A 60,948-nucleotide genomic window follows, 5' to 3' on the forward strand; every position below is an offset into this window, starting at 1 on the left:
GTATATGTCAAAGTTAGGCTGTCATATAAGTGTCAGCTTCAAGATTTAGAATAAATGGTCCTTCATTAGTTCATGAGTACAAGCTAAGCTAACTTAATCATAAGGTTGTACGTGGTTATCATATAATACTGGTCCAACCAGCTAGATCATTGTCAGTTGTACGTTCTTGGTTACCATAGATTGGGGTAACCTAATGTACTATGATGGTCCTAAATTTAGCTTGGTCGTTTTTTTTATTGGTCTGAGTCATCTTGTCTTGGACTTTGACCATATATTCATGCATGTTGGTTTAAGTCTAGGTTGGACTGGGTTAGACCAAGAACTAGTTAAGCTTGGTTTTTTGTTAAAGAGTCATTCCTTAGCTTCTTGTCGATGATTTTTATATTTACTTGGACAAGTAGTCCTATATCTTATACTTCCTCCCTTTCTTAATACATGCAAGCAACAAGTTAACTTTATATACTTATTGATAAAATCAACTTGTTGCAAGAGCAGACTTCAAAAATTTATAGTTTTGCACTAGTCTCGAGCTTGTTTATTCTATTCCATATTATTTGCAACAAACATTCTAAACCCTCGAAACTAATTTGTTAAAATAAGGCTTTGAAGTGGACTACAGGACGAGGGTTAAAGAATCCAAGAAGCGGCTAATTGTAAAGAACAAAAATTAGGCAACAACCTCCTAGCTTGCCAAGGGGGACCGTGGGGCTTTGATCTTGAATTTATATCATTCCTTCAATGCTTCAAAGATTCAAAGTGCTTTGATTTGTAAGTTGCAAATTTTATTTCTTTATTGATTTCTCTCATTTATTATTTCCATCATGGCATGACTATGGGACATACAACGTACACTTGTTTTACAGTCTTAAATTCTAATTCTTAATCATGTGGATGTCAACTAACTTAGTTTAGTTAGTTAAACTATTGATGAAGTGAAATTCAAGGCATAGAATCAATTCTTGTTTCCATCACTGCCTTTATAACTCTCTCAAAAGTATGTAGTTATATGGTGTAGCAAAACTATTACTTCGTATAATATTTCACAAGATTACTCCATATTCTTTTATTCCATTGTAGGTTAGAGTAAGGGCCTGTTCTGATTGACTGAGCTGAGCTGAACTGAACTGAACTGAACTGAACTAGCTGAAAATAATCTAAAGAGAATAGGCCCTAAGATATTTCAATTAAAAATTTAGACTCTAATACCCTCAAAGTATGGACATGAGTGTATTATGTGTTAATTTGTAGACTATTCAATCTATTACCATAAGCTAAAGTTAATTTTAATATCTCGGATGGATCTCGTTTATAAGGCCGTGGTTGTTCCACGACCTAAGACCTAACACACACCGTACCATCTCAATGTATGTTGCATGAATTTGAGTAGCTCGTCTGAAACCCTTAAAATCCAACATAATAATTTTCAGCTGAAATCCACAGTTCACACGAGTGAGTATTGTATGGTATAGTACATGATACAGCTTGAATCACACAGAAAAGCTAATTATTTAATCTATCAACGATAGTTCGTTATCACCATTCTAACTTATATCAACTTGGTCCCCTCTAATACAAAGTATGTAACATAAGATGATGATGAGGTATATATTGAGTACGTATCTCATGAATAGTCCAACCACTACATTGTCACAACCATAAATTTATATATAAATCTAAATGTTAATTTGTACTTCGTATAGGAGTCTATCCGCGTACCATACCATACCCTAATGTTGCTGCACCAAATACTTCCTGCACCAACACGTTCGGACATAAACATCGATGTCGTATTTCCTTTCTTAGAGAAAACAATTTAATGGCGACGACTCAGCTTTAATTTTGTGCTATTTTGCACCACACGTGAGATATGTGTAACACGAATCTCAACTTCAATTCATCACTGTATGATTAAAAAAAAAAACACAATTTGTTCACACGTACTCAAAAGAATTTGTTGTTACACTAGTATGTACGATGTATTTATAAATTTATTGCTAATTATGATGTGTTTCACTCTCGATACAGAATCATGGAATATATGTTTAAAATTTCTAGTGAAAATTTAAATAAGTCATATAAAATCAGTTTGTTTTGAGTTATGTTGGTTTGAGTCATCTTTGGGTGGTGACTGGTGAGTTATCTAGCTAAGCTTGAATCTTCGAGGGGCGTTTCCATTTACCCTAAATGTAAATATACATTTTACAACATATATAATTCACGAAATCAATCAAAACAAATGGCATGTAAGTAGTACTTGGATAAAACAGGACAAGGAATATTTTGTACCCTAGAAATATGTATTATTTTAGAAGGTTATTATTACCTACAAATATCAACCAAATAAAAAATTTTACAACACACATTTTTTTTTAATAGTAGTATATTATGAGAAACGAACAAATACTAAATAGACTATGACTACAATTGAAAAAATATTCTACACATGTACGTGCTACGATGCGAGTTGTAAGTATGAAAAATAATTTCAGCAGACAACTATAAGAGGGAAATTCGGTTAAAGTAAATTTATTAAGCTGGCAAAATTTATTTCATCGTCCTAATTTTAATGGAGATTTATAAACTACTGTAAATCAACCAGAAATTAAGACCTGGAGAGTTGTTTTGAATATCATTCACTATGATTTATTATGCTCCAAAATTAAATTAAATTTCAGTAATTAGATGAAGAAGTCATATGAATGTACGATATTTTGGATAAGAATTTAAGACTTTATGTAACTTTTAGTAGTGAAGTTCACATAGAGGGTTCATATTTGATGAAAAAGGGTATTGATATTGTAAATTCAATATTAATACTATCTCCGTTACAGGTTATGTGTAACGATTTGACATAAAGTAGAGAGGAAAAATGTCTAATCGTTGCACATAACCTATAACAGAGGTAGTATTATAAATTCCACTATGTGAATATATATATGTTGTGATCCTAATTAAAATAATTTTAATGTATTTTATAATTGAACACGACACATCTAAATAATGTTGTTGGATAGATGTGACATCATCACGTACTCCCCTAACGTTTTCTTTGATGATATGAGCTACGGAGTAGATAATTAGAAATGGTGAGTTTATTTACCAATCTTCTAAGGAGTAAAACAATATAATGTACACCACCTACAAATGATGGGTAGCAATCTCAAAACAATATAATGTACATCCCATATGATGTGTTTCAATTCTAAGTATACAATGTCAATATATGATGTTGTGAACACATACCCAACCATGAACAAATAGAAATTGAATTTGGGCACAATAAACAACTAAACATAGTATCTTTTCTTTTAATTGCATTCTCCCATATTGTGCTAACATTTATGAATAATGGACCAAAAAATTTAATTATATGTAGATGGAACAAGCTGTATAATAATGGACAAATTTGCCTTTGGAAGCCCTTATCCCCCCCCTAAATATTTGGAAAGAAGAATTCATTGTGGCTTTACCAATCATACATTAATTATAAAAAATAAACCCTTTAGCCCATTATGGGATAAAATTGGAATATTACAGGATATGTTATTATTACGGATGTCTCTTATCTAATGGTCCTAATCTACAATAACTCATCTTTCCAAAAAAAAAAAAAAAAAAAAAAAAAAAAAAAAAAAAAAAAAAAAAAAAACCTCTAAAAAAATACATTAACATTTTAGTTAGTACCCATTGATAGAATACAGCCACAAAGCCACTATCAAACTTATTAATTAGTACTCCCTCCGTTTTTTTTTTTTGTTTTAAAAAATGCATCACTTTGACAATTGCACTATTCACATACCATGGTTGACTTAATTTTTTCACCTCAAAAAAATAAATAAATGTTATTATATAATATATCATTAGGTTTGTTATAATGTCTAGTTTCATAATATAATTTTGTTACAATTTTTACTAATTCACAATTAAAGATATTAATGGTCAAAGTAACGTCTTGGCAAATGTGTCGATCAAACTGATGCATATAAAAAAAAAACTGAGGGAGTACCTTCATTAGGAAATTCTTATTCACATATATGTACTACAGTATTATTGATTAATGTGACAATTAAGTTCAGACAGTGGGATCCGATTATAACGATATCACGATGTCTAATGTCAAAATGCATGGCATGTGTTATTGAGTAAAGATTGATATAATTTATTTTTTTCAAAAAAAAAAAAAAAAAAAAAAAAAACACAAAAATAAAGAACAGCCAAAAAAAATTGGGCATGCTTGATAAAATAGCTAGAAAGTGATAGACATCTATCTAGATAGGTTACTTACAGAAGAGGTGCATTATTGCTTGGATGCATGTCAATTGCCAAACATAGATACCACAAAATGAAAGTAAATAACCTTAAAATGCTCTCCTATATATAATGCTGTACAAAATTCAGTGTACAATTTACTTGTTGAAGGTATAGTGGCATATTATTTGTTCTTTGTTTGTGCAACTATAGAAACTTGATTTTGACAGATGATAAAAATCAGATATGACTAAAATCATCATTTATAGTGTAGTGTCATACTTGTGGAGGAGCTGAAATTATGGGGAGCATCTTGCTAGAGTTTATGAGAGGGGGGGGGGGGGGGATTTGTGTTTCGTTGAAAGTAAATATGGCACTGGGTCGAGCTGGTCCATGGCATAACATAGGCACGGAATAAGCACGACACGACACACTACATCACATCACGCTACTTTGTGTTGAGAGGGGGTCAAAGGTGGAGTAACTCATAGTCTCATAGCATTATCGTCTCATGGAGTGCTAAAATTAATTGTGGGTTGCGTAGTATCAATAATTAGTGTCTCTATTGTTCTCAAATAAGTGCAAATTCATTTGTAAACCACATATGTACAAGGGTCAATTTTAAACTTCGGCAAATTGAGGCAAATTCTTCGATTGCATGATTATGAGTTAGGCCATTCATCACATTGAAGTATTGAATAATACAGAAAGAATTAAGTTGAGGACACAACAATATATATGGAAGGAGCGTATGACCTCCATACAAGCTCGTATGTTTGTTTTCTTCACCTTAAACAAATATCATATTTAGTAAAAATTACGGAGTAGATTTAAGTAGTGAAAATATGGTCTACTATTTATACTTCATATTAAAATCATACGCGTATAAACTATAAAGTATTACGAGTATTAATTAAATCAATAACTCCATAAAATAAATGATGAAATAGTAAATATAAGTATATTAATTCTTTATCTAGAGACAATAGAGGTACTAAATATTCATTATTATTATTGTTAGTAATGATCAACCTTTAAAAGTACTATCTTTGTATGTTATACATGATTGTCCAATTGTGAGATTGTCAAATAATTGATTTACGTTGTAATTTATATCTTCGCATTTTAATTTATTATTGTCCATATCTTCAATAATATTATTAATATAGGCCATGTCACCACAAGTCCATGTAGCTCCCATACCGAAACACACGAATGTTCATTTCATGCAACTCTTGTTTATTTTTGTTTTTCGGTATAACATGGTCATGTATGGCAGTTGTTTGTTCACAAATTACTTTAATTAACTACCCCTTTTATGTTCACCAAACCTTTGAGATGGCATAAATTTTAATTGCTCTCAAGAATACCTAGAATTAAGTGTATCCATTAGGCCAAGAGTATATTTTTCACTTTTTTTCAATCGGTTTTTATTTATTTATTATAAGTCTCTAAATGAACGATAAAATACTTAGATAGACCTATCCTTGGAACCGGATAGAGGTGATGTTGAGATGATCATGAATGCAAGAAGCAAGCAATAAGGGTTAATTAATAATCAAAAAAATTTACTTTCAATGTGTATTCACTTAATGCGATCAGTATGATTGATTTATGCTAATTTGGATGTTTGAGACAATTATATTAAATTCTAATTAGATTAAAACAGATGGTGTTGGGTCATATCTGAATAAATATTAAATAACTAAAACGAGAAATATATTAATTAATTAATTTTTAAAGTCAACCTAAGATAAGCTGGTTTTGATTCACATCAAAGTCGTATTATTTATAACCGGTAGATATGAAATTGAGCCGGTTGTGTCAAATCTACAAAGTGAGCAAGTTGAATTGATGACTTTTTAATCACCATTCACTCTACATATATTTTCTTTACTTAAAAAGTTAAAACAAGTAAGTTCCAAAAATTTTGGCATTCGTTGGATTGCTATAATTTCCTAAACAAGCACACATTTCATTGTTTAGATTTAATTATTGAAGGGGTGAAATAAATGCAATATCTTCTAACACATTCTAACATACTCCATGAAAAGAAAGGTATCTTCTACGAAGTAGCCTCTAGCAAATAGACTAAATGGTTAATATGGTGGGTGCATAATTTTATACCGATGTATCACCTCCATTACATAATATTCTTAGTATTATTTCAAATATTAAAGTGATTTCACACATTAAAGTGATAAAGTGACACTTTGTAAATACTACCCCTATAATATTACTTCAACACTTTGAAAATACATGATGAAACAAATTTAACAAGATTTCAATTCATATGTATATAATATATATGTATAGATTACTAACGTGAAATGGTCAATGTAAAGTTTGTTAATAGTCAAAACCTAAATTTGTTAAGAACATTGTGAAATAGATGTAGGGCCTGTTCTCATTGACTGAACTGAACTGAACTGAACTCAGCTGAACTGAACTGAACTGAAATGAATATTTTATAAGAGAAGGAAATTAGGAGCTGAACTGAACTGAACTGAATTGAGCTGAACTGAAATGAACTGAATTGAACTCTGCTGAACTGAACTGAACTGAACTGAATTTCAACGTAAGAGAACAGGTCTGTAGTATATAAGCTAAGTATCAAAAAATTTATCATCGAGTAAAAGTTGTTTTTATAGGGTTTTTTTTTTTTTTTTTTTTTTGCTTTTCTAATACTAGTGTTTTCCACAGTTACTACCTCCGTTTCGCATTATCTGCAACAAAGGGGTATTATTTGTGAGATATAAAATATTCCTTTATTGCAGATAATGCGAAACGGAGGTAGTAGTTACCTATTTTTGTATCCAAATGAATAAGGGAAGTTATTTAATGATTTGGGTTTAAATCAAAATATCATCCTTTACACCGTTCGTACACCCTCAGCATTTGCTCTAGACGAGGCCAATAATGGACTCAAGTAGAGAAATTTCTCACGAAACTTCTAATTAAAAAAGTGTACAATTGGTTAACTGGACATAATTATGTCCATTTATTAGTTAATCAATATAAAGTCCACGTTAACTCCTCTTTAAATTTAGACTATTTGTCATAAACCGATGAAAAAGGGAGTACTAAAACGAAATTATAAATTTGGTTGGTTACTCCTTAAAGCCTATAATTGATTTTAAGATAAAATCATAATGACCTTGTACGTGATCAAAATCCAATTGTCATGACCTTAGTTTATTACTCCAATGGGAATTTTAAAGACAATAGTAAATATAAAAGGTTAAAACCATTTTCATTCTAAGAGCCTGTTATTTTCAGCTTATTTTTAGTTCAGTTCACTTCTTATCTTAATTCCCTTCTCTCATAAAATATACAGTTCAGTTCAATTCAGCTTCAACAAGTTCAGTTCAATTCAGTTCAGTTCAGCTCTGTTCAGTCAATCAGATCAGGCCTTAACTTTTTTTGTTAACACATGCTAGTGAAACAGTTAGATCATAGATGTTTAATTTGTTGGTCCAAATCCAACCTATCATGGACTATTAAGAGTGTTCAATCTTTATTTGACTAATCTACAAAGTATTAATTATTGTCATGAATGTAAATATTAAATCATTTGACTTATTTTTAGCTTTAAAAAAATGGATTAATCACGTGTTATATTGCTCTTTCGAGCTAAGGGTCTGTTCTCATTGACTGAACTGAGCTGAGCTGAACTGAACTGAACTGAACTGAGTTGAACTGAACTGAACTGAATTGAGCTGAACTGAAATGAATATTTTATATGAGAATGAAATTAGGAGTTGAACTAAATTAAACTGAACTGAACTGAATTTCAACGTAAGAGAACAGGCCCTAAATTTTAGTGATCTGATCCTAATTGTTATATTAATTTAGATATTACTTGATCATAAAATTATTAAATCAAAAGGTTCACATAATTGGAATTCAAGATTGGATATCCACATCGACTTTTTAAACTCAATCTTTTATAAGTTTTTAGATTTCAACTTTCTTTTTTCATACTATAATTAAACCACTTACACTTTATATCATGCAAGACAAAGTCTTTGATTTCTAATGATACATGACTTGAGTACCTCCATCACTTGCTTTCCATGGCCAAAAAAAGAATTCCCTTTGTCGTAAAAATGAAAAGAGGAATTTCACAAAGAAAAAGATAAATTTCTTTTATGAATAATTATGGTTTATTGGTTGTGGACCTAGTGGTCCTTGTTTATCCACAATAATCTTGCAATTGGGACTTTGATGGTCAGCTCCTACAACTCTACAAGAAAGATGCGTCTAGTTTTCTACCTCTATGATGAAAGGATTTCACTTACAAGTGTAAGCAAAGTATTTTGGATTTAGGCTTTTTCATGTCCATTTCATCCGACCCATAATTATAGAATATATATTTCTATATTTATAGAATATATTCAATCCTATGTTGATTTGAGTTTTGTCAAGTGGGATTATGCACAAGCTAGCTTACAATCAATTAAGTTTTTTGAATTATTTTAATCAATATTAGACATATTAACACGATGGTGATTTCAGAAATTTAGATAAGGGGTATGAAATTAATCTTGAGGAAAAATTAATGCCAAGTAATATGGTGGAGTTTAATTTTTGCCAACTAAAGTTTGAGCTATTAATTCGTTCAACTATTGTGTTAGTCTTTCCGTGTACAATGTTCCCATCCTCCGACAATAAGATCAATAAATGAGTAAATGATTAAATTGTGGTTTAAAAAAATAAAAAAAAGAATTAACTAAGAGACCGGTTATTTGTGACAATTGGTCTATTTGACCGAGAAAGTAAAGTGAGCTGGTCAGAGGACTCAATTTAGCTGGATAATAGTATGCAAGAGACCGGTCATTGTTACAACCAGCCTCTTTGCTATCGATTTTATTTTAGGGGGGTACTTCTGTGCCTCAGTAGCTCTAATCCTCTATGCACCCCTCTAGATCTGTCACTGCAAGTCGAGTTTATTGTTAGCTTTAGTTACAAAGTTACAATTAATACATTTAGACGATATTCATTTATTAATAGGATTAGACATGATTTACATTGATTATCTTAAGGTAACAAAAAGAATTTTGATCAAACCTTGACCCTGCAATTTTTATTGGTTCGACATTTTTTATTTAGACATTAACAAATTTAGGTAAATTTTGATTAAGTTGTATGGCACTCATACATGTTAAAATTGTTAATCTTACAAGCCTAGATTCACCTTACTTCACAAAAATGGCAAAAATTTAAGACGAGAAAAGGGTAATGGTTTTTCTTAGCTTTTATAACCATATAAAGATACAAACAAATAGAAAGTGGTCAAAATGAAACACAAATTAATAAACAAAATCTATACATAAAAACTTTATATTATATACACACTTTCTAATATCCACGAAAATCATGCACCCACCTCACACTCTTCTTCTTCTTCTTCTTCTTTCACTCCTACATTGTGCCACTTTTTTCAACCTTTGTGGACCCCAAAAATATACTCTCCCTCCCTTCTATTTAATTTCAAAAACCCACCTTTCTTCTACCCATTTTCCCCCACTCTTTACTTTTCTTTAACCCCTTTCTCAACCCCACTAAAAACAGAGCACCCAAAAAAAAAAAACAGAGTACCCAAAAAACAGAGGAAAACAGAGTAACAAAAACAGAGGAAATTATGGGTAATCAGAAATTTAAGCTATCAGATATGATCCCAAATGCTTGGTTTCACAAAATGAAAGAAAACACTACAAAATCTACAAAATCTCAACCCACAAAACTTAAAAAAGACCACCTCCTCCCGCCACCGGTGTCGGCATCTACCATCAAAACCACCATTGATCCGTCGCAAGTTTCGAACCCCGAACCTCAATGCCAACCTAGAAAATCATACCATATCACAAGAGAGCTCAATCTCATCAATACCCCACCTCAAGAAGTAGACTTTCTTCCTAATAATCCTCCAAGAAAATCAAAATCATCTTCAAAATCAAGAAAATCAAGCAGAAGAACAAATTCAATCTCCTCTAGTAGCTGTAAATCAACAGTTACTTATCAATCATATCGTTCTAAATCAAATTCTCCATCTTCTCCTCCCCTGTTTGAAGATACTCTGCTCAAAGCAGAGCATAAAACAGGGGATTACGATATCGTAATCGATGTCGATAAGAACTCTTTATTCAATGAAATTACCACATTCGATTTCAAACTCCCTCCAATTATCACAAAACATGAAGTAAATCCCAGAAATCTAAACGAAAAACAAAATTTGATTACTACTCCGGCTTCGAAAGAACAGAGGATGAACACTCCTCCAAAGAGACTTCCATTAGAAAGAGGAGTAAGATTGAAGATCAATTCTCCAAGAATAATGGGAAGAAAACAGGGGCAAAATGGGAATTATTCAAGTGGAAGAAAGAGCACAAGTTCAAAGAAGAGAAGAAGTATTTCAGAGAGTTTTGCAGTGGTAAAATCTTCATTTGATCCTCAAAGAGATTTTAAAGAATCAATGGTGGAAATGATTGTGCAAAATAATCTTAAAGCTTCAAAAGATTTGGAAGATTTATTAGCTTGTTATCTTTCTCTTAATTCAGATGAGTATCATGAAGTTATTATTAAGGTTTTTAAGCAAATTTGGTTTGATTTAAGGCACCAAAATTAATTTTGTGTAGAAAAAAATAGTCTAATTATCAAGTTTTATTTTATTTAATTATTAGCAAAAATCATGGTATAGTTCACTATTAGAGTAGTTGGAGTAAGAAATTATTGTATGTATGTATGATATTTTTGTTCATTACTATTAATTAGTTTTTGATATAATAGTACAAAAATTCTAATTGTTTATTTTATTTTTCATTAGCAAGAATAGTTTAATTTTGTACTACAATATCAGATTTTTTAATCATGGAATTTCTTTAATCTAGACTCCATGCATTGAAATTAGAAAAATATTTTTGTTGTGATAAGGTTAGTTAGGATCTTATATAATTGTGCATGGAGGACACTATAGATTACTATGGCATGGCATATTTTATTTTATTGTAGGTTGTTATAGCAAGGTTTACTAGTTCCAAATTGCATAATACGTAAGCTTCGTGTGGTCGTTAAAAAATAAAATAAAATAAAAAAAACACACACACATAAGCACCCATCAAAATAGAGGGAAAAACCCTTACGGAGTAATTATCATAGTGAAAAACATCTCATTCTCTTACCTTTATGCCAAAATCTTTTGCGCTTTTAATTCGTTAGAAACTTATGTCATTTTTCAGTTACGATCGAATTTAGAGCATAAAAAATTGGGACCCAAAAATCCAATTCTAATTGGAAATTCTAGTTGGTTAAACCCTGTTAAGGAAAAACAAATTTATCGCTCCCTATGTTGATTGTTGCACAACCTTATTTGTTTTGAATACCCATACTACTTAGTAAAGGGTGTATTAGGGTTTTTTTTTTTTTTTTTGAAACCGTTTATTATGGTTTTTCAAAGTACATGAGGTTTTTTTTTTCTTTAATTTTTTTTTTTAATTTTTTTTATTTTTTGGAAAAAGATAGTGTAATTGGAGGCTATTTCGCCTCTAATACTTTTTTTTTTTGTTTTGAAGATAATTATGATGAAACAAAGCCATGATTGTAAGGGCAATATTTTTATCCCCAACCCGTTTTTTGTAGTAAATATGTGTTTAAACAAAAATTTAAATATGTGTTATTTCACACACAAAAAAAAAAAAAAAAAAAAAAAAAAGGAAAAAAAAAAAGGAAAAAAAAAAAAAGGGAGAGTGAGTTGGTGTTGGAAGTGACTTCATTATCATTAATTAAATCACCTTTATTGTCTTGTTCGTAAACATTTGAAAGATTTAGATGCTAGATACGACTACAGTAGTTTTACCATTTATTTGGTCCCCTGTAATAGCTTTGCATAGGTCTGTCCTCTTTCACTTCTTGTAGGGTTGTTTTAAGTTTACATGTAAATTATCTGGTCTACTTAAAGTTGTCAAAAAAAAAAAAAAAAAAAAAAAATCTGGTCTACTTAAAATATATGATCCCTACATTTTTTATAAGCGCAATAATTTCACCGGCATGGAATTTTTAGAGTTTGAGTTGAATTTGTTAAAATAATACTATTTTATTTTTTTAAAACTTACAATACTTTCTTTTTTTCCCATTTGTTAATACATTATTTTAATTATAAATAGTACCTTAATTATAAATACATACGGAGTAATAGTTATAAACATCTGATATTATGAACTTATAGAATGAGGATATTTGACAATATTTTACATGACTATTAACCTTAACCACATATCATCACAATTAATCAAAGTGGAATATATGAATAATGCATAAATCAAAAGGTTGCAAGTAAAAACAAAAAGTAGTACAAGTATATATGTAAGTAGGATATAAACACTCTCATATAGTCTTACTTCTTCATAACTTCATGCTTAAATTAGTACAAAAGTACATGATGAGGAGGATGCAATGTGATTATGTGAGGGGATGTGACATTTTATTGTTTCACAATAACTTAATGCATTATAATTAGTTTATAACACAATTAGGGTATGTTCTCTTCACTTTAATTTCAGTTTAGTTTAGTTTGACTCCAATCAGTTCAGTTCAGTTTAGCTCTTAATTTCCTTCTCTCATAAACAATTCATTTCAGCTCAGTTCAGTTCAGTTAAGCTCCAATCAGTTCAGTTTAATTCAATTCAAATTATTAGAGTGAATCTCACAAGCTAGAATTTTTTAACATAGTATAAATAAATACCTTAAAATAAATACTCAAAAATTCTATCAAGTGTTTTCTAAGCTATGTTATGCGTTGACAAACACAAACCAAAGTAGTTAGTTGATTGTACTATCATGTTCTTCCCTAAAAATTTAATTTCCTTTTCCCAAAAGTTCCCTTAACACATTTTATTTAGTTTTCTTAAATAACCTTTTTTAACAGAAAATTGTAGCAGTCCAAAATATTCCCCATATTTTTTTCCAGCTTTATTTTCCCTCAAACTGACCCAACCATGAGAAGCAGTCGCTGTGAAAAAGCCTCCAATAAGTTTACAAAGGTAATGGAAAACTGTGTAAATAAAAGAGGGAAAAAAAAAAGCTCATGTTGCAAATTCAAAAAAGAAGTAAAAGAACTAATAAAAGTTGATAATACTTCATGACTTAATTTATTTTGTAATGTTCAAAGCATGCATGGCAACAGTTTAAGAGGAGAAATACTAATATGTACATACACATCATGGATTGGGCACGGACATTATGTTGTATGCTCGCATGTACAAAATATAGGGCATTTTCAAAAGTAAAAACATATAGAGTACGGAGTACGTATGAATTATAAACTCAATATCGAATTTAAATTTTGTGGTGTGTTGTGCTTGTGCTAAACGTTAATCAACGTAAAGAAAATACGAGTGGCTAATTTCAAAAATTTTGAGCTTTGTTTCTCTTATGTTTGAAATGATGATGACAATTACGTTTAAGTGGAAATTAGGGGATCACTTTATATTACAAAAAAATAACGACTTTTTTGTCCAAAGTAATATGGCATGATATTCATAATATACCCCTTTTAAAATAAAGTTAAAGTTGCTTAGGAGATTTCAAAAGTTGCATGGGATCTGCTATATATTTAACCAACATGAAGATAATTTGTGTTTTCTCTATAGCATGCCAAAAAATATAGCCTGTCACCGAATTATCTTTTTAATTTTTCAATACTAGTAACTTTTAATTTATTTGTTATGTAATAAAAATTAATTAATTTGTTCATCCCATGCACAACTATTTGACTTTGAGTTGGATCTACAAATTATTTCTCTCCAATACTTAAAGATACTTTCATTATTTACACTCATTTGACGATTGTTGATATTAGTCAATAGTATAATGATTAATATTGGGATCAGACTATAATTTTTTCTATAAAGTTGATTTCTATAAACCTTTTGATTTCATACTAGCTACAGGGTGTATTTTTTCAACTTATTTTGAGTTCTTGAATTTATTTAAAATTATGAACATATTTAGTTTGAACTTGTGGTTATATATGTCTAATTTCTTACCGGTGCATATTTCACCTATATTAAGTTCATGCTCAATCTCGCAAAAAAAAAAGCTCAAGTTCAAGTTCAATCCACATCCAATCTAATATGAAAGTCCGCCAAAACAAATTCAAATCAACTTGAAAATCCCTCAAATCTTAGCATATTATTGATGCTAATTTACTTGTAATGTTTTGACTTTTATACTTTTCGATGCATCTTAATTACCAATAAATAAAAATGAAATTATAAGATGTTGATAATTGAATATATACCTATGTATTGAGATAAATATAACATAATCTCACATGAATGAGCAAGCTTTATTTTTTCTTAGTTGTAAATCACCAAATAGTACGAAGTATATAAAAAAAGGTATATAATGAGCTAAGTATAAAAAAAAAAAAGTCAAGATATTACACACCCAAAAAGTATGTAATACTTCCTCTGTTTTTATAAGTTGATAATACTCATAAATTATAAAAAGTTGATAATTTGATACTATACTTTGAAACAATTCTAATAAATGAGTACTAAATAACTATGATTACTTTTATATACTTCGTATATATTAAGCATAAATAATACGGAGTACAAGTAGTTAAAGTGGTGTATACAAATAGTGTAAAAAGTCAAATTAAAACTCTTAAATAAAAAACCAAGCCGAGAGAGTGTATTTTTTTTAGTTATAAGAAATAAGAACAGTCACTTTGATGACCTACCATATGGCTACCAACTACTGTCGTCAATCTATCAGAGGATCGGAATTGTCTGATCAATTCAAAAACATTTGCATATGATTGAAATTGCCCAAATTGGTTGCTAAAGGAAGAACAACTGCACTGTGATAAACTTTACTTGGTCGAGCACAAGTAGATGAGAGTCTGACAATCTGTAAGGCCTTTAAGATTCCATCTTAAAACCAATTGGTAATAAGTGACGATGTAAAGTATGTTACAGGAAATAAAATAGGCACACAATTAGTTAGGGCCTGTTTAAATTTACTGAACTGAGCTGAACTGAACTGAACTGAACTAAACTAAACTGAACTGATTGAAGCTGAACTGAACTGATTAGAGCTGAACTGAACTGAACTGAACTTGGCTGAAATTAATATTTTATGAGAGAGGGAAATAAAGAGCTGAACTGAACTGATTGGAGCTGAGCTGAACTGAACTGAAATTAAGTAAATGTGAACAGACCCTTAGTTGTACACACAAATAAGCATTATAAACCGTGATTTCACAATGGGTATGCCAAAATCATTTTTTGATGCTAAATTAGTTTTCATAACACAATTCTTTCTATATATTTCTTGTGTAATATGAGCAATTAGTTTTAAGTTCATTCTCAATTCACATGTGAGTTATTTTCCCGACAACTTGATATTAGAATCAAGTAACACTGTAATGTTCTCTATCTTGCGGCCTTTAAATTTGGCATTCGATATGAAAACACAAAGATCTATTGAGTCAGGGCAACTGAACAAAGGTGTAGGTACTTTCTAGCCTTCCTAGCTAAGATAGGCAAATAGGCAATCAATCAAATCATATTTATTACAAATTGAGTAGTGCCAAATCGGCATGTACATCAAAATTAATTATTGAAGATGCTATTTTGACGGTACGTACATAGAAATAAATTCATCATGCAATGATAAAAAATAAATATTCTATTAAATTGAGTAAACATATAAACAATTACTCGTTGTTGTTAATTTGTTATATTATACATATTCTATATGTTTTGCATTATATCAATGGATGTAATAAATAATATGGAGTGCTAGGTTCAAATTATTACGAGCCTGAACACGAAACGGGTTGTGAGAAATTTATGTATATAGTTTTTTGTTCAATGAGCAAGTCTAATATGGCTAAACCAAGGCTTTTTACTTTTTCAGGTCAAAGGTATAATTTAGACTTTGTTCTCTTCACATTATTTAATATATTCAGTTTAATCTGCATTGCTCAGAATATTGATTCTAAATAGAATAATTATGAAATAGGCAAATAGAACAAAACACCATCTTAAATTCTTAATGCACTATAATTGTACATATTTTGTTGAGATTTGAGAGCATTTTGGTTGCAAATTGAGCTAATATAGTCCGTGAGTGTTGGGATTTACATTTAAAATGATGCAAATTCAACGAAGCTATATGCATGGAGCCCTCAGCTATTGATAGCCTTGTTTGATGCTACTCGTAGGCTTATAGGATTATCACTGTTACACTGTACTTAATATCTAGTCGTATGTTATTACTCATTAGGCAATGATAACAATATCAATTTTGGAATGTGAGGTTTTAAATTCTTATAAAGTTTATGTACCATTTTACTTCGTATGTAATTTAATTCCTAGATATTTAATATTGTAGAAAATTCAACATTTATGCTCCATGTGTAATTCTATATACAGTATTAGTCTAAATAAGTTAAAAGAAAAATTAGTAAAACTAATATAACAAATATTACCAACTAAACAAGTGTCACAACTAAATTTTGTTGCAGTAAAAATAAATTTTATTGCGGTTAAATTAATTTCAAATACTTTTAAATAACATATAAATTAAGTAAAGTAAAAATAAGTTGAAATAAAGTATATCAATCAGAACATAAACTAATCGGTTAATCTTTTCAGTCACACTAAACCCTAAATTGGTAAATCAATCGGTCATTTTAACTATAAATCAATTGAATTCGAGATAAGTGTAGGCCCTTTCTTTAGTTGCTTTTAGGCCATATTTTTTTTATTTCGATCTAATTTTTGATTGGAAAATCATTGTACCAATATTCAAATATAAAAAGTTATATACACCTTAGTAGTTCTAATTATTATTATTATTATTATTATTATTATTATTATTATCATATAATGAGTAAAAAAAATGAAATAAGTAAAAAAAACTACCACTAGATACACTCTATGTGCAACCAAGTGTATATAAAAGGAGTTGATATCCAAATATTTTTGTCAAATATAGATCAGGTTCTTACTTCTTAGGTACAATTTTGCATGTTCTAGGTATCTTCTCAATGTTTCCTAAGTCTCTAGGTTGTTAATTGAGACAAAACTAAATGAAGCCAACAATATTATAATCAATCAAACAATCAATGACTAAGCACAAATTAAATATACATGTAAACCAGTACCTCGAAATTTTCTTTTTCCCTTACATTCTAAGAAAAACAATTATTAATAATTAATACTGAGAGGGAATATGTTCATATCAAAGATTTCATCTTCATCCTCTCAAAAAAAAAAAAAAAAAAAAAAAAAAGGATTCCATCTTCATGGATGTTGGTAAAAATAATTTTAAAAATAATGATAAAGACATAGTAGATTATTTAAAGTTGGACATGTTCTTCTATTAAATTAAAGCTTTGTTTGTTCAAAAAAAAAAAAAAAAAAAAAATTAAAGCTATGTTTTTGTACTTATACGACATTTTATCAATAATTGTGGAATATGATATTCAACTCTTTCCGGAATCAAATTTTTGTTGATATGTATGTCGTTTGATTTTTCGTAAATAATGTATTAAATTTATTTTTGAAGATAAATTAATTTAGGTGTAGAACATGATTGTTGTATGCTCCCTTGATTTCTTCATATGGATTATGGAACCTTATGACTTTTTCCACTATTCACATTTTAGTTTCGACTTAAAGTTTTTAATTACAATTTTTTTTTTCCCTCATAATATCAGTTTTATAAATTTTTTGTTGATACATAATAAAAGTTATTAAGATCAAACATATGCCTACACGTGCGTAATTTAAACCTAAGCATTTTTTCCCCATTCTATATAGCATATTAGCATTGTCTACTCTCGAGAGTCAAACATTTCACTCTATGATGATTTCATACAAAGATTGAAAGATGTATAATATGTATGTGTCTTTTTCTTGAGTGATAAGTGCACGTGCACATGTTATATTAGAGGCATGACTACTTTGTCTACTTAACTTTAATTTATACGTATAAATTATATTAGTATCCAAAGGAAATAAATATATACTCAACCCATGAACTTTAAAACCAAGGAAAAAAACAATTTTAATCAATTAATAGTCGTGTGCAACTGTGCAAGGTATGATATAATAATGCAATGCAATTTTTGCCATTTTATAATTTATAGTGATTGAAATATAAAGAAATTTAAAATTGGAGCTCAAAAGTAATTAACATAACCACTATCCAGTTAGAATTTGAATCTTCTTTTTGAAATTAAAAGGTGTATATCTTTGAATGTGTAAAATGAGGGTCTACCTGTCATTTAACCATTTGATTGCCACAATTGTTTTTGGCACAACTTTTTACCATAGTAAAACAATGCTAGTACTTTACTTTCACATGCAAATACAGTTTATACACTATTTTTGTCTATCTTACAAAGTACTTTCTTGATTTATTTTAATCGCAACGTTGGAGATTATACCTCTTTTGGTATATAAAGTGCATTAACAAGTATGTAAACCCTATCATTACAAGTATACGGAGTAATAGATAGAGAAAATATTAATTTTGTCTAAAAAAAATTTAAAACTACTTGTACCAAACAAGAAATGGGATATATGTATAGATTAAAGGGGATAGATCGGAATGATTAATAATAGAATAACGCTTATACAATATACTGTACATAACTTTTTCCTCTTATTATTATCCAAGAGTACGTAAATATAAAGGACCCGTGTCACTTTTTATTAACTCTCTTTTATTTTTTCTTTTAATATGTTTCCACAACCAAAAAAAGAAAAAAAATAATGTTAAGAGACCAAGGATAAAAGGAGGCCTATTGGAAGTTATAAATAGTGTAAAATACCAATGCAACTACAAATTTGATTGAATATTATCCTTTTTTTATAAAAAAAAAAAAAACAAATAGTACGGAGTATTATTTTATATATATAATTATATGTTGCAATTAAAAGAGAACAGATGCTTAGCTTCAGCAGAAAAAACCAAATTGTGAAGGAGAAATAATGAACGTGCAAATAGTGTAATTAAGCAGACAAGAAAATCTAGAAGGATCCCACACAAAGACAAAGGAAGAAAAAGAGTTGCACACGGTTGGATCAGTCTTTTTGAGCTGAATTTCATGCGGGTATCTCTCTCTCTGTCTTTTGCCCTTTTTTTTTTCTTTTTAAAATATATTTTCTTAAAAAAAAAAACAAAAAAAAAAGATGCTATGAAAAAGATGGGCATTGTTTGCGATTATAAAATCCAAGTCAATGAGATTTTCTGTCTTTAAAGGAAGGACCCAAGAGGTAACTAGAAAACAAGCATTACTTAAATGAGCTTTGTTGTTAAGAAATAAGAGATATTCTCATTGTTGTAAGCAACGAAATCATTGTGTTTGTTTATATATAGGTTGAAAGTTTGATTAATTTGTCAAAAAGAATAAAAAAAATTGAGAGTTTGATTTATGTTACTAAAAGGTAATTTTAAAACAAAATTAAGCTATGCATGATAACTCTTATGAAACATCCAAAACTACTTCGTTCTAATAAAATGTTACAATATTCATTAGACCTATATTTACTACTGGTAATAACTACAAACCTACTATGATAAGTTTTTTTCTTGAGCTAAGTTTTATTCATTCATTTTTTCATTTTATTTTATCTACTTGCACAAGAAAATCGAACCATAGGGAATATTACTTATAGGAGTTATAGAGTTATAGGTTTTTGATTTGTTATCATTTTTCTTCCTTATTACTTATGCTATTTATATTAGCTAGCAATTCAGCACATACGCCTAACTTTGTAGTCTTAATCAGCATATAAATAAGATCTAGTAGCTTAGTAAACTTTAAATTATAACAAAATTTAGCTAATTTACTCACATTTAAAAAAAAAAAAAAAAACACACACACACACACTCACCTAAACTAAACTAATTTCTCAAACCAAAATCACTTTTTGTATTTTATTTTTTTTATTTATATAATGTTCTAAGGTCAAAGATCACCATTATAATGTTTGTGATATTATTTGACCATAATAACGTACTAATTACGGAGTACTAACTACTAAGTAATATAGTATATGTGTTCCAAAAAAAAAAAAAAAAAAGTAAGATAGTATATCTTATAATATAATTGATGATGGGATTATCTAAAGTCATAGTTATAATAATTTTTCGTTTGATAGGCTACAAAGACTTGGCTTATTTGGGGGCTTACCTAACATTATTACTTTTAAATTAAATGTATTTATAAGATTGTACATAATTAATCAATATTTGAAAGGTACTCTGCCAGCAAGCAAGAGTTTAAATTGATGTGACTTTTATTTGATGATTTAATTAATTATAAGTCACTTGTCATTTTAATTTATGTATTGGATTATAAAAACTAAAAAATTTAAGTAACTTGTCATTTTAATTTATTTTAATGAATTATTAAACGAATCTTTATTTATCTTGTCACTAGATTGGGCGGGCCATTAATGGTGACATTTTAACTAAATTATTAACTCATTAACTAAGTCTAGATGCTAGATTATACAGTAGAAAAGCAATTTTTTTTTTTTCTTTTTTTGAGAGAGAAAATCTAATTATCAAATTAAATGTATAGTGGTAGAATTTTGTGACCTAAAAACCTAAATATAGGTCGGTGTTTTATGGCTATTGTCGGTATGTCACTAATACTATGATTTGTGTGCTTAATTAGCTTTATTAGCCAGACATGCTTGATAATGAGTGGGATGCTTTATCAAACTGCAACAAAAAGGACAATAATTTCTATATGGAGTACGTACGAGATTCAATTTTGCACAAGTTAGGTACTAGTATACTACTATTTTTCTGAATTAAATAAATTGAACCAAACGCAATTTAATTGAATTAAATTAAATTGAATAAACTCAACAACTTATAAGGCCCTGTTCATTCCACCTTACAAAAATAATATTAAGTAAAATAATTTCAGTTCAGTAAAAATAATTTCAGTTAAGTAAAATTCAGTTATCTTAAAGAAGAATTATAATAGAAAATCAGCAAAAATACTTTCAATTCAGTAAAATTAATTTAAGTTCAGTCTAATTAATTTAAGTTCAGCAAAATATAATTTTGTTTCAATAAAAATAATTTCAGTTTAGCCAAAATAAGGTGAAGTGAATGGGGCCTAAGAACATAAAATAACAACGCCTTATAAGAGCAATTAGTGACTAAAAACTTTTTTTTTAAAAAAAAAAAATTAAAAAAGTCCAAAGAACACGTTCTTATAGCTCAAGTGGTTAGAGCTTCCCTCCTGATTCCAAAGGATCTTAAGATCGATTCTCACCCCGTCCTTTGTGGCTCTCTAAACACCAATATATATATATACATACATATATATATATACATACATATATATATATACATATATATATATATATACATACATATATATATATACATATATATATATATATATACATATATATATATATATATATATATACATATATATATATACATGATTTGTTTATCTTTTCTTGCTAAAGTCTGTGTTTAAATTATCCTTCTAAAACAGCATCTTTGGTTTTGGATAAGGAAGAGCATAAAGACAGATTTTGCAATCAAAATAATTAGCTAAGAGTTCGTTTGGCATCGTTGTGGTTTTCTGTTTTTTGGTTTTTAAAAGTATATAATATATGTCACATAATGAATCAAAAATTATTTAGAGTTATTAAAGTCATGATAATTTTGAAAACTGACAAAAGAAAAGTGGAAACACCTTTTTCTTGTTTCCTGTTTTTGGTTTTTAGTTTTCAAAATAACAGGAAACTGAAAACCAAAAATGATGTCAAACAAGCCCTAATAGTCTAGTTTAAGAATATGTTACTTTCTTTTATTTATATGATTATCATTTATATAAAGAAATATAAGTTCAAATATATGTTCTTTCAGAAAACTATAGAGAAGTATTAAAGTTTGAGAGCAAAGAGGACTAGCTAATTCACAATTAATAAAATATGTTCGGATAAATTTAGTGAAGTTCTTAATAACTTTTTCACTTTAAATTCATTATTTAGGTTGAGAAAAGTTCTATTTAGAAAAAAATATAAGTTCTAATAAGATAAAAGGAGGAATAATAAATTCGTTAAATTTTGTTTAGTTAAGCTCAATTAAAATAAAATAAAATATCTATTAAAAAATGTGTATTTTTAAGATATGATAAATAAATAATAATGAGTATTAAATAACAATTGTACACATACATACGGATGTGGTTGATGTGAAAAGAAAAGAAAAAATGTTAAAAAAAAAATGTAACTTTGGTATATTTGTATGTAGAATACGGATGTGCCGATGTGGTATGTGATGCCCTCATATTATGATAGATCCTTATACACTAATATACACTCGGGTGCACCATGTAATATGCACCTAAGAGGTTTTTTTGCTCATTTTGATAATTATTGCTCATTTAAATATTTAATCATTAAATGAGCAAAAATACCTTTTAAGATAGTATTTGATCCAATTACGGTAAGAGATCTTCTCCTTCAAAGTATTGCTAATGAAAATTGCAGCATTGTACCCTAAAGTCGTCCCAAACATTAAAACCTTAAGGTTGGAAGCAGGAAGGTTGCTTCTATACAACTAGGTCAACACTTTGTTGATATGTAACACATTACACATATACTCCGTACTTGATTATTTTGATCATGGGTGCTTTTATTTATACTCCGTACCAAAATATAAAATTTCAAAAATTCACACCAAAAATATCTTATATTGACCAAACAACCAGTTGAATTTTTTTTTAGAGGGATTGTTTTTTTTGGTACATTATGATGTCTGCTCGAAATTAATACATACATTCAATGCTTAATACCAATAGCTACAATATCATCTTTTTTTTATGTTAAAAAGGTTAACATCAATTTAGATAAAATTAGAATTGTTTAATTTGGCAAATTTTAGAGCTTATGAAATCAAGTAATTAAGGTGAACCCAACATGACCTATATTAGGAAGATTTGGCAGTTGAGCTTACAGCTATGTGATACACTGATACTGTGATAAGGATGTGTGAATTAGTCTTAATCATATAATTAATTAGGAAAAATTCTAACCTAATCATTAGTAAAAGTGCTGAAAATTTCCTCACAATAATTTAATTTAGACAATTTCTCAACTAATCATTAACGTTATGGTGCACTAATGTGGTCATATCAAATTTGTCAATCAGTGCAATAATCATTAACTCATCGTCATACATGTAAAACTCATGAATTATTAAGTTATTAAGTGGTTGCACCTCATTTCCTTTGTTTGGTACAATTAGAATAATTTGCAATCTTAGCAAGTTATGACTTTTTTTTTCCGAAACTTTCAAACAAATGATCTTCTTGTGCGGATATAAGATTTTTCACTTATATAATAACAAACGTACGTGTGTAATTATACTGATTTTCCCTTCACACAACTGAAAAGACATCTAAAAAGCCGTCCTTGATAAGAGAATTATTTATTTGCTATTCCCTCGGTCGTTTTACCATAGTAACGTATTCTATTTTGGACGTCTCTCTTCTATGGTTGCATTTCTAAACTTTCCTAAAATAAAAAACTAACACGTTTACCTCTTTTTATACTATTTCTGGCCTTCTGACTAGTTAAGAAAGACGGTACAGCTTCCCAACGAGTGAGGATCAAATGACAACATGTACAAATGCATTTCATACAGAATAGTTAAATAGGACACAACTAGCATGGTATGAGCATTAAACAGATGCATATCATGCTGGAGATGTCGATAATACAAGCAATACATACTGAGCAACTACAATTAGAAGAGCTGAATGCCCATATTACACCTAATTACAGGAAGAAAAAAGAGGCAAACCAATTCGACTATTTCGGACCAGAGGGCTTCTTCTTGCCAACAACTTGAACTCTTTTTCCCCTCTTCAAAGTCCTGCAGTTATTCTTGCTTTGTTGTCTGTGGCAAGGCAAACTCTGAATGTGCCTTACCCCTTGGTAGCATTGCATCCCCTTCAATCGCTTATAGCATTGAATCGCCTCTGTGTACAATCCAAATTCTAATTAAAAAAACCATGCATTACTTTAATCTATCAATTTTCATAACTCATTCCCAACACCACCAAATTATAAATTGGAAACTATAAGCAATTTAATATCTATCCATTTGAAATTATCAAAAACATCTCTAAATCTGGACAACTTTATCACAATTACAAATAAATTCTATGCCATCAAACAGCAGAAGAGCTTCTCATTTCTTCAAACAAGTGAATAACCAGATTAAAAGTATAAATAAAACCACAACAACGAATTCAAAAAACAATCCAATTTCATGATCAGCAGTCACAAAAATTTAAATTAGAAAGATAATAGAAAGAACAGAAAATACCAGGTCGCCCTTGATCATGTACTTGGAGACTTCATCTCTGACCTTTCAAGAATGGAGGGAATATGATATATTAAATGCTAGTACAGGTTTGTTGTACATAATCCATTGATATAACATGCAAAATAATAACGATCACACAAATGATACCATTTTCACGATACAGAGGCAAAAGAAGGCAATTTTTGGCAAAAGATACATACAGGATCACAGCTGCATAACCTGATCATTTGAAGAGCAAGCAACAAAGTGGTTAGCCGCATAGCAAAAAAATCTCATTTGATTAACAAGATGATCTATGATTCTGGGATAAAATTTTAGCCATCAATGATAACTATAATATTACAGTAATTTCACTATATTTTGACACTTGGTACAATCTAGAATCTACCTGTATGAAACATAATTTCCTAGGTCAAAAGTCATTAATCTGCAAAAACATTGGAGCCTAATTCAAACATGTAAATCGATTTTCATGATTCTTCCTCATGAGCTTCTGCAGCAGCTATCTCAGAGTCTAATTTGTTTATAAAATTCTCGCTCACGTGTTTTGCTACTGGGATCATATCAAGGACTATACTTGGATCTACACCTGCACCCCCGCGCTTGGAAAGACCACATATAAGGCCCTTCCTGTTGATAGAGACAGACATTGCGGAACTCATTTGAGATTCCTCCTCTTCTGTTGCATCTACTATGTAATGTTTTCCTATCTGCATAATGCATAGAGTTGTCACAAATAGAGCATAAAACTCTATTCAATTTTGAAGGAGAAGATAGGTTTTTGTGTCTTGTGCATAATGGTTAATTAGCCGATAATATAAAACAAGACAAATAAAACCATCTATGCTCTATAAAAGAAAGTCGCGATGGATGGTGCAGAACCTTGGTTAATGTAACGATCACAGGTACTGCAGAAGTGTCAAACTGTAAAAATTCTTCATCGCTAACATCAACTTCAGGTTGATCACCAGCAGATGTTGAATCAGCAGCAATGACATTCACTTTTGGAATGCCAGTATCACTTAAAGCAGCCTGTACAAGAAAGTGGGATCAACAAACATTATCAATAGAACATCAAGTATAAAATGAAGTGCTTCTAGAAGAATTTGAGTATCAATGTCACAACAATAGCAGCAGCGCAAATGTCCACGGAAATTGTAATAACATTTTGAACAAATTCCACTACCTTATATTCAAAAAAATGATTCTTGATTTCAAAACCCTGCACCTCTGTTTATAGAAGTTAAGATGCTAAGTTTCAGATATTCCAGAGGACACATAGCTCCCTTAATAGGGTTGGCTTGAGCTAAGCACCTCATGTAAATACAGTATATCCACTAAAAAAAGTTGAAAGTTGTAAAGGAATAACATGAGGACTACATAATGGGGAACTGGGAACAGATGAGTAAATTCTCTTCACCTTAATGTGGAGAGGAAGATGTACTTCCTCAACTTTCCTGTATGATTTGATTTTTAAACAATAAACAGCTCTCAAAGTTTTGACTGACATATCTCAAAGGGCATAGGGTAATATAATAACAGGCCAAGCTAATTTCATGAACATATTAGGAAAAAGTTTGGCAGCGGCCCAAAAAAATTAAGTAATACCTTAATTGCAGCACCTAAGGTATCCAGCATATTCCCATCTGAACTAACCACAAGGCCATCAATATAAAGATCCCAACAAACCTTCCCTTCCACAATAGATAGGGATGAAAGGTCAATTCCAGCTCCTAAAACAAAGTGTACCATGCATTATCCACAGCTCTTTCACCTTGCTAAAACACATGAATATCAAGTTAATGCATGTTTTTAAAAAAGTCCCTACCTGCTCCACTTTTACCACCCAAAAGGCAACGTTGAAGATCAGCAGCAAGTTTTGTTGATAATGCTTCACCCCCTTTGCCCTGTGACACGAGACATTTAAAGTAATCCCTGGGTCAAAAACAATAAAAAACCACATGAATATTACTTGTGCTAGTATACAGGGCAACAAAATTATCAAAACATGGAGTTCAATTTAAATAAGAAAGCACAAAAACACATTACATATATGTCGGGAGCTAATGAATACTTGACTACAAAAAGCTATTTAGATCTATATCTTACATTCTTACTCTTCCTTTCTCACCAAAAAATAGCACTTCAAATGATGCCAACCAACATCACAAAACCGCAGGAGAAAAACAGCAACATATTTGAGCTACGGCTTTCAACAATCTAAATGATTTTGCTAATCAAGTGAATGAACACTTAATCTGTAGCCTGTCCAAGACCCTAACATTCAAGGATTAAACATGACTTTGCTTAATACTTGTATAATCTTAGATTATTCTCCATCAATCAATATTAAGCAAGGTTAAAAAATTGTAACATACCGCCACTAGTACAAGATAATGACTAGTTTCCCCTAAACATCTCAGAGTCATATTCTTATTTCTTAATCCTTTATTTATATCCTGACAATGATTTAAGAGATAGAACATTATAAAGAGAAAGAAAACCTGAAATACAGGTGCAGCCGTAGCACTACAATCAATGTGTACAGAAACCTTTCCTTTATCGGGTTGAGCTGAATTGGGTCTCCCTAATTCAGCCTGCACTTGATCAAACACACACACATTACAACTAAAACTAACCATAGATGAGAACCTAAATCATTACATCACAAAAGAGGGTATCCAAAATAATTTACCTTGACACTAGCAATGACATCGGTTCCCCCAATTCGCACTCTTGCTGACCCATTTGCCTATAATTAACAACATTAATCATCTACATTTCCACTCAAATTGTGACAATAAGAATGGAAGGGAGGCAAGACCTGTGGAATAACCCCGGTATCAACGAAAATTGGTCGGTAAGATAAGCGTTTGCGACCATCACAACGAAGATTTTGAGCAATACCACCTCTTATGAAATTCTTTTCTCGAAATGATAGTTCCACCACGTTCAATTTCCTAGTATTAACATGTAATAATCACACATAAACAGTAATTTTTTAATAAACCTGCTAAATTAAGCTGAATTGTTGAAATGGTTCAATGGTATTAAGGTCTTATTGATCATCAACTACTTAAAAATGGTTCGAAACTCTCAATTTGGCTTAAATTATGCAACACATTAGCAATCAAATTTCACAAAATTACGAATTAAGCTCGGAAAATCACATTAAATCAAATTAAAGAATGTATCATTTACATCATTATAACCAATACTTCAAGATTCCGAACCCTAAATTGACTATGCAGACAATTAAATTAAAGAATGTGTGAAACTAGATTGTAGATATTCGATGAATAATGTTAAGAATTAAAAAATAAGAAAGTACCTCAGAAGCCGCTTCAATGGAGGAGGGAATCAGGAAAAGCTCAGAAGGCACTTCAATGGAGATTTCAGAGTACGCTTCAATGGAGAAGAGAGAAAGAGGGAGCAGCGCTGCAGCGTAAAAGTGATACTGTAACTCCGTAAGCTACAAAGGGCAAGTTTCGTTTATCACGGAGCAAAACCGCTACCTCGTACCGATATTTGCTCCAAAGTGCTCCTTGTTGTTCTCTTCACCTTAAATAAAATAGGGAATTTCTCAACGGTAACTCTCAACTTTTGCTACACATCAATGGTAACCTCCCCTTTTTTTATTATACAAAATGACCTTAGTTAAAAATTTCATCTCACTCATAACCTAATTTCATTAAATATTAACTATAGTTAGATTTATATTAAAAAAAATAAAAGAAAAATTAAAAAAATTAACCCTAACCACCAAAAACCACCCACAAACTGCCCAGCCACCACCTGCCCAGCCACCATCTCCCTTCCGGCACACCACCCCAAGTTTCTCCGATCACCGGCGATGCTACCAGACTCCTCCGACCGCCGGTGCGCCAAATCCACCTTAAACACCGCCAAGCCAAATTCCCAAATCCCCTGCCACAACCCTCCTTCCCTCTCCTCCTTCTCACCGTCACCCCATTAGAGCGCCGATCTCGGAACCCCGACCACCCCCACATCGCTGAACCCCAAACACGAATTGGATTTTGTAGATCGAACTAGGAGCGACCGCTTCAATGGAATTAGCGCTCGCTGTGAAGGGTACAGTCTTGTGGTGGCTCTGATGTGGACTGAGTGCGATGGTGGATGTTGTGGTCAAATTGGAGGTGCGGGTGGTTAATTCGGTGGCTAACGGTGGAGGTAGGGAGGTGGGTTGGTCGCGAGCTGTTGTGCGAGGGAGTTTTAGCCTGGGGTTCGGCGGTTTGGGTGTGAGGTCGGTGTTTCAGACAAGGGGGTTGGGTGGGATGTGGCTCCGATGAGGGTGGAGGTGGTGATGCTGGGTAGATCTGGTGGGGATGAGGGTGGAAGTGGTGGTTTTTGTTTTTAGTTTTTTTTTTCCAAAGCTAACCATAGTTAGTTTTTTTTTAATTAATTAACTCTCATTAATGTTATATGTGAGATAAAGTTGTTAATTGGGGTCATTTTGTATAATTAAAAAAAGGGGAGATTACCATTGGTGCGTAGCAAAAGTTGGGGGTTACCGTTGAGAAATTCCCAAAAAAATAATATTAAGTAAAAATAATTTCTGGTTAGGTAAAAAATAAGTTCATTTCAGTAAAATTAATTTTAGTTCAGTAAAAAATAATTTCAGTTCAGTAAAAATAAGTTCAGTTTAGTAAAATTCAAATTTCTTAAAGAAGAATTATAATAGAAAATCAGTAAAAACAATTTCAGTTTAGCAAAAATAATTTCAGTTTAGTAAAATTAAGTTAAATTCAGTAAAAATAATTTAAGTCCAGCAAAATAATTTTGTTTCAGTAAAATAATTTCAGTTCAGCAAAAATAAGGTGAAGAGAACGGGGCCGTAGTCAAGTAGCGATTTTAAGGCAAAATCGCTACCGATTTTACCCATTTTCACCATTAAAATTACATTTTTGTCTCCGTGATAAACGAACCTTGTTTATCACATAGATAAACTTGTATTTTCTCAATACGAAATACTCCGTACTAATAATGTGCGGTCAGCAAAAATTCAGGGTACCTAACTTTGTAATTAGTTTATTACGGAGTATATTAATACGTAGGAGTATTACCAACGTATTACATGCTAAAATTTGTTTTTAAGACGTTACTTTAAAAAAAATGATCAAATTTTATCGAGTATTTTCTCCCTATGATGGAGTGGGTTGTTAGAGTTGTTGATCGATTATAGGTGTAGTTGTTCATAACCCTTACGCGATTATTGTAGCCGTATAGGTTAGGGTTAAAAGAATATATATCATCTTTTGCCCCAGAATAGATTGTTGCTAAAGAACTAAAAATCCTTGCGGGATTGCAATGATTGTCAAATTTTTGAATACATTGAATTGGGTAGATGAAATCATCCACTCGATTACAAGAAATCATTAGACCCTCTCTCCAAAAAGATTGTACATTACAAGAAATTACATTTTAAGATTTTGAATTTATGACTAAATATATATTATATTTATTATGTTCATTGCAAAACACCTTTTAACATCAAAAGCTTGGCGTGTGGCAACTAAAATTCATTTTTTTTTGGAAAGAAAAAATGGCAACTAAAATTCATTTTCACACATCAAATATTGATTTTCTTTGGTCTTAACTTGTTGTTAGAAGCCTAAAAAAATTTCTTTTTAATCTTTAGCTAGCTAACAACAATCATCAAATTATCAACATCCCAAATATTTTAACTTACACTAAACTCACACATATAATCTAACTATACGTAATTGAAAAAAAGAGGGAGTTAGAAACGAATTCCAAAAGAAAAAATAAAAAAAAATTCCAAATAAATTGTAAGTACAGTTTTCTAATACAAGTATGTTCCTAAAGATGGTCTAGACAAAGTGTACAAAATAATTTGGTAAAAAAAGCTTAAGAATAGCATAATCAATAATTGATCAAGCAAGGAAATGGTCTTAATCACTTTTTTGGTATGACCCAAATTAAGATTTAAGGGTGAACATTTGAGCTCTAATGAGTATGATGCTTCAGTCCCATGCAAGTTTGGATCAAATATCAATTCCCCTAAAACAGCTTTGAAGTCTCCAGCACTCCATTCCTGTCATCACATATAAATTAATCAAGTTCGTATCAAATTACATATCCTAAACATGATACTTCGCAAAATAAAATTGTACTATTTCAAATTTTCAATCGATTGTGTATAGGATCCGCCTTGATTCTATATAGTGTTGCATTAGTAACGTGTGAACTCATTATTCAGGTACAAAAAAAGTAACTTACGTACTTGAATTATTAGAACCTATGTTTATTGGAGCTTAAACACGTACAAAGCCTTATTTACTACTAATTAACTTAATTAAGAGTATAAGACGGGTATAAATAAGAGAAAGACGTACCCTGAGTTGTTCTCCAACAGTGACAACAATGGTATCAGGGTCAGTGCTGAAGGACAAAGGCCCTTTATCTGTATGCACATAGAATTCGCCGCGTTCCATAGCCATATGCAGACTCAAAGCATGATCATACGACTCATGAATGTCCTCGTTTGATACGAGCAGGCTAGGGTGTGTGTCATTGTACCTGTATAAGCTTATAATGGACTCCCTCTCCTCGATCACCTTCTCAAAACGCTTGTCTGAGAATTTTGACAGTACTTCTGCTAATTCCTCGGAGATTCTGTCAAGTTTGCTCACTACACCTTCCATCTTACGGCTGCAAATTAAACACCAAATGTACCATAAATTTAATTTGTAATTCAAGAGGTTGCATAAGCTATGATTAGTTATATTTAAATGAAAATAGTGCAAAGATATTGATCGTATCCAAATTTTAATTTGAGATAAGGCCCTCCAAAATCTCTTGTATGCATTTTAGCTTGGTAAAGTTTCAACTTGAGCATTGGATCTCAATTGACACGAATACTTGAGATAAAATGAAAAGCACAAAAACATACGTAGATTTAATGATATGCCAGGAGGGCATGAATTTAGTAATCGACGCACCTTACAAACCCGAGTATACTAGATTGATAGTGTATATAAATCAATTTTGGGCTTTCAACAAACCATCCACGTCACCTAAGCTCTCAATTGGTTGAGTTGGTCCAACACATAATTGTTTTATATGAATGACTAATTATTAATGAGAAATTAATCCTAGCAAGGTACCAAATTTGGCCACATCTAACCAAAGTACCATTTTAATAACTATTTGAAAGACCACTACGTCCATTTGAACTTGGATTATACAACATGACTTATAAGATCATTATGAAACGGAGGTAGTAGTACTGAATCGGATCCAATATTATTCTTTCACATACAAGATAGATCATACATACGAAGTATACATTTTACCTGAAATCGCGGTATCGATCTGAACCCATGACCTCCCGAGCCCAAAGCAACATGGCCTTATCAGATTGAAACCAAACAAACTCCTCTCGATTACCAACCCTATCAACGAAACTCTTCCTAAACTTAGTCTTCCTCTCATCAAGACTTTTGAAGAACAGCTCGACCTCGGCTTTAACCAACCGAACCTCCTGCCTCTCGATCCCATGCCCGACGATCCGAACCACCCCGAACTCCCTCGCCGACCGAACCAGCCTCTCGATAGAGTTCCCAACCCTCGAGACCAATAGCCTGTAGTCTATCTGAGCCGGGATTCGAACCTGGGTCGTGTGAGACAAGTTGTAAGGATCAGGTAGACGTAAGTAAGGTATTTGTAGATTATTTGTAAAGTAATCAGTTAGCTTACGATCATCTATTGCTGCTGATCGAGACCCTTTTGCGTTCGGTATCGGAGACGGTGGCATTGCGAAGGATTTCATCATTTTCGACGACGACGACAACGATAACGATGATAGTCTCTCACGGGGTGTTGAAGGGGTCATGTAATGGTGGTGTTGGTTATTATTGTGTGATGACATTTTTGGTGAAAGAGAGAGAAAGAACAGAGGGTTTGGAGGTGGTCTTACGGTGTATTCTGTTATTTTACAACACTATAATAGAGAAGACGTTGAGGAAACAAAGTGGGTTGGCACGTCTAATCTCAATATTAATTTCTATTTAATGTCTTAAATTATTTTGTTACAATGTTTATTTATTATTTTTTTTAATAAAAATATTATTAGAATTTTTTCATGATTGTGAGTTGTGACAATAAAAAAAAAAAGGGCATTGTGTCTCATTTCACGTAACATTTTATATTATGAGAGGTTTTTCAGTGCGGCAGGTCACATGGTGCGGCAGGGGTTACTTGTATTCTAGGTTACTTGTTTCTGGAGTTACTTGTAGGATGTTACTTGCATTTTAGAGTTATTTGTATTTTGGGGTTACTTGTATGGATTACTTGTAGGGGTTGAGTAACACCTACAAGTAATCCCAGACCAAAACCTCGTACCAAACCAGTAACACCCTACAAGTAATCCCTGACCAAAACCAGTAACACCCATACAAGTAACCCCAAAAATACAAGTAACACCTGATAAAACCAGTAACACACATATAAGTAACCCCAGAATACAAGTAACCTCAGCTCTGACAAAACCAATAACACCATACAAGTAACCCTTGCCGCACCATGTGGCCAGCCACATACAAAAATTTGTGTAATACTATTGGTTCACATTATCCTATTAACTATTCATTTTCTTAATTATTTAATTTTAAATATATATAGAAAATTAAATAGAATTTACATAATATATGGCTACATCATGTGGCCAACCATCATGCTTACTTCATTGGTGTTATAGGGATTACGAGGCTAGTTTTACATGGGTTACTTCATTAGTGTGATAGGGTTATTCAGTTAGTGTTATAGAGGTTACTTGGTCAGTATCACAAGGGTGATTACTTCGTCAGTGTTATTGGAATTGCTTTGTTCTTTTATAAGCGGCCACATGGTGTGGCCAGCCGCACACAAAACACATTGTTTATATTTTAGATCTTATCCCCCTCTCTCTCAGCTATAAAAGGACAATATGAACATGACATTACGTGGTCTAAGAGAGACATTAGATAATGAAGGGTTCAAAGCATATTAAAGGAAGAAAACCAATCATAAAGCATACCCTAAGACACGTGCCTATCATGTATAGGGCAACCGACCTTCCTAGATTATGAAACCTAATTAGAAGCATGATCTCCAACATCCCAATAAATACCCCATAATTCAATGATGGGAAAAAAGAATTCACAATTACCAAAGGCACCATGCCCAAAAAATGCTCTCACTTCTCTCTACTTTCTCTCTCTAAAATTCTGTTGTCAGTTACTAACTTGATCGTCGGGGGCGGATCTCTGGTAAATCGAAAATTCGTTGTTTTGCATGTGTTTAGGCCGTACGGGTGCTGCATTTCAGATCTATCTCCCGAGGGACACCATACCCCTTTTTGGGTATCCCAAAAATCCTGAAACACCTTGGTTTTCATTGAATGTGACCCTATGCTTATCTGGAAGGTGAAAAAAAAAATTGTTAAGGTTAAAAATTTAGAAAAATAATTTTCTTATAGTTTTTTTCTATATTTTTTTAGTTGAAATAAAGTACTCATAATTGGTTAAAATTTATCTTGAATAGATCTCTTTTAAAGCATATTTTAAAACGAATTTTATTAAATTTGCTTTAAAAATAATAAATTACTTACGATGTAAACGACTAAAAATTATCAAAAATTAAACTCTAAAATAAATTTTTTACCCTAAAAAATATATCTGTTATCGCTTACCAATCTAACGTGAGTGCGTGACATGTTTTTGCATAGTTGTTGCTTATATGGAGCGATGCTTGGCAAAAGTTTGGAGTGGCAATTGTCGTTGTCTCGTGATCTGGTTGCGAGATCCAGATACAAACTATTGGGTTAGTCCAGCCTAACCAAATAGTTTGTCAGTCTATTTATTGTTTTTTGTAAGACATTACAAATTTCTTACACCTTCATTTTCACTCATCGCCACCAACAATACTCCCACTCAATCCAACTTCACTCTCTCTCTCCTCCCTCACCTTTAACCCACCCCTATTTTCTCTCTCCTCAACCTCCTAGCATTCCTACTAAATAACTCCATTTTATTTGTTCATAATTCATGTTTGAATTGAAGAGAATGGTAAGGATAGTGAAAATAAATATTGTTGATTATATTTGTCCATGATTTATGCTTGAATTGGCTTGATATTTGTTTGAGATTCTCGGATTTTTCGAAAAAAGCCCAAAAAATCGATTTGGGGCTTTCTTGTGTGATGTATAATCGTTGAAATGGATTGTTCTATATGATTGTATGTTGAATTGTGAGCATTTTGATAACAAATGCATGTATTTTAGTTGAGAAATGAGCATGTTATGTTATAACCATAAACTTGGTACGAGACCTTCAATGGTGATTTTCCCATTGTTGACCTTTTAATTATTTTTATAAAATAAATTCTATTTTCTTGATTATATCATCTATAATAAGTTGGATGATATCCTTTATAAGTTAGATGATATCATCCATTATCTAGATGATACCCTATATTAGTTCCATGATATCCTCTATTAGTTCAATGATATCTTCTATTATATAGGTTTCATGATATTATCTATAATTTAGATGATATCATCTATTGGTTCTATGATATCATCTATAAGCTTGATATCATCCAACCAATATAGGATATCATCCAGCCAATAGAGGATATCATATAGCCAATAAAGAATATCATCGAATTAGTAGAGGATATCATCCAACTAATAGAGGATATCATCCATCTAATAGAGGATATCATCTAGCCAGTAGAAATATCATGTTGTCAATAAAGGATATCATATATCCAATAAAGGATATCATCTAGTTGCCAATAGAGGATATCATTCCACTAATTGAGGATATCATTCCACTAATTGAGGATATCAAAATCCGCATTTTGTCAGTCCAGACTGATGAAACATTTCGTCAGTCCGAACTGACACAATACCTTCTCTATTTATTATTAGTGATATGATACGATGACAATAAGGGTGTCACTACATTAGATGCAGCTAATGCAAAGGTATAAAGTGACCGTTGTATTAGGTCTTTTTGCCGTTGTGTTAGGGCTAATGCAATGCCAGCCGATACGACGTTGTTGCATTAGGTCTATTGTGACGGATTTTGGAATTTATTATATTGCAACGGATTTGGGGGTTGCATTAGCTTTGAAATATAAAGAGATCACTTTGCCCATATTGGCCTCTAGATTTGCGGCATCGATCAATAATTTTGTATTCAACCAACATACAAACAAGATTCAATTTGTTTCAAACTAATATTAGGCTAAATTGGTTAAATATTTAATGCACGAGTATTATTGTTAAACATCGTGATCAATTGATTAAAAATAAGATTAAAGGTACCTATATCCCGTTGTCCGAATTATCTTATTAATCGTGATTTTCAAGTACATATTCGTTTTTTAAGCATGCAAAGGTCATTTCAAACAACATAACATGACAATAGAATATTGGAAGCAATCCAAACATGCATAGAGAGTTCAATTATATATAAAAAAAACAACGTTAGTAATAAGATCAACAAAATAAAATTGAAATTAATAATTATATAATTAAATTGAGATAGAAATTGTCCCAGAATAATTATATTACTTAAAAGTACTACTCCGTATGACGGTTGATTAACATTTTCCTAATTCCAAAATATTTCCATAAGGTCGGTTCTAGGGTTACAGTGATAGGATGGGAACCCCTGTATCTTACCGTATAAAAAAAATATATTATAGCGTTTCCATAAAGACCACTATTAAAATTTAAAACATTGACTTACCCTCAAAAAAAAAAAAAAAAAAAAAAAAAAAAAAAAAAAAACGCCATCAAGCCCATAGTGGTTCACTTCCTTTCCTTCAAATTTTTTTTTCCAAACTCGATTTCCCGATCTCCCTGCAATTCAGCTGAGATTTCAAAATTTATAGGCTACAATTAATTGCATATTGATATTCAATTTCAGGTTTGTTTCTCATTCCTAAGCTGAATTTTTATATTGCTGTTTTATGTTTTTTTTTACTTATTAGTGAAATCGTGGTGTTTAATCTGATCTTCAATTATGTGTGCTTAATTGGATTTTTTTTTTTTAATTAATATAAATTTCTAGGGTTTTTATGATCGATGGATTGTTGGACTTCTGCCAGAAAAAGAAGCAATTTTTTTAAAAGATAAACTTAGTTTGAGTGATTAATTTGTGAATGGTTTTTAAGCGATGAGTTAGTTTGCATTGTACGAATAGGAGGCCTTATATATAACATTAGTTTGTATTACATACTAGTAATTAAGGGGTCAAAGTAATCAGGTAAGATTTCACAGCCAAGAGATAGTTTTGAGAAATTTTTATGTAGTACATTAAGGAGTAATTCATAAGTGCTTGTAAATGATAACAACTGATGTTTAATTAACAATTAATTATGTTTTTTAATTCTTTTTTGAGCGTATATAATCAGTATAATTAAGTATTGAGGCTGATTCGTACGAGTAGTATCTTTTGACAAAGAACTAGGTTATTGAATATGGAGTAGATTTAATTGTATTAATACTTGATCTTTGGTTTGTTAACAAAAAAAAAAAAAAAAAAAAAAACTTAGATCTTTGGTAAGTAAAAGGTGATTTGTAACACTTAATAACTTTTTCATACACAAATAATTTTTTTTAAACACTCCGTGATAAAACGCATTATGGCCTGTTCATATTTACTTAATTTCAGTTCAGTTCAGTTCAGCTTCAATCAGTTCAGTTCAGCTCCAATCAGTTCAGTTCAGTTCAGCTTAGTTTAGTAAATGTGAACAGGCCCTCGGTCAATTAGGGCCTAACTTTTTAGTATGTCCCTTAGGCCACAAAATAAATCCTTAGAAACGGGACTGAGATTTGATTAGTTGGCATAAGTTAGATTCGTGTTAATTTGGTATTGTGTAGGATTAGGAAAGTTTACGTGTGGTAGAATTTTGTACAGAAATGGGACTGAGATTTGATTAGTTGGCATAAGATATATATGTGTTAATTTGATATTGTGTAGGATTAAGAAAGTTTACATGTGGTAGAATTTTGTACATAGCTTTGTTTAGCTAGGTTATATTATGAAGAATTTCATACATAAATAATTCAAAAAATTTCAGGTGAACAATTATGAAGAAGTCAAAGAATAATACGAGTGTGGCTATTGTTGAAGATACAAGGGAGGAGCCGATATTGTCCCAAAAAGGAGGTATAAAGTTGGGTGAAATTGAGCAAGTAAGTTATTCAGATGATATAAACGAAAACGATTCTTCTTTTACAAAAAACCGACTAGCTGAGCTTCCGTTGGACCTGCAGTGTAACATCCTCCTACGGCTACCTATCAAACCTCTTGTCCGTTGCCAATGTGTTTGCAAGTTTTTGCATGATTTAATTAAGAACCCAAATTTTACAAAATTACACTCGCTTAAAATTATGAATAATAAGGCCAATTTTAGTACCCAAGTCATCCTCTTTAGTGAACATCTCTTTGATGTCTTGGTTATAGAATTAGAGTTAGAGGAGGTGAAAAGGCTAGGTCACTCGAATCATCACGACCCAAACCCAAAACACAAATTCAAACCCGTTGGTTGTTGCAATGGCTTGGTTTGCATCCTAAATTTGAGTTTGTTTCAAATTTTGGTTTACAACACTCAAAGTAGCGACGAAATTAGAGTGATAAGCCATAACTTTGATGAGAATGATGTTCTTGGATTTGGTTATGAGTGCATGAGCCATGATTATAAAATCTTACGTTTATTCCATAATAAACGTCGTGGTTGTTATTATTATGCCATCTTTAGCTTCAAGTCTAGTTCATGGAAATATATTAAACTCTATCCGTTTGACTATCATAAAAATATTAAGAAAACATTAGTTTTCTCTAATAATGGGTTTCATTTGGTACCTCAATTTAACAAAGAATATGCTCCAATAATAGGTATTGGCCTTGAAAATGAAATGCTCTTTGAGTTACCCTTGCCTAGTCGTGATTTGATAATGTGGGATCTAGTCGATATAAGGGGATGTCTTCATTTAATATCTTATATTGAAAATCCATATGAGATAGACATATGGATCATGGGAGTGTATCGTGTGAAAGAATCATGGACTAAATTGATTCACTTGTCATACGAACAAATACCAAAAAGTGTATCAAAGGATTTCATATTCTCAAGGCCTTACGCGTATTCAAAGGATGGACGGGAAATCCTAGTAAGACTAATCAAGGCTTCATTTTGGTTTGATCTACACAGTCATCAATCAAGGAAGCTTGAAATTGATCTACACAGTCATCAACCTATACCGTGGCTCGGTTCTTGTGATTCCCCGGTTCTGGTGACTCCCTAACTACCACTGGGGTTCCTATGATGAGGACGAGGACGAGGACGACTGGCTGGCTTCTTATACTGACGAGGAAGACTCATTTTAACCTGCTTTAATACGGGAAATTCCCTGTTTCTCATGGTGAGAAACAAAATTTGTTTCTCATGAGGGCATTTTCGTGAATAAATCAACAACTTTTTCAATATTGTGGGCTCCACAGTTGAATAAAGTTGAAAAAGTTGTTGATTTATTCACAAAAATGCCCCCATGAGAAAGAATTCGTTTCTCACGGTGAGAAATTGGGGCTTCCTCCTTTAATACTCCTTATGTCCCATGTATTTAAGCTCTTATAAAATAACTGGGTCATGGTGCAAACAAAATTGGATATTTATTTGCTTTACTCTCTGTATGCTATACACTAGAGTTTTAGTTTAATACTCCCTCCGGCCCCGAATGATAGTCACTTTTGCCATTTTTAGTAACCCAAAATGTTAGTCACATTTGTTTTTTTAAGTACCATTAATATTATTTTTTTACCAAAATTCTCTAACATTTGCATAAATATTTGTGCAAATTTAACTTTCCCATGTAAATTTTACTTTCCCATGTACTTTAATTACTTTATCTCTCTACTTTTTTGCATACCCAATGTAAATTTACTTTTTCAATGTACTTTCTTTAATTCTCCTTAATTCCCGTAATTTTTCTTCAAAAGTGACTATTATTCGGGGCCGGAGGGAGTATTTTGTGTTTTATTTTTAGGAATAAACATGTGTGTTTCTATTTGAGTAGTGTAATACAACTTAATACGAAAAGTGTTATTTCATTCTTTGGGATTTCTAAGTAGGATGGCACACATAGAGTTGCCTCTATGATTTATATCAATTTGAAAGGAAGGCTTTATTAAAAACAAGTCCCATAAGGCAAAAGAACAGAAGCGTATAACAGGGGCGAATCATACAAAGATGAGCATGATAACTTATCTATTAGATTGGGTAGGAGAGGGTCGCAAAACACTAACAGATCCTCCCTAGAACGAAAAACAAATTAGAGGTAAACACAGCTCAATGTGTGAGCAGACCATCTAATTACCATGCTTTTGCAACTATGTAGTAGATGAGGTCAGCAAGTGCACAGGATAAAAATGATGGGAACAACATGACCTAGATTACTTTCTATGCTCTCAGCACTAGTTTACTGCCTTTGAGTCTTCAACACATATGAGGTTTCTAAGTTGCAAAGATGTTAGATTTCACTATATATACAGAAGTAAGGACAACTAAAAATATGAAATTGTGTATGTGCCTTTTCCAAATACATACATCCATCCAAGTTTGGACTTTTTCCTAAATGTATCATCTCATCGAACCACTTAGTCCTCTTAGTAGTTGGAAACTCCTCCGTAAAATTCGAGTGACTTGGTCTTGAACTTTTTAACCTGAAAAATATCATGTACAGCAATTATAATATTTTAGATACAAATATTACATTGACAGTTAAACATACTAAAATTCAGACATACCAAATCACCCTTAGCATCAACGATAAGACTTGGATCTTCTATGTAAAATCCTAAGCCTAGTGAAGTGCTCCGAGGACGATCAGGTGGTGGCAGCTCCAAGAAGAGTTGAAAAGCTTCTTGAAATCTTTTTTCAACTAAGTGAAAATATAAAATAAAACTTATGAATCGGAAAATATGATAATCAATACCAATTATTGATGTGATAGTATCGATTACTATACACTCTATATAAGGAATTACCTCTCAAGTGTTTCTTCAACACAGTGACACACCGGACAAAGTACTTTACTTTCTGTTTTCTCCATCTTTAGCAAATATTGTATACTCAACAAACAATACCCATTTGGTTAGACAGGATGTATGGAACAGATGTAATACCTGAAAATATTTTAAGTAGTTCATAGAGACCCTCCTCAGCCGCGCCATTGCTTTTTTCTCCTCAGCCATCCCTTTTTCCTGAAAAATAAAAAGCACTTATCATCTACTATCATCCTCATATTAACAAACAACATATAGATTTATATGCATAGAGTTCTATGGTGTTCAAATTCAAAGAAACTTGATTCCCCTGCTTTTGGCTGTGTATAACTAGTCCCTCTTCAACTGAATGCAGATAGTAGGCTCCAAAGAAACAAGCTTCTCATTAGTTGATTTGTTGAATTTAGTTTTTTGCTAAACAAAACATAACCCTCTGTTCATGTACAGTTAAAATGCTCATATATAACTATAGAACTTAGTTCATGTATTACTGTTAAAAGCCATATATCAAGCAGGTTTCCACATATTATAGTGAAAAATTCAGCAACAGGAGTTGCATCTTGAGCTAAATCATTTAAAGATAGTTGTAGTGTACAACCGATCTCCCTCGCAGAAGTGAAATATAAAACACTCCTAGCTATAGTATTATCAACATAATACAGAATCTAGCTAGTAATCATTGCATTGCAACGATCCCAAGCTTGAACCTCAGGTCCAGAAAATTTCAACAACTAAGAAAATTCAAGATAAATTGAATTCACAATTTAATCGAACAACTATCAATTTCTCCGATCAAAAATTGCAATCGAACAATTAAGTCACACCAAAATCATCAAAGATGAAATGACCTACTCTAATACTATATTGAAACAATAAAACGCAAGAAATTCCATTAACAAATCATTTATGCTCTATGAAGCGTCCCCGAAACGCTCCAGTTTCTCACCAGGACACGTTTCGGAGGCTTCATATTACTACTATCACTATTATTACTATTGCTAATACGGTGGTTTCGAGTCATTTCGTTCTCCATAATGCTGCGTACCGCGACGCAACATTGTCGGCGAAAAAACGATCGGAACCCATTAGAGGAGCACGAGCTTAAGTCGTCCCTGTTAAAAATAAGCTAATAGCTAATCTAGAAAAATCTTGTAATTTCTAGTTAATAGATTAAATCTATTTTACAATATTCTAGAGTAGGCTTAAAGAAAATATCTAGGAAAAAATCTAGCCTAGAGGAAAGTCCTAGATAATGTTAAGTCACCTAGAAAGATCTAGAGTAAAAGTATAGTAGTATGTCGGTGGAAAGAACCGACATACACCTACTATAAATAAGAGTAGGGGTAGCCATGCAATGTAATGTAATTCAAGCCATGTAATAATACTCTCAACTTTGCAACCCATCACGTACTACTTCCTCTTCCATTTCTAACAGTCCCCGTAACAAATCACAATGTATTCTACCAAACAACTTCAATAACTCAGAAAATTTCAACAACTCAAAAAATTCAAGATAAAACTGAATTCAATAACTATCAATTTCTCCAATCAAAATTTGCAATCTAACAATTAAATCACGGCAAAATCATCAAAGATGAACTCACCTACTCTAATACGATATTGAAACAATCAGAAGCTCCGAAACGCAAGAAATTCCATTAACAAATCACAATGTATTCTAACAAACAACTCTAATCGATCAACTTCAGCAACTCAGAAATTTTCAACAACTCAGAAAATTCAAGATAAAACTGAATTCTACTAATTCAATCGAAAAACTATCAATTTCTCCAAGAAAAAATTGCAGTCGAACAATTAAGTCACGGCGAAATCATCAAAGATGAACTAACCTGCTCAGACATGATACGCAAGAAAATCCATTAAGAACAGGATGAACTTGAGTAAAAGATAGAGAGATATTGAGAGAAAATAGAAGAAGAAGGAAGAAGTAGAGAGAGAAAAACTAGAGAGAGAAGTAGCTGGGAAGCTTATTTCAAAGAATGAATTACAATTGAGAACTAATGGTGTAACAACCAGAGTTTGTCATAACAAATTATTCTGACGTGGCTTCTTGCAACTGAAAGTGAAGATGAAGAAGAAGAGGGAAATGCAAATCACAAATGAAGTGGGGAAATTATAATGAGAGATGATTTTACAATTTTGCCCATTGAAGTTGGAAATTAGAACGGGGTATTTTACCAATACTAGTAGTGGCCCCTACGCGCGTGGTCTCCCAATGGCGATAATAATTATCCGTAAATTATGTATACGATGGTATTGTTACATGTTAATTATGTTTGCATAGTGTTTAAATGTTGTATGCATTTAAATTATTAAAGTCAATGCAAAAGGGAAACATTGAAATCTAAATTATCATATTAGAAATATGTAACATAAATAATCTTATTAGAAAGAAGTAACTCAAATCATTATATTAGAAAAAAGTAATCTAAAGTATGCTAAATTTGATTAGTTATTTGTTTGTCACAAATTATGAGTTTATGTGATGTTATTTAGTTATGCTTTGGCAAAAATACGAGTTGATGAAAGCTGTAGAATAATATATAGACAATTTCGAAAAGTTTGTTATAACTAATGGCGAAAGGGCTAAGGACGTATAAGATTAGGTGGTCATTTGTGTTTTTAAATGATAGCTATTATTTTCATAAGTCTTCTTTCTATTTCTTAAGCATTTTAGTAAACTTTTCCAAAGCTAATTGCCCGGCCGATTTTTCTAATTTAAAGTGGTCTTTCTCTCTCCAAAGCTAATTACCCTAATTTTCATAAGTGACCTTTCTTAAGTAGTCTCTCTCTCCCCCGAAACTAATTGAATTGATTTTCTTAAGCGATTTCTTAATTAAGTAGTCTATCTCACTCTAACCTAAGTAATATTTCTCTCTTTTTGAATGATCGATCTTTCTTAAATGGCCTCTCTCTCTCTCTATAGCTTTTAGTAACTCTTTCTCCTAAGCTAAATTCTCTTATTTTCTTAAGTGGTCTATCTCAAATGATCTATGTTTCTTAAGTAGTCTCTCTTTCTCAAGTGATCTTTGGTAAGTGCAGTCTCTCTCTCTCTCTCTCTCTCTCTCTCTCTCTCTCTCAATTGATTTAGTGATCCATCATTTTAGTAAACCGTTTCCTAAGCTAATTGCTCTAATTTTTTAAGTGTTCTCTTTCTCTATCCCTCTCTCTAGCATTCTATTTAGTCTTTTCCTAAGCTTATTGTGTTTTCGTAAGCTAATTGTTCCTTAAGTGGTCTCTCTCTCCAAAGCTAACTACCCAGATATTCTTAAAGTGATCTCTCTCTCTCTCTCTCTCTCTCTCTCTCTCTCTCTCTCTCTCTCTCTCTTTCTCGTTCCTTAAAATATTGCAAACCCATAACATGTGTATCATCCAATATAGCAGTGTAATAACTACATCGTAACTACTCATGCATACTTGAAGGAAATGTATTCCGTGACTATTGCATTCCAATTACTGAGAATATATACAATTTACAAGCTAAAGTCTAGGCACTAATTATGCTATGAGATATACATCAAATATACTAAGCTACAAAGGAGGAAACTAATTATATACAAAGTCAAAGATATATTATTAACTAATATATCTTAACAATACTAACCAACAAAAATATTCAGTGTATTCATTTGAGGTGGCATTAATAGGATGCTGTAATAATTGTTGATGTTTAGTAATAAGAAATCTGCTTTGGAAATTGATCAAAGAAAAATGAAGAATATAAAAATTTATATATGCTATTATACACTTTGTATAAGAAACCGACTTTTGAAATCTTAACCATTTGAATAGATATGAAATAGAGTAGTTTCATCATACCTGTAAACAAATCTTAACCATTCTAAATTATAGTCCTAAAATTATTAATTTCACATTGAATAAATTTATCCATTTCAAATCTTTTCTTTACTACATCACCTTAATAGAGGCAACTAACATATACAAATCCAGACAAACATAATATTAGCACCATAATAGGCTACTCAAAATAAAAGGCTAAACTATATAAAAATTTAAAACACCTTAACATATACTACGTATAGTTTATGTATAAATATGCAATTTTATGAATCATCGGCGTCTAACTAAAATATGTTGAAAGCACATCCATCGAACTCTCACTCCATCAATCTATCGCCATAACTTGAAAAGTGGCAAATCTATTTCTTTGGAGAATTTTCACACGAATCTTTAATTTGCAAATAAATCTAAAATATGTTGAAAACACACCTCGATGTATCTCATTTCTCTTTTCAATCCTCTCTCACTTTATCTCATTTCTCTATCATCTATCTAATTTCTCTTTTCTCTCTCTAGCTCATCTCTCTCTATTATTCTATCCTTTCTCTATTCATCTCTCTATTTTGATCCTATCCTTTCTCTATCTTATTTCTCTTCTCTATATCCCTCTTTCTATTTCAATTTTCTTTTTGATCCTCCTCCTCTGTCTGTCTTTCTCTCTTCACGGGTGCATATTGCTTGCTAAGTACAAGTATGAAGACGTGTATTGATCATCATACCTCTACCTGACACATAATACACACCCGAATACCTATGGTTCTGAAGTACTTTGATATGTATATAAGTATATTTAAATTAGATCCTTAAAAATCGAAATTTCGGACTCCCCACATTTGTTAATTGTTTATAAAATATATTATCAAGGGTTATTTAAAAATGCTCATACTTGTTGCAAGCTTAGCGGTAGGAACATTGCTTTATAAGTTGTAATTTAGAGGTTAATTCCGAGGAATTTAATTGCGGTTGTCTTTCGTAATCACAAAGAAAATAGTAATTCTAATTCAGGTTGTTATAAAAGGGCTAATTACGTTTACAACATTAAAAAGATTGGAGCTAAAGACATGAAAGTGATCACTGATGTGTTTATTGGAAGTTATCAAGAGCCAATGTTATTGTAGTCATGTGATTTCCCTTATTCAAAAAGTATTTGTAAGAGGTGCATACAGGTAAAGGAATCATAGAAGCTGTTGAGTTTCAAAAGTTTGTCACTGCGCTCCTATGGGAAACCGAAAAAGAAGTACCTTGTATAAGTGTGTAACTATGTACTCTTTTTTTCTCCTATGAAAATATTTAATTACACAATTTTTTTTTTATATAAAACGGACTTATAATAAATATTGTACATCAATTGTAAACTTGTACATCAATTGTTTTTTTTTTTCGGACTTTGAAAAAGCTTTGGATGATCCGGTGATTATTTTTGCCATTTCATTCTTTTTTTATTACAGAATGCATCAACTTCAGTCCTCAGTCCACACTATGGCAGTCTCGCATAAAAGATAACAACCAAATTTATATACGAGTATACTCGTTTGGTTGGACGTGGCAAATTACACTCAATAGTTTACAATATCCAAAGGAGTTCAAGTATTTAGGAAATGGAAACACCACAAGTAAATACCATAAAGCATCCCCCTCCTAGAAAAGGTCAGCAAGGATCATGGAACCCGATATTTTCCACAGCACCAACAGTCTTGGCTGCACGACGCTTGTTCAGGGACTGCATCAAGGCCCGATTCAGCAACTGGCTACGGATGTCCATGAACGAACGTATCCTGCTAAACTTCTTCTGCCCACTTGAGCTCATACTCTTGAGAGTACCAGATAATCCATTGTATTTCTCATCATACTTGAAAGTCGAGCTTTCACGAGGACAAAACCTAGAATGCTCCTCTACTTTCAAATCCGAAATGACATCCCTTGCTTCTGGACTCTTCAGCGAAGTGTACTCAAAATCAGAGCAAGAGCTTGAGCTACATGAGCTTTCTGAATATGCATCTTCAGCATTAACCAAATGTCCTGTTACCAAAAAGAATTTACACAAGTACAATTACCCACTGAGAAAGCTCTAATCCTTCTAAAGTCCTAAGTACGTACATATTATTCTCTCTGTTCCACTTCAATAAGACCACATTTCTAACTTGGGACATCACGTCCGAAAATATTATGCCAATCTACAAATTAGTTTAACTTAAATTATGAACTTTCCCACAGTACTGCTACTACTATTTTAGGATTTGCTGCATAGCATGGTTATCTCAAGCCTAATTCTGAAAAAATGGACTGTTATTAGATATGGCAAATTAGAGTGGGAAGAAGAAAGAGGTACCGTTTAAAAAGATTTGGGCAAGATTACTTTCTACAAATTCTACTTTATTCACTAGCTCGCCAGAGCTATTTAGACACTAAACAAACCAATTAGACTTGTTTTACAGTATAATCTTAGGAGAACCAATAACAACCCTTATTTGTCAATCTGTTATTCAATCAATCACATGTAGATTTAGTTTACAATTAATTGCAGCTTCATTGATACTAGAGAAAAACCCAAATATGAATCAATAATACAAATGCACACAAGAAGCACTACTCTATCAAACTCGTGGGTCAATACTTCCTCCTTTCAAAATAGATGGTATACTTTTGACTTTTGGAGTTTGGACTATCCATTTACTCAATTTGACCATATATATATTTATGTAACATGTAGTTGGATTAGTCTCAATTTATAATTTTTGAAATATCCTCAGTTTTTATTAATATTTCCCATTTATACTTAAAGATATTAATAGTTAAAGGCATGCATTGGCAACTGCAAAAGTCTTAAGTGTTGTATCTATTATGAAACAAAGTGAGTAAAAATATTGTATCTCAGTAGGAGCTTATATGTACCTTCAAGCCAATCATGATTTATGTTCAAAGGAATCTCACGAGAGCAAAGTACTTCACATGACTTGGTGGAACCAATGGGAGACCCATGGGAAGGTGAACAAGAAGACGGGAAGGGAGGGCCATTTTCATCATCATCGTTATAGTCAAAACTGTGCTGTTGCTGGCTTTTGGGTGAATCTAAATCTTTCCATCCTGGAATTAAAGAGGATATCTCTTCCTCGATCATACCAGCAATCTCATGTGGCTCCCAATCAGTTATATCCAGTTCCCTCACCATCTCAGTAGCAACTTCCATTTCCGTGTCATTAATGATGTCAAATGGGAAGTGAATAAACCTTACAGAACCTTTACAATGCAGTACAAGCAAAATACCAAAGAGGTGTGTTAGAATTTTCAACAAAGATAATGAAGTAATAGACAACTAGCCACAGTACAAGATTGAATAGAGAACAACAATATACATTAGGCATGGCAGATCATAATCCATGTAGCTATGAAATCCCACTACCACATCATTTAATGTGCCTTTAAATTACAGTGTAAGTTGTAAGATATTCCAAGAGATTTAAGCATTTTTAACAAGATTGACTTGCTATTCTGACGTAAACTAAAATATGTCTAAGGTTACCTAATTGGCAGGCTCTAAGATTAGTTGGAGCCATGCCCAATAGACAAAGGACTGAACAAGGAGAAGTATAAATATAGATAAAAACATACCATCTTTGTCAGAGATTTGCACCTTGAGGAAAAGGGTACTATCTTCTGGATTCACAGTTCCAGTGATTGTCATGTCAGTACTCCTAATAGGTTTATCAAGCAGAAAAGGCATATCGACTAAAACACCCTTTGGGGAGTATATTTGAAGAGGTTGCTCCGGCACTGGCATGAGATCCTCATCAGGCGCCAGAAATGGATCCAACAGTAGCTCTTGAGCAGATAACCTCTTTGAAACAGTTTCCAAGCATTTTCTAACAAACTGCTGGGCTTCAATATTTTGGATGCGGTAAAAAGCTTCAGGCTTCTTTCCCTGGAATATTCAATAAGGGAATGGGTCAGAGGAGTGGAAAATAAATATAGAAATACAATAGAAAAGCCCTCATGAAAACTCACCGATGTCACCTTCTTGTAGATTTGGGCTGGGTTTGAGCATTCGCTGTAGGGATATTCAGAAGTGAGCATCTCTAAGACACACATTCCAAAAGAATATACATCTACAAGCTCATTATATTTCTCCTCATATAGTTCTGGTGCCATGAATTCTGGAGTCCCTGTCAAATAAAATTATAAACAAGTCAGTGAAATACAGCTTAAAGTCCACAAAATTACTAGCAAAAGAAGTGTTGTATAATGATGTCATTTAAAACATAACCAATTAAAATTAGAGCTTAACAGGTTTGATAAAATCCTACATTCAAAACAAAGATTGGCAAAACGAATAAAACAACTGAGGGCCACAGCAGTTGCAAAGCTAATTAATAAAATAACTGTGAGTGTTGTCTGCTCAGCTTAAAACCTCTGAGTAACTTTAGTGTAAATTCATATAAAATCAAAATGAGAAGTATCCTTAAGACAGAGGATGGCAAAAGGCCAATTGAAAGTTCAAGTTCCATTCGCAGTCTTCCCTAAAACCCTCCCAATTGTATACATGTGTCAGAGCTAGTTATAACAGATATGAGCAGGAGATTGACCTATAACACTGTGGGCATGTTTTGAGCGAAGAATAGCTGCTAACCCCAAATCACCAATCTTCACCTGTCCAAGATGGCCGTTGACAAAAATGTTGTCACATTTGAGATCCCTATGTATCACCGGAGGATCATGACTGTGCAGATAGACGAGACCACGGAGGATTTGACGGGCCCAATTCTTGATGGCTCGAATATCAACTTGCTGATACTTCTGCCTATATCTGTGATCAAAGTGCCACAACACAAAGCATTAATTAATGGCCTTTAGGCTTTAGTTATTAATGGTATCCTATAATATAAGATGTGGAGTTGAATGGGTTAGTATCTTTCACAGTATGCTTGATCAAATAACTAATTTATATAATTATTCTTAATCTCATTGTAGCCTATAATCTTTCTGATGTCATAAATATCGAAGAATCTAGAAACACTAAGATGCCACAAAAATATTTTTAGTAATTTAATACATGAGATTTATGTAGTAAAAATGCCATTTCTGAGACACTTATTTGGTCAAGTAAAAACACCATTGTAAATTACTTATCTGTAGTAATGTGAATGTAATGCTACTTGTCAGAATCAGTGAAGTTTTCCTTAATCTCAAAAATATTATCTTATTGTATACACTTCAATGACGTATTTCAAATGAATAAGTCTAAAAAAGTATTGGAAAGAGATTGAGAACAACTGCATAAGTCCTACTACAGATCCACATATTAATCGAAGGAAAGAGTTAGTGATTACTCTCTCAAAGTGCCGGAGGTGAACATTTCAGTTATAAAGTTGAAGGTTCTCCGATCAACATCTATCCATGAGTTGTAAAATTGTATGATAGAATCATGATTAAGGTTCTTCAGCAAATGAACCTCAGAGTAGAGTCGTTGCAGTTCATCCGGAGAACGAAGAACGTCGTTCAGCATCACTTGGCTCCATGCTACCTCCATTCCAAGCACCTCATCAAATGCTCTATAAACAGTCTTCATGGCTCCTTTGCCAAGAATGTCTTTGAACTGACGGTAATTTGACAGCCAAACATCTACATATCAGTTAACCAACAAAAAACAGCTACCAATTGTATGATCTATAGCTTTGAATACAAAGATTATCAGCATAACCTATCAATCACACACAACAGATTTAGCAATGAAATACCCACCTCTCCCAGACTCCCACCAAGGATTCATCTATGACAATTGACAAGTACACAACGAATCAAGCAGAACAAAATAATCACTTTCACCTCCCTCAATTAACACAAGATGAACATACTGCATAGTTGACATTCAAAGTGTAATTGTGAAACATTAAAATACATACCACCTTTGTTTCTCAATAGGAACATCACTTTACTGTACACATTTGCCAACACACTACTTTGAGCATTAATATCTTTACTTATGCTTTGAAAAAATTATAATAAATTTATATTATGAAAATATACATTGAAATTAACTCTACAAAACAAAATTCATTATTATATATAGTGTAGGAATAACGTATAAAGTTAAAATGCTGTATCTATTGAGAAACAAAGGCAGTACAATGGAAGGGTTCTTCTATTACAACAATAACCAACTTTCCACCAATACTTGTGATATTAATATATTATGCTGCTGGTTGATAACAATAAAATAAGGTCAGATTGACATGCTATTGCAAAGTTTTGTGGTTTAATCATGCAAGTTGATTTCTCAGGACACCACTTATTGATAGCAATTAGCAAACATATAGATCCACATCAATAGTATAGCAGAACCGTATCATTTGATTTGAATAACCAGCACTTGCACAAAATTATTCATTCCAGAAAAGCCTTGTCATATAATCCCATATCAGCAGCAAAACAAACAAGCAACAACTAGATACGTATTTATTGACGATTGCGACTTCAAGGAATAATAAGAATATATAATACGGTTTTAGCCCCTATTTTGTTAAGCTAAAAAAAGTCTGATACTAACATCCCAACTTGTAATGTTAGCTCACTTGCACCAACCATGGTAAGCCATACATCATATCATCTTCTCAAAGTCAAACTCATTACCTACTTCAAGTTGTCTCTAAGGAAGAATATTTAAGTCAGAAAACATACTCCCTTCATTCCATAAAGTACTACTCACTAATTCCCATTTTCATTTGATTCATAAAGTTGTAAACACTTCCATCTTTGGATTTTACAAAACTTAACAAAGAATAAGGTAAGACATGGTAAGTCTCATAAGGATACTATACAAACAAGATCACCAATCTCCCAATAATAAAGGAAAAAAACTAATAGTTTCCTATAAAATTAACTCTATCTCTATCCAAACAACTCGTTTGCCACCTCTATTCTATCGAACAAAACACAAGATCATAATCCAAACCAATAACATAACATAATAAGACACATCAAGCGAATAGTTCCAATTCTACAAAGAATCAAGTGCAAACATCAATTACATGCAATATGACTAATTAAACATAATAAATCACAAATTAGTCAGAAATTAATTACAATAAATTGGAAAAATGAGAAACTTACACGTCCATAACGACCAGATGGATCAACTTCAACATACTTCATATGAGAATTAGCTCCTCCAATTTGAGTCTTAATTCTCATATTGTACATGATTATAAATCAAACAATTTTAACTAACTTTTAATTGCTAAGTATTTATGTATGTATCTAATTAACTTCCAGTAGAATTTTAATAAGAAAAATAAAGTGAGAAAACACTAGAAAATCCGGGGTTTTCCTTCATGAAATTCAAAGAAGAAAACACCCAACCACAACCAGAAAAGCGTCGAATAATTAATTCTTAGCAAATTTCTCGGCATTTCTACTACTGAAGGTGAGTAATTGTAGCTATTAGCACTGATTTTATGAATCAAACCCATAAAATTCAAAGAACCCAGATGATAAAATACGAAATTTTTTCTAAATTACAAGAATTTAAGGTCAAAATTCAAAAGGGTTTTGTGGGTTTATATTAATTTTTCAGAAAACATGGAATCCTGAACTTGAAAAATCTGCGACCTCGATTAAAAAGTGCCATTTGTGGATTTCTGAAAAACCCAAAAAGTGGAAAGAAAAACAAAGAAAAAAGGTGTTATCTTTTTGGAATTTTGAAGAATAATTTCACAGGAAATTTGTCTGATTCAAAGGAATTTAGAGGAGGCAACCAGAAAAAGAGAAAGGAGTAGAATGAAGTAGCGGTGTGAAGGTGTTTATAGAAACCGATTGAAGTGGCAGGTAGTCTTTCTACGTTGGCATTGTGTAGGGCCTTTTTTTTAATCTTTGTTGGATGTGGGATTCCTTTACTTGGATTACTAAGAGCATACACAATGGTTGCCCAACCCCATCTTGGTTATTGATTATTTTATTATTTTATCCATCTTCCACCTCACTTATAACCACTCTTATAACCATTTAATAACCAATATATGCCAATAGTTAACCATAATATTTTGGTTATACATTTTCTCTCTCCTACTTTTACCCAACCCCACCACACAATTTATTACTTAAATTCTATTATTATTAAATAATGCATTTGGTAATAATCATTCAAAATTAATAATTATTTATTAGCATACATTAATTAGATAAAATCTCAAAAATTTAAAAATAATGCAATTTTGATATTAATTAGTACGTAATTAGTCGTTAATTAAGACACAAACAATAATTGTAACCCTACTACATTCCAAATAATAAAAATCATACATATATATTCTATCAAATGACAAAAGTCTTTGAAAGATAATAACGAACCGCGAACAAGTACAAACACAATGATATAATATTGCGATTACACATCTATTAATGCATATTATTGTCCCTACTTTGAACACCGAATTTGAGCCACATATGTTCAACTAAGTCTTTCTTCAATGCTTTATGCATAGCTTCATCACGAACACGTGCTCTATTAGACATGTAAGTTTCCAAACTTGCAATTCGGTTGTTGCTATTTTGGAACTGAAAAGGCTCTTCATTATTTTCATTACTTGAAGACGCATTTGTAGCTTGATCATATTCATTTGGATCGTAATACGTTTTATATGTATCTCTTTCATCCTCAACAATCATATTGTGCATAATAATACACGCTATCATTATTTTTCCTAACATTGATGCGTCACGAGCTAGCGCTGGATTCCGTATTATTGCAAAACGAGCTTGTAATACTCCAAAAGCACGCTCAACATCCTTTCGTTTAGCTTCTTGTACTTTGGCAAATAGACCTTCTTTTTCATTTTGTGGTAGTGATATTGTAGGAATGAATGCCGCCCATTTAGGATATATACCATCAGTGAGATAATATCCCATATTGTATGTGCGACCATTCACAACATAGTTAATAGAGGGTGCACAACCTTCAAAAACATCATTAAACAATGGGGATCTATCAAGAACATTAATATCATTACGACTACCTGGTGTCCCAAAAAAGGCATGTCAGATCCAAAGATCATATGATGCCACAGCTTCCAAGATTAATGTGGGTTTACCTGGTCTTCCAGAAAACATACCTTTTAATCGAAGTGGACAGTTTTTCCACCTCCAATGCATACAATCAATAGAACCTAACATGCCAGGAAATCCACGACGTTCACCAATCCTTAGTAGTCTTACTAGATCTTCTTCATTGGGCTTTCGAAGGTATTCATCACTAAAGTAAGAGACTATTCCTTCCACAAAATGCTGAAGTGAATCTCTTGCAAGAGATGCACTAATCCGAATGTAGTCATCCACAGAATCAGCGGAGGTGCCATAAGCTATTAGTCTCATAGCCGCGGTGCATTTTTGTAATGCAGAGGCACCAAATCTTCCTGTAGCATCTTGTCTTTACTGGAAGAAGGGATGACGTTCTTCTAAAGTTTGCTTAATTCGGAGAAATATATGTTTGTTCATGCGAAATCTCCAACGGAATAATTGTGGAGGGAACACAGGATGGTCGGTAAAGTAGTCATTCCATAAACGACTGTGTCCATCCTCACGATCCCTTGGAACGGGAACCCTTGGTGGCCTTGGCACTTGATTAAACATTTGATATACTTCAACCGGATTGGACATAAAAACTTCATCCATCATTCGATCGAACTGGCGATTGGCTTGCCTTCGTCTTTCATATCGTTGGGTTTGGCTATTTTCTGAATTGGAAGAGGAATTAGAAGAGTTGGAGCTATCGTCAGATGACATGTTTTTAAAACCAAATTTGATATGAGAATGGAAGGTAGAAGTATAATAGGGGGAAATGGATGGTTGTTCAAGGGAATCCCACTCTGATGTATCCATCTTATAGAACAAGTGTGTATGATATGTAGTAATTTTTTTGTCTTATATGGTAAATTTGAAGTCTTGCATGCATGCAATGATTCATAAAGTAGTTAATAATTTTTAAAAGTAATGGAGATGCATGCCTTTGCATTGTCACTATCACCTTAACATTGTTATGTACGTCAAAGCATAGTGATGCATGCTACTATTTCCTTTTCAGTGTTAAGTACATCAGTGAACAAAATTCACTACTACCTTTTCAGTGTTAAGTACATCAATGTCTAGTATTTAATATTTGCTTTTCAGTGTTGGGTACATCAAATACTTTACAGTGTAATGTAAATCAATGTACATCTTTTGCAGTGATATATCAAAGTGAATCAATAGGTTTAGTCAGATCAATAATAATTATATGTTATTATATACAAATTTTAATGTATTGAATAATATTATTAAGCTTATAATACGATTATAAGAAGAGACATGTAATTTAACTTAATTTTTTTATTAATAATGACATTACAATATAAAATTCATTCACATCCTCAAACAACAACTTATTAAAAATATTCAAACTACAAATCAGACCTTAAGTACATAAAAAAGAACAATAAAAAAGGAATTATTTGAAATCAACCAACATTACGACTATAATCAACCATACACTAATACATTAGTCTGAGGGGAACAACTTCTTCAACAAAGTGCTCCTTAATTCTTGATCTTCTGAAGATAAGTTTGGCTTTGAATCGAGGTGTTTAAATAACTCCATATTAATTTTTCTTTGCTTCCTTGCTTCTTTCTCCCTTTCTAGTTGCAACCTTGTAAGTTCAACTTCATTTTCTGATTGCCTTATAAGGTTCATGTTCTGGGCAGTGTCCAACCATTGTTGCCATGCTCCACTTGGCATGTTTGGCACCTTGCTCTTTCCTTTATTTTTGCTAGATTCGTTGCTAGAAGGAAAGCCTGAATACCCAATATCACCACTGGTTGGTGTTTCTGGGTTTGATGAAGAGGAGTAGTTTCCAGCTTCATTGATACGAGATCTCTTTGAGTCACTTCCTTGAGTGGATGTCTTTTCCTTGCATTTTTTAACAACATCTTCACTTGGTTTCCATGCTTCATGTTGTTTTAAGATGTCCCAAACATGCTTGTCTTGAAAGGTTTTAGAGCATAATGAAGACTTTGTTTTGTCGTTAGCATATATACTATATGCTAATTTCATAACATCTTCATCATTCATACCACTTCCCTTTTTTGATTCAGCATGAGCATGTGAGCCACAAAATTTAGAACATGAAGCATTAATCCTTCTCCAACGGTTTCTAAGTTGCTCCGTACCCCTCATTTTCAACAAATCTTCTCGTGTTACCCGATCAGTACCTTCTTCGAAACACCTTTGTTTGTATAGTCTAACATTATTATACATTTCCTCAATTTTCCTCCAAAAAACATCCCCCTTTTGGTTAGTGTTAGTTTTTTTATTTTGACTAACCTCAAGCCAAGCCTTCACAAGAACCACTTCTTCAGCTTTTGACCAAAAAATTTTCCTTCCATCTTGATTGCCTCCTTCATTACCTCTTTCATTACCTTCGCCTTCTTCAACTTCTGGTTCATTTTCGTCATCTGATGCATTCGATGTGTATGAACAATCGAAACTCGGAAATGCACCATCACCTTGTGACATAGAAAAATGTTGAGACATGAGAAATGTTGAATCAATTTGAGAGATTTGAATATTTTCAAAAGATGGGATAACATTTGGAGAATTTGAATAATTAGGATTTTGTGGTGGTTGAAAAGGAAACGGAGTGAAAGTACTTGGATTTGAGAAATTGAGATTTTGTGAACCGTAATTCGGAAAATTTTAAAAATTTGTATCTAAATCTGAGTTGAGATCAATTGGAAGATTAGAATAGTAAGGTTGAGGATTTGGATTATTTTGGGGCTGTGATGAGTTATGAGATTTTGTGGATTTTTTTTTTTCTGTTAGATTTTGGAATGTTCATCTTAACACAATTTGCTAATAAGAAGAGTAATTTTCACTTAAAAAAAAGTTGTTTCAAAATACTTCAATATTGGGCTCATTTTATAGAGAAAAATAAAATAGAGCCGTTGGTGTATTTTTTTTTTTTTTAGAATTGTATTTTAAAAATTATGGCCGTTACAAAAATTACAACGGTTATAAATTCAGAGCAAATCTCAACCATTGATATTTGTATTACGTGTCAAAATCTTAGCCATCCATGTCAACCAAAAAGCAAAAAAAAAATTGCATGACCATATACATAACCGGTTATTTGAATAACCTGGTTATTCAATTGATACCCCAATAATTTCTCTCTCCTCAATATTTTATTAATATTTTCATTTTCTCTCTCTTAATAACCACCCAAATAGTTAATGGCTGTGGGTACTCTAACTCCATTTCATATACTTCTTCAGTTAACTATTATTTGCAACAAATGAGGTGTTTGCGGACTCTTAGACAAAAGTTGTTTGTGAGTGTAAAATGGAGAGAGAAAAAGTTGGGTGCATGTGATGATGAGAGAGATAGAGAGAAATGATAATCTAAAAAGGAAAGAAAACATTTGTTCCACATAATAGTTAGTATCCATTTATAGTATATGTTGCAAAAAATAGTTAACGGAGGAAGTAAGCACACATGATTTAATTATGGCAAATGATAAACACATAGGCACGTAGCCCATGTATGAGGAGCTCAAAAAAAATGAGAAAAGATTAACATTAATTACACTGATTTGCGAGTGATTTGGTCGTGAATTTCCAAGGGTGTGTTCTATTCACCTGATTTTCACTGATCTGAACTTATTAGACCTTATTAAAACTTATTTTAGATGTAATTTGTACTTTTTTTTTGACGGGGATGTAATTTGTACTTGGTTTACCCTTATTAAAACTTATTAGACCTGATCTAAACTTATCTGAACTTAACTAAACTTATCTAAACTTATTACACTTGAAATAAGTGAAAATAAGGTGAACAGAACAGACCCTTAATACCATTTTGGAAAGTATATTTGATACTTATATAACATTACCATTTAATTATTAACTAGCTTTTAGGCAATGCCCCGAGTTACTACATTAATTTCATGATTAAAATCCTTAACTATATATAATTTTAATAAAATGACATATAATATGGTATAGCTTAGTGGCTAGCAATATAATTTTGAAATTTGAGGTCTTAAGTTCAAACCTTGTCCAATCCATATTTTTAAGCACATAAAATGAAATTCTTGATTAATTAAAAAAGATGTCACGTGAAACCTAAACTACATATGATTTTTTACATATTGGTAAAAGCATAGTCAAAGTAATCATATAAATAATGTAAAAGACAAATTATTGCGATTATTACAAACAAACGGTACTAGTATGTTAGTTTGTACGTATTGACTTTTATGTTTGTTTGTCAAGGAAATATATTCACTAGTCCATATTCATACTTTACTTAAAACCTATTACAAGTTATCTTGAAACAAGTTTTGGGTGATATGGAGATCATTTGATTGGATGCACAAAGTTACATTGTCTTAGAACTTGTACAATAAATTTTACGAGTATACTTACAATTCTTGAACATTTGTTTGATTGACAATGTTTGTCTGAGTTTTAAGTTTGGCTTACATAAAAGGACTAAGGACCTGTTCTCTTCAGCTTAATTTCAATTCAGTTTAATTCAGCTCCAATCAGTTCAGTTTAGCTCTTAATTTCCTTTTTCCATAAACAATTCATTTCAGCTCTATTGAGTTGAGTTCGATTTAATTCAGCTCCAATCAGTTCAATTCAATTCAACTCAATTCAGTAAATTAGTATAGAAGGCCATAAGTGACTTAATAATTAAGATACTAGTATGGCTAAGTCTTGCCAATATGCCATGCCGTTATTGACTGGATTTCTGCATGTTTAACCGTTTGGATCCACTTGATGATCAAGCCATTTGCAAAGATTTGGCTCGGTGTGAAATGCATATTAATAAGAAAGAGATAATGAACAATATTGTAGATATTTTTTTCCTAGTAAGGCTAAAGATTGGATTATTCGGAACGAAAAATTTAATAAGGATGGCAATAAATTTTTATGACATGGGATTTACCATTAAATATTTATTACTTCAAGAATCATACAAGTTTTTTTTTTTTGGATAATAACAAATACGTAGTTTATAAATTGTAGATTACTTTGTACTTACTATGAGTATTTCATATATTATCGTAATATAATACTCAACTACAAAAATTTTAATCAACAACCATTAGTAAATCGAAATTGGACATATTGACACTATTACCACACCAATCTCTCCTTCCGTTTCATTATGCTTAGTATTCAATTATGATAAAAAGGATGGTATCTTAATAAATTGTGAAAATTAATAATAATTGTCAAAATCACTATAATCAAAATTATAATTTGTTTATTATTAACAATAAATTATACACATTATCTTAGTAGATAAATTATACACATAAATTGCCGGCAGGTGGTATATTTCTAATAAATGTTTTTTTATTGAAAAGAATCTATGAACATAAACATGGATGCTACTATGAATAAACACGTAGTAAGTGACTTAAAAATAGTATTCTCCACTCGAGTTGTTTGTGACATTTGCCAAATATGGCCTACATCTAACTTTGCAATACATTTGGTTGGTGTTCCTTCATATTTTTTTATATTTAGAAAATCTTCCTATATTTTTATTTTCAAAAGTATTCTCTTAATGTTTTTGACTTATTTATTGGTATATATTAAATATTAATTGTGTTTGGACCCATTTGTCTTGATAAATTGACAACCAATAATGTTTCGAATTTTTTGATTTTAAGGGTTGGGGTGTAATACCCCGTATTTTTTTATACGTATTTTATTTAAAGTATGTATTTTATAAAATATTTAATTAGTTATAATCATTTTAATTAAAGCATTTTAATTAATATTATTATAAAAGAAAAGTTTATTTAATTATTTTTATATAAAAGATGGGGTTTTAATTTAAGAAAGTTTAATTTTTAACAAGTTTTATTTGGGAAGGGATTAGGAAAATTAAAAGAGGAAAGTTTAGGGTAAAAGGATTAGTAGAGAAGGGGTATAAATATCCCACTTATGAGGCAAATCAACTTTGCCCAGAGTGGAGAAAACCCAAGGTAAGCTTCTCCCCTTTTCTCTTACTTTTCTTTCTTTTTTTCTTCCTCTTCCCCTTCCCCTATGCACGGCCGGCCACCACCACCACCACGCACGTGGCCGGACCACCACCGCACACCACCGCAAGCCACCAGCGCACGGCCAGCAGCTGCGGCAGCAGCCCAGCCTTGCCGCGGTGGCTGCTGCTGCCGTGTTTGGCTCTCGAAAAAAAAAAAAAACTTAATCTTTCTTCTCTATTTTTAATCTATGCTTAGATCAAATTATAAATTATGAGTTTTTGGATTAATTTTTGATATTTGAATGATGTAATTATATTAATAAATTTTCAGATTTAGTTTTAATTAAAAAGCCCCAATTTTTGAAACCCTAGGTTATTGATTTATGAAATTATGAAAGTATATGATGTATTAATGTTTAGATCTTCAATTTAAGTGCTTTAAGACTAAATTTCAGCAAGTTTTAATTAGAAAAATAGTGCAGGAATTTTATGTAGAACCCTAAATATTATGTTTTTAAAGGAAATTTAAATTACCCATTAAGGGGGACTTAATTATGGTGTTCTAAATATATTTCAGCTTATTCTAATTAATTTATGAAGGGTTTTAAAATAGTATATATTGCTGGAAATTTGTTTAGAGTGGACTTTGATACACTATTATAATTTTAATGTGTAGGAGACTTTGAAGTAAGCAATTTTTACTAGTCGTGGCGATTTTAAGATCATATTCAAGGTACGTTCGCGTACTTAGCATATTTGATGATGTAGAATCATGCTAGGTTTGGTTTCAATCAATTACAAGTAGTATCATGCTAAGGTTCATGTATTAAATTGTGAATTATTAGTATTGGTGATTGAATTATGAAGCATGAATTTATTTGTGATGATCTATGGATTGGAAATTATATTTTTGGCATGAGTATATGGACTACATATTTATTTATGGCATGTTAGAGAGCATGGTTAATTAAACTAATTGTTTAATTATATTTATAATATTGAAAAGGAATTTTATTATAGTCCATATAATTTTTATTGATGCATTAAGCATGAGGAAGGAGCTATATAAGTGTCTATGTACACAAGGAATAAATAGTATGTTGGTGCCTTTGTGCACTTAAGGTGTTTTTAACACCGAGGGATAGGATTGTTGGCGCTTTATGCGTTTAAGGTGTCTTTGACACTGAGATAGTTTTAAAAAGGGTTCAACATTAAATTATATGTGATCACTAATTATTCAAGAATTAAATTGATATGTTTGTTTGATTGAATAATTATTGTTGATTGAATTATTATGCTTTGGGAGTCATCACCAAGTTTAATAATCTGTAAATAACGTAAAGTGAAAGAGATTACGCACCAAAA

General features: G+C 31.7%; 6 protein-coding genes across 6 annotated transcripts; 2 read left to right on the top strand and 4 right to left on the bottom strand.

Moving 5' to 3' along the window:
* The first annotated feature begins 9,834 nt into the window (after window positions 1-9,834).
* LOC145617920 (transcription repressor OFP1-like) lies at window positions 9,835-11,013 on the top strand. Its single transcript, XM_081672687.1, has one exon. The coding sequence runs from the start codon at window positions 9,893-9,895 to the stop codon at window positions 10,874-10,876; it is 984 nt and encodes a 327-aa protein (XP_081528813.1). The 5' UTR covers window positions 9,835-9,892; the 3' UTR covers window positions 10,877-11,013.
* Window positions 11,014-24,956: 13,943 nt separating this feature from the next.
* On the bottom strand, window positions 24,957-28,652 carry LOC145617140 (uncharacterized). The gene is made up of 9 exons (XM_081671823.1): window positions 28,503-28,652; window positions 27,974-27,984; window positions 27,467-27,602; window positions 27,338-27,394; window positions 27,147-27,239; window positions 26,471-26,549; window positions 26,251-26,375; window positions 25,525-25,674; window positions 24,957-25,352 (listed from the first exon to the last, which is right to left on the bottom strand). Exons 1-9 carry the CDS (start codon window positions 28,650-28,652, stop codon window positions 25,113-25,115), a joined length of 1,041 nt encoding a protein of 346 aa, XP_081527949.1. The 3' UTR covers window positions 24,957-25,112.
* A 1,814-nt stretch (window positions 28,653-30,466) lies between these two features.
* Window positions 30,467-32,554, bottom strand: LOC145617141 (uncharacterized). Its single transcript, XM_081671824.1, has 3 exons — window positions 31,980-32,554; window positions 31,020-31,335; window positions 30,467-30,718 (listed from the first exon to the last, which is right to left on the bottom strand). Exons 1-3 carry the CDS (start codon window positions 32,552-32,554, stop codon window positions 30,467-30,469), a joined length of 1,143 nt encoding a protein of 380 aa, XP_081527950.1.
* A 5,214-nt stretch (window positions 32,555-37,768) lies between these two features.
* Window positions 37,769-38,986, top strand: LOC145617142 (F-box protein CPR1-like). Its single transcript, XM_081671825.1, has one exon. The coding sequence runs from the start codon at window positions 37,769-37,771 to the stop codon at window positions 38,984-38,986; it is 1,218 nt and encodes a 405-aa protein (XP_081527951.1).
* Window positions 38,987-46,059: 7,073 nt separating this feature from the next.
* LOC145617328 (putative serine/threonine-protein kinase WNK5) lies at window positions 46,060-52,368 on the bottom strand. The gene is made up of 7 exons (XM_081672018.1): window positions 51,669-52,368; window positions 49,889-50,154; window positions 49,145-49,365; window positions 48,567-48,724; window positions 48,174-48,483; window positions 47,457-47,801; window positions 46,060-46,583 (listed from the first exon to the last, which is right to left on the bottom strand). Exons 1-7 carry the CDS (start codon window positions 51,756-51,758, stop codon window positions 46,213-46,215), a joined length of 1,761 nt encoding a protein of 586 aa, XP_081528144.1. The 5' UTR covers window positions 51,759-52,368; the 3' UTR covers window positions 46,060-46,212.
* Window positions 52,369-52,952: 584 nt separating this feature from the next.
* On the bottom strand, window positions 52,953-53,924 carry LOC145617143 (uncharacterized). The gene is made up of 2 exons (XM_081671826.1): window positions 53,666-53,924; window positions 52,953-53,569 (listed from the first exon to the last, which is right to left on the bottom strand). Exons 1-2 carry the CDS (start codon window positions 53,922-53,924, stop codon window positions 52,953-52,955), a joined length of 876 nt encoding a protein of 291 aa, XP_081527952.1.
* Window positions 53,925-60,948: the final 7,024 nt, after the last annotated feature.

Source organism: Chenopodium album, chromosome 26 (genome assembly GCF_948465745.1).
Source record: "Chenopodium album chromosome 26, dcCheAlbu1.1, whole genome shotgun sequence".
In the NCBI taxonomy this organism is placed as follows: Eukaryota; Viridiplantae; Streptophyta; class Magnoliopsida; order Caryophyllales; family Amaranthaceae; genus Chenopodium; species Chenopodium album.

What these genes read in the sequence shown, in the direction of transcription:
- LOC145617143 (XM_081671826.1), bottom strand. Translation starts at nt 53,924, where the DNA reads ATGAGACTAATAGCTTATGGCACCTCCGCTGATTCTGTGGATGACTAC. An exon ending in CTGTCCACTTCGATTAAAAG is followed by an intron (nt 53,570 to 53,665) that starts GTATGTTTTCTG and finishes TTGGGACACCAG; the next exon opens with GTAGTCGTAATGATATTAAT.
- LOC145617140 (XM_081671823.1), bottom strand. Translation starts at nt 28,652, where the DNA reads ATGTGGGGGTGGTCGGGGTTCCGAGATCGGCGCTCTAATGGGGTGACG. An exon ending in CGGCTGCACCTGTATTTCAG is followed by an intron (nt 26,550 to 27,146) that starts GTTTTCTTTCTC and finishes CTCGTGTCACAG; the next exon opens with GGCAAAGGGGGTGAAGCATT. An exon ending in GGGTGGTAAAAGTGGAGCAG is followed by an intron (nt 26,376 to 26,470) that starts GTAGGGACTTTT and finishes ACTTTGTTTTAG; the next exon opens with GAGCTGGAATTGACCTTTCA.
- LOC145617328 (XM_081672018.1), bottom strand. Translation starts at nt 51,758, where the DNA reads ATGTACAATATGAGAATTAAGACTCAAATTGGAGGAGCTAATTCTCAT. An exon ending in ACCTCCGGCACTTTGAGAGA is followed by an intron (nt 49,366 to 49,888) that starts GTAATCACTAAC and finishes CTTTGATCACAG; the next exon opens with ATATAGGCAGAAGTATCAGC. An exon ending in GCAAATCTCTGACAAAGATG is followed by an intron (nt 47,802 to 48,173) that starts GTATGTTTTTAT and finishes TGCATTGTAAAG; the next exon opens with GTTCTGTAAGGTTTATTCAC.
- LOC145617142 (XM_081671825.1), top strand. Translation starts at nt 37,769, where the DNA reads ATGAAGAAGTCAAAGAATAATACGAGTGTGGCTATTGTTGAAGATACA.
- LOC145617920 (XM_081672687.1), top strand. Translation starts at nt 9,893, where the DNA reads ATGGGTAATCAGAAATTTAAGCTATCAGATATGATCCCAAATGCTTGG.
- LOC145617141 (XM_081671824.1), bottom strand. Translation starts at nt 32,554, where the DNA reads ATGTCATCACACAATAATAACCAACACCACCATTACATGACCCCTTCA. An exon ending in GATCGATACCGCGATTTCAG is followed by an intron (nt 31,336 to 31,979) that starts GTAAAATGTATA and finishes TTTAATTTGCAG; the next exon opens with CCGTAAGATGGAAGGTGTAG. An exon ending in CTGTTGGAGAACAACTCAGG is followed by an intron (nt 30,719 to 31,019) that starts GTACGTCTTTCT and finishes ATGTGATGACAG; the next exon opens with GAATGGAGTGCTGGAGACTT.